General features: G+C 36.6%; 3 protein-coding genes and 1 long non-coding RNA gene across 10 annotated transcripts in view; 1 reads left to right on the top strand and 3 right to left on the bottom strand.

Moving 5' to 3' along the window:
* Positions 1 to 4,345: 4,345 nt before the first annotated feature.
* LOC114312138 (uncharacterized) lies at positions 4,346 to 8,109 on the bottom strand. Its single transcript, XM_082868068.1, has 8 exons — positions 8,048 to 8,109; positions 7,641 to 7,844; positions 7,469 to 7,561; positions 7,276 to 7,371; positions 6,889 to 7,161; positions 6,691 to 6,777; positions 4,700 to 4,939; positions 4,346 to 4,605 (listed from the first exon to the last, which is right to left on the bottom strand). Exons 2-8 carry the CDS (start codon positions 7,803 to 7,805, stop codon positions 4,561 to 4,563), a joined length of 999 nt encoding a protein of 332 aa, XP_082724194.1. The 5' UTR covers positions 7,806 to 7,844; positions 8,048 to 8,109; the 3' UTR covers positions 4,346 to 4,560.
* LOC145791998 (uncharacterized) lies at positions 8,018 to 18,728 on the bottom strand. The gene is made up of 2 exons (XM_082872471.1): positions 18,133 to 18,728; positions 8,018 to 8,624 (listed from the first exon to the last, which is right to left on the bottom strand). Exons 1-2 carry the CDS (start codon positions 18,726 to 18,728, stop codon positions 8,018 to 8,020), a joined length of 1,203 nt encoding a protein of 400 aa, XP_082728597.1.
* Positions 18,729 to 52,290: 33,562 nt separating this feature from the next.
* On the top strand, positions 52,291 to 70,641 carry LOC114306267 (uncharacterized). Of its 7 annotated transcripts, none has more exons than XR_014330788.1 (6): positions 52,291 to 52,578; positions 53,859 to 53,992; positions 56,275 to 56,333; positions 58,280 to 58,333; positions 58,571 to 58,708; positions 64,831 to 66,480. It is a non-coding gene; the product is annotated as an uncharacterized LOC114306267 (long non-coding RNA). The 7 variants fall into 7 exon arrangements; XR_014330789.1 differs by having other exon boundaries at positions 52,292 to 52,578; positions 58,583 to 58,708; XR_014330790.1 differs by lacking the exon at positions 58,280 to 58,333 and having other exon boundaries at positions 52,293 to 52,578.
* LOC114306259 (putative acetyltransferase At3g50280) overlaps positions 70,076 to 72,089 on the bottom strand; it is a 2,905-nt gene continuing 891 nt past the window's right edge. Inside the window, exon 2 of the mRNA XM_082871054.1 lies at positions 70,076 to 72,089. This exon is cut by the window's right edge and continues 209 nt beyond it. Within this exon, the coding sequence (XP_082727180.1) occupies positions 70,255 to 71,601 (1,347 nt within the window). The 5' untranslated portion in view covers positions 71,602 to 72,089 and the 3' untranslated portion in view covers positions 70,076 to 70,254.

Below are 72,089 nucleotides of genomic sequence, written 5' to 3' on the forward strand. Positions count from 1 at the left end.
ACATCTCTATTTGAGCTCAAATTTCAACACTTGTAATTTTTATTGATGTTCAATTTAGCATTATGTATTACACTTGGGTTTATCAATACTTTTTTTATTTTTTATTATTGACGAACAAAAATATTTAGCAGACTTTAAAACATGTTACAAGTCTCACGCGAAAAATAAAATAAAATTTAAAAGTTAGATTTAAAATTGTCATTATTTTAGTAAACAATTTAAAATGACAAAATGATCTTTTGAACAGTTATCATTTTTCATAATTTCCCAACAAACATGAAATTTATTGCAATCTATCTTTATCCAGTCAATCCAAACAAATAAGACCTTGAATATTAACACTTTTCTGCTAGCAAAAATTAAGAAATGAAAAATGAAAGAAATGGACAAATCTTAACCTTTCTTCCTTTTTAAGTTTGGTTACAAACTAATCTTATCCTTTCTGTGTTGGTGAATTTTCAAAAATAAAATCAGTTTATTTTTCAGCTTGCATGTTTCATTCAGAAAAAAAATTCAGAAAAAAATTCAGCTTAAAAAATCCCAGTTTGTGCATGGGTGTTTCATTAAAAGTGACAGGATACTCATATGTTCATTCTCAGTTCTCAGACCATGTTTCAATAAAATTTCAGTCATCAGTTTGTCCATGGGTGTTTCATTAAAAGTGACAGGATACTCATATGTTCATATATTTCATTAAAAATTCAGCCATCAGACCACGTTTCATTAAAAGTTTCATTAAAAATTCAGCCATCAGACCACGTTTCATTAAAAGTTTCATTAAAAATTCAGCCATCAGCTTGACCATGTTTCATTAAAAATTCAGCGTGTCATTGTCCATGGGGTCCATGATACTCATATGTTCATTCATCAGACCATGTTTCATTAAAAATTCAGCAAACCATGTTTCATTAAAAATTCAGCTTGATACTTGATACTCATATGTTCATTCATCAGACCATGTTTTTTCCATATGGGGGAAAATTGTCCATAAAATTCAGCTTGATACTTGATACTCGTATGTTCATTCATCAGACCATGTTTCATTAAAAATTCAGCTTGTCATTTTCCATATGGGGAAAATTGTCCATAAAATTCAGCTTGACATTTTCCATATGGGGGAAAAAATTGTCCATGGGGTCCATGGAAAGGATACTCATATACTCATGGGGGGAAAAGAAACCATGTTAAATAGCTTATCATTCCCATTCTATGAATAATTTCATTCAGTAATCCTATCTCAATTTTTTTTATATACTTGCGAGGATGAAGTCAGTCCCCATTAACAACGCAATTGGAGAGACTGCTGCAAGGAAAGTTTTGATGAATTACATTGTCAAACCTGCTGTGACCAAATTGGGCTCTGAAATATTCAAACACTTTTTTGTGAGAGGCCAGAATTTCAATCGCAGAATTGCAATTAAGATGTTCTTCTTTATGCTGCTCCTGGTTGTTCTATTCCATGTAAGAAGATACATAAATTCTTTTTGTTTTCTATATCAGATTGAAATTAGAGTTTACTAACGCTGTGTTTGGTTGCAAGATATAAGAAGGGATTTGTAAATGGTAGAAAGATTTAGGAAGAGATTTAGAAAGGGAAAGGGAAAGTGAAAGGGAAAATATAGATGAAATGTGAATAAAATATGCGTATATTTCACATGCATTTTCTTTCTTTTTCCAAATCCCTTAACCAAACACAGTGTAAGTCTTATTATTAACATTGCATATTCAATTAAAAGTATTAATCTTCTTTTATATATTTTGACATATCTATATAACATGACCACTTGAGCACATATAGTGTGTTAAGTGATCATGTTACTCAAGTGACAAAAAATATACATATAGTGTGTTAGATCACATCATGCCTTTAATATTAATATTCTTTTTTGTCATTATTCTTATAATATTATTTTTTTCGAGTTGTATATGTATCGCATGTACGACCGCTAGTGTGTGTATATATATCAAGACAGTTTTAACACAGTTTTCTGAAAAATTGAGCCCAATTTGGATTTTGGAAAGGTTTTCGAGAGTTCGAGATTTTTTCATAAATTTTATACGTTTTAAGTGTATTTCGATTGAGTTGACCTAAAAAATTTTAAAAAATAAAATAAATATATATATTTTTTGTATATTTGTTAGTATTTAATATTTTCAAAAAAAATCATAAATTTTACACATTTTAAATATATTTAAATTGAGTGGATCCAAAAACTAAAAACATTGATTAAAATATTTAAAAAGTTCACTACAAATATAAATTAAAAATCAAAAACTATTTTCAAAAATTTCAAAATCAAATAGAGTTTTAAAAATTATTTAAGAATTTGAAAAACAAACAAGTTTTGAATTTTAAAAATTTTAAAAACTATTTTTAGAATATACAACTAAGCAAGCTTTTAAATTTTGTCAACTCTTTTTAAAAAGTTATTTTTCAAAATTGATTCTGAAAACCAAACTAAATGGACCTGAGTTTTTTTGTTTTCCTTATTTTTTTTTTATCTTTTAGTGAATTTTTTTTAATATTTTATGTAATTTTTATTTTTATTTTTAGATACACCTAATCTAGATATACATAAAAAGTAAAATATTTGTGAAAAAAATTTTAAAAATTCAAAAATCAAAAAATATACAAAAATACTAAAATTTAGTACATTTTTATATTTTGTTCTATTTAATGAATTTTATAAAAACATTTGTACAAATTGTATATTTTTTAAGTATATATCAACATTAAGTAGATATAAAAAGTAAAAAAAAAAATTAAAATATTTTAAAAAATACCAAAACCATTAAAATACGAATTACAAATTTTAAAATCTGCAAACCATGAAGTGTAATATTCTAATTTCCATGCTATTACAGGATTCTTATGATCGTCTCAAAGGACTTTATCAGCTGTAAAGTTGAGTATTTGAAATGGTGTTGTTGTGTCCGATGTGATTGTATTTGGCGAAATAAATTATGGCCTTGTTATTTATTTTTATTTTTTTACTTTTTAACTATTTTATGAGATGAAAAAAATTGTGTTTGAGATGAATTGTGGATTTTTTTTAGTTGAATAGATAGTTGTAAATGATTGATTGAAGTGTAAGTTTAGTGTTTTTTTTTTTTTTTTTTTTGTCTTTATTAACTATTTTAATCAAAATCCAAGTTGCCAAACATAATGTAATAGTACTGGAGCAAATATATGTAACGTTATTTTAATTTGATTTTTATTAATTTAAATAGTAAATCTATCACTTTATGTTAGTGTTTTAAAAGATAATTAGAAAAGTATAAATCTAAATAGTGTGGATTATTCCCCAAAACCATCAAATATTTTCTCAGTTTGATGAGAGGTTTTTTGGTAACCTTCAACACTACTTATCTTTTATGGCACTTGTTCCATTGTTTCTTAAAAAGTAGCTTTAAATTGAAAAATCTCACTGTTCATAAAAATTCTTAAAAATCTTTAAGAAAAAACTCCTAAATTTATGCTAATGATGTGTGATAATGTTAAACTCACACTTTGATATTTACAATGTAGAAATAACATTATCACAATAGTGCAAATGCTAGTTTTTTAAGGTTTGGAAATACTGTTCGATTGCTTAATCACTACAACATTTTCTTAGTTTAGTGACATTTGAAAGTGCCACAAAACTATTCTTCTAATGACATTTTTTGGTCTTGTGACATTTTGAATAAGTGCCACTTCTATCGGTGCCACGGTAGATACGAGTGCCACGGTAGATACTTGCAAGTGCCACTGCACCATCATGACTGAAAACTTTTAATGACATTTTAATGTCATGGTAGATATTATTTGTGGCACTATCAAGCGCCATTAAAAAAAGAGTTAGTGACACTTATAAGTGTCATTGCACCATCAAGACTAAAACCTTTCAGTGACACTTTAATGTCACAGTAGGCACTATTCGTGACGCTATCAAGTGCCATTAAAGAAGACTTGCAATCTAAAAAATGCCACGATATGGATTTTTAATGACGCTTATTAAGCCACAATTGATATTTATAACACCTTCATAAATGCCACTAAATCCAATTCATTTGTGCCATTAAATAGATATAAGTGCCATTGGAACTTATTTTAATGACACTTTGCAATGCTACTATCACTACTACAAAATGCCACTTATATATTTTTTTCATTGACAGTTTTAAAAGCTACAATTATGCATGCGTAAATACCTATAAAAATAGAATCAATTTTATAAACAATTAAATATTAATTGCCACATCATATATTAATTTGACATCCATTCATCCTGTAATATTTTCATAATAATAAACAAATATTACCACCATAAGATCATCACATCAAAAAATAAATAAAAACCACAATCAATTATTTATTATTGAAATATAAATTTATTTATATTGCAAAAAAAAAATCCCTTGCCAAAATTATTAAATATTCTACCACACAAACAAAGTTAAAGCAAAAACGTGCTAAAAAATAATTATTCCAACCATAAGTTCTGAAAAGCCATAGTGATATGCATATTCCGGAGAGAAAAATTATCAAAAATAAAATCAGTTCCCAAATTCTCAACCTCACTTGTATAAATATTCTCGGCTAGCATCCATAACTTGTGAAATCTGCATCCAAAAAATAAACATATGAAGGTAATTGAAATTATATTAAGTTAATATAAATTTGTTAAAAAAATTAGTATTTACGAAAGAAATATACCACAAATGGAGCAGGCCAAGCAACATGAGCTCCAATAGCTTGTCCAATTGTTTTGACAAGTCCATATGATCGGATCAAGCTCTCATTAGGTTTGATTGGCACTTGAACATGTACCTCCCAATAGTCAGGTCCCAGTTCTTCCCCTTCTACTTCTTTAGATGCGTCTGTGCTTTTAAGTACTCCGATTGCAACTGTTTCTGTTGGCCTAATGATACTTTTTAGAACAACTATATCTCCCACCTGTAAATCAAGATTTAACTACTTAAGTAATTGTATATTTAAAATTAAATTGCTAATATTAAAAAAAAAACTAGTACAAAGTGCTAGAGTGAAGATGATCACAATTGAAAGTGATATGGATTTCTCTAGTAGATAAGCAAGCCAAATGCTTTAATCACTTAATTGGTTCACTACACTACAACAAATTATATAAAAGTAACAACCGTAAAGCTTTGAGACATCAGGATAATGGATAATTGGGGTATAATCTGATAGAGCATTATGTGTGAACATAGCAAACCCACTTTGCAATATGCCGCTGTGATTTGCTAAAAATAGATGAATAATACGAAAAGAATAAATAAAAAAGTACTATGTTAAGTGGCGTTTGGCAAATGCTTTTTCAATGGCCAAACAGGAGCAGCTTAAAGAGATCCATGTATGTGTGTTATCGTTGCTACCACAATTCTCACAATAAAGCAGAGACGGTTGGTAGTTGATTAAGAGGGAGTTAAAGCTTCAAGTCAATTATTGGAATCTCTATATACAAGTCTTAAAGTCAAGCAACTTGCTGAGAGCATCTATGGTAACTTCTGTTTAAAAAAAGAAAAAATCAAAGTTGAACAGGTAACAACTGTAGGACAGATATGTCTATGTAAATGTATAGAAAAGATGAGTTGCTACGATTGCCAGTGAAGGTGAAGTCTGATGATGATCTAGCAGCAGCTGCTGCTGAAGCTGCTGATGGAAGGCCAAGCTACTGCAAGAGATAGGTTTTATCATGCATTAGCAGGAGGCCAATTCTGAATATAAAGAGTTATGAAACAGTTTTCCTAGTTTGAAGAATTATATACGAATAAATTGATCGTTTCTTATCTTTTTTCTTCTTTTTTTTTTTTTTTTATAGCTTCACCTTTTGTGTTGCAAGAGTAGACTCTGTTGCCTAACAGAATTTGCATCGATTTAGAATAGGTTAGATGTGAAAATTAGCATCTTTAACAACCAGAAGCATTTTGATTAGGTTAGTGGGTGCTTTCTAGCTACTCCCTATTGTGATTCAATGTAATTGAGGGATTTGATGCTTCCCCAACCAAAAACCTGAGTGATCCAATGTAATGGTTGAGTATAATTGTTAGATACTTCACGATTTAATATTATTTTATTTATTGATTTTAAGATTATTTTATTTATTTATTTCTATTTTTTACACGTTAAAGGCTTAAATTATCCGGAAAGATACATTCTTATTTTAGGGGAAGAACTGGCTTAAAAAATCAACGACAATGACAACCATGAAGTATCTAACAATGACAACCATGAAATATCTAACGACCATATCAAACAATAGCTTAAAAAATCAATAACAACCAAAAACACCAATCAACGACAATGACAACCATGTCCATTATCAATATCAGGATCACCTAACCTCAACGATATAAGTCAATTGTAATTGTGCAAAATGACAATCAACTAATTACTTTCAAGCAATATTTTGAGAGAGTCAGAAATAGCTCATGCGGGTAATAAATGATGGAAAGATGTCTTGTTAAAGCTTTAGAAGAAAATTAAATTAATTTTTTTTTTTAAAAAATAACACAAACTTCGTCATGTCATGATTTAGACTATGTAGCACATTTTGTCTAGATTTAAATAATGAAATTTATGTCCGCAATATTCATTCCTTGGTTAATTGTAAAATAAATGTTGCATGCTATTCTAAAATAAAGTTGGAAGTAATGTGATCTATATGATTAGCTTTTAGTAGGTACCTGAGTAAGAGAAGTATCTTGTATCGATGACAAAGACCATGCTTGATGTCGAGCTGCCATGTCGAGAGGAGTAGAAGTTGTTGTGGCCTAACCAAATTTGAACTATTTAATGTTACAAACACACACACATAGATATATGTATGCATATATAAGTGTAGGAAAACATTAATTAATTATAAATTCTATTAAAAAAATTACCTGATTAGATGTGTTTGTCAAGTTATTCGGAGCATGTTGAACATTGGGAACTTTGGACCTTGGCTCCGAATTTTCAGCGTCCATAACATCCATTGTTGTGTCGTGGTTTGCTTTATGACTAGATGTATCTCTCCATAAATTTGACGGGGAGACACCTAATCCATACATGCGAACTCGTCCATGTTTTTCTTTACCCATCACTTGTCCAAATGCATCATTTGGGCCCTTATTTGATAAATTTGCATTTAATGTTGTCCTCTCATTCATTTCATCCTATAAGGTTGCAAAAAACATAACTTAATATATACATTTTAATAACTCAACACTATAATGTGGAAATTTTAACTAATCTACAAGTTCAAATGGACATAATTATTTGGTACATACTATCATTGCTTTCGTTGCCTCAGGAGTTCCTGTCTCCTTTGTATAACATACTTTAAACATGTGAGCACGAGTTGGAGAGTGTCCCAACTTACTTTTCTACAAAATAATATTTTCCAAAATATAAATTATATCATTATGTCACATTATGTATACCTTATCATATTAAATATACAACATGAAAAGAGGAATTAACCTGCTCCTTTCGAACACGTGGAAAACTTTTTGTTCCAGTAGTATGATTATACTTTCGCTCTGCACGACTTGCTTTGTTTTTATCACTTTGTGCCTAAAATTACAAATGCATAAATTAATGGCGTCCAAACTACAGCAAGTAAAATAACATATAATGATCAGATCGAGTATACCTTTACTTCTTCGATGGCCCAATACTTAATAAGGTGTTCCCACTGATCAGCATATACTCTACTATCTTTATAATGCTTTTGTTCGTCAAAACTCAAGTGGTTCTTATAATAATTTTTCTTCATGTTTGCCTTCCAGTCTTTTAACTTCTTACCAGAGCACTTCATAACCCACTTCCTAGCATGACTTGGAAGATCAAACTTTGACTGAAAAAAGAGAGAGAGAGAGAGAGAGAGAGAGAGAGAGAGAGAGAGAGAGAGAGAGAGAAGAATACAATAATAAAAAATTAATCTTCCCACATAAAAAATTAAAATTAAACAAAATTATAAAGAGTGTTGTTTTAATCACATTACCCATGTTTACTATTTTTCACATGTGATCATCTTTCGCACAATATTGTGTCATTTACCTGTACAAGTGCCCATATGTGATCTTTGTAATGTTCTGGGACTTTATGCCAATTCTTGTAAGTGAGTGATGCATCATATGTCTCTACTCCATCCACCCATAATTCCTTTAATTCATCAATTAAAGGTTCCAAATACACATCAATATTATTTCCAGGTGCACTACGACCAGGGATAATCAATGATAATAGAAAATTGGTCTGCTTCATACACATCCATGGAGGCAAATTATACGGTATAAGAATTACAGGCCAGGTGCTATACGTGCTGCTCAATGTTCTGAAAGGGTTCACACCATCACACGCCAACCCAAGTCTAACATTTCTACAATCTGCTGCGAAATCAGGATGTAGGTGGTCAAAAGTCATCCAAGCTGGAGAATCGGCAGGATGTCTCATACAACCATCATTGGTGCGACCTTCTTTATGCCACTTCATAGATGATGCTGTTTTGGATGACATGAATAACCTTTGTAGCCTTGGTATCAAAGGAAAGTAATGTAGAACCTTAGAAGGTGTTTTATAGCTGCCTTTTTTAGAGGATGCCTCGTTGCCTGAATCATTTTGCTCTGTTACATACCTAGATGTATGGCAAACATAACATTCAGAATCAGTTTTGTGCTCATTCCTATACAACATGCAATCATTGGGACATGCATGAATCTTCTCATAAGTAAGTCCTAACTCCATGACTATCTGCTCAACTTCATAAACAGTGTTAGTGTAACGCCCTCAAAATAATAACATTAATCCCATCAAATAAGGCATGCATTTACATATAAACTAACCACACTCTTTTATTCATTAGAGTTCCATTACATAAGTATTACATGTTAACATCATAACAAAATGCCATACAGGCTTACAGCTTTCCAAGTTAACACTTGGTTACAACAAAAGAGTACTAACTCGTTTACACATTAAGCCCTAGGCTTGAAGTTACATGTAATACATCAAAAGTTAAGCGACAAAAGTATGTCCGCCACTAGCCTTCCAGCTATGTCCTTGGAGGTGGCATGCTTCCTGCACCTGAAAATGATATTCCCATATAGGGTGAGCCACAGCCCAGTAGAAATACACTAAACCAACCATGGACAATGACTAAAATATTAGCAATTGATAGATGGTCAACACTGATACATGCACATAAATTACACATTTATGTCATACAACTTATGAGTCTAAGTTACCTTTCATTTTCCCTTTTTCAACAGATAAGCATGCTAGCTCTATCATCATTTCCACATATATGTATAAAAACTATATCTCACATTCAGATAAGCATAAAAGCTGTATCCACACTTCACAAAGATAAGCGTATGAGCTCTATCTTCACTTCTCTAGACAAGCATATGAGCTGTGTCTACGGAGTTCATCCCCTATCTCCTCCCAATTCCTATCCGGTTTAGAGGTACATCCCCTATCTTCCCCTAAACCGCGGAGTACATCCCCTATCTCCTCCTCTACACATAACGTATATAAACACATTGGTTCTATATACAATCACACAATACATACAATTAATGTATTCTGTCAACAGTCAAATTCCATGACACATTTCATTGATTAGTTTTAGTTTACCTAATCATCATGCATTGTCTACAACAATCACGACTATCCTCCACCGATAGCCCAAAGCAGTTATTTCTAAACAGAAAATAAATGCACAAATGGATATTCAATCAACATTTCATTTTCTCATTTCTCCCAATTAATTATCCCAATTAATTAAACAATGTAATTAGGCCATTATCCATAATTACCATTTCAACCCTTAGGTCCCATTTTCATCAATGATTTAACATTCATTCAATTTCTCTATGCCAAACATGCATTCAGGTTTATTATGAATAAAACCCCAACTTTTGTAAAATTACACAAAAGCCCCAAACTTTCACAAAATTACCAAACCAAGCCCAACATCTCAAAATACCAAAATTTAAAGACAAAACCCATAGAGGGGAGTAGGATATCCCTACCTCAAATTTGGAGTTCCAAGGGAGAAGACGACAAAACCCAACGTGCTCCAAAACCCGAGATTTTCAGATTAAAATGAAGCCCTCGACGATCAACAACTTTTTTGTAAAGGCCAAAGGTGAGCAAATCACTCCTACTAGATCAAAACCTAGAGAGAAGGTAGAGTCTAGAGTGAGAGGCTCAACAATGGTGATTTTGGAAAAGTAAGAGAGAGAAGAGAAAGTAAAAAAGTGATTTGAAAAGTCACAATTTCGGGACTTAAACCCAGTCGCCCGCTCGAGCGTAAAACACCCCGCTCGAGCGTCACTCACAGACTCCCGCTCGAGCGTCCAAACTTCCGCTCGAGCGCTGGATGCACTCTCCCAGCATTTATACAGAACCAGGCCTCCGCTCGAGCTCCCAACCCTACGCTCGAGCGTCCACTCACACAGATCCGCTCGAGCGGCCAACTCCACGCTCGAGCGTACAACACTGCACAACAAATACTGGATGGGTGTATTACCCGCTCGAGCGCCAACACCTCCGCTCGAGCGTACAGGCCAAAAATCTGGGCAACTAGTTTTGGTTTCTAAACTCAACCAACCTGAAACAAAGCCGCCCAACACATCTTATAACTCAAATACGTAGAAAAAAGGATGTAAACAAGATAATAAACAACTACCAACATCCACGGACACATGTCCGGATCACTGTACAACAAGGGTAAACCCGGGATCGCTATAACCTCCCCCCCTTAAAGAATTTCGCCCCCGAAATTAAGCACAAGTTTTCAAAACAAGCTTTCCTCAATTTTAAACAATGTTACACTTGAACATTCAACAATTCAACCCATTACCGGTCATCCCATCCCTTTAACAAGAGACATATCACAATATGTAAACAACATATGTATTTTCAACATGCATTAACATTATGCACTATCTTTCCAATTTCAATAATATATTCAACATATATAGTGTCACATTCAACTTCCACATGAGGCAAGTTCCAAAACATACTTCCAATAACCAAAACATTTTTAATGTTTCACAACTTAAGACATATATAAAAGCTCTTAAGTTCAATAAAATGTAAAATTTAAATACAAGATCACACATCAACAAACAAGTCCGGATATTTCTCACGGACTTCCAACTCACGTTCCCAAGTGGCTTCCTCCACTCCGTGATGTTTCCACAAGACTTTCACCAAAGGAATGGTCTTGCCACGCAGGACCTGATCCCGCCTATCCAAGACCCGAACCGGTCTCTCCTCATACGAGGCATCCTCATCTACCTCTAAATCAGTCTAATCCAACACATGTGATGGATCTGGCTCATACTTCCGAAGCATACTCACATGAAACACGTTATGCACTCCGGACAACTGCGGCGGTAAGGCTAACCGATAAGCAACCTCACCAATCCTCTCAAGGATCTCAAAAGGACCTATAAACCGAGGGGATAGCTTCCCACTCTTCCCAAACCTCATCAGACCTCGCCTAGGTGATATCTTCAAAAAGACATGATCACCTACCTCAAACGCCAAAGGTCTCCTCCTACGGTCAGCATAAGATTTCTGCCGACTCTGGGCTGTAACAAGCCTCCTACGGATAAGCTCAACTTTCTCCGTCGTCTCCTTAACCAACTCCGGACCCAACAAAGGTGTATCACCCACCTCGGCCCAACACACTGGAGACCTACACGGTCGGCCATACAAGGCCTCAAACAGTGCCATACCGATGCTAGACTGAAAACTGTTGTTGTAGGCAAACTCTACCAATGGCAAGTGCCTCTCCCACGTCCCACTGAAATCTAGGACACAACCCCGAAGCATATCCTCGAGGATCTGAATAGTACGCTCGGACTGCCCGTCAGTCTGAGGATGATAAGCCGTACTAAAGGTCAACTTAGTGCCCAAGGCACTCTGCAAACTCTGCCACAACCTAGCAGTAAAACGAGGATCTCTATCTGAGATGATCGTCACTGGGACCCCGTGCAATCTCACTACGTCCCGAATATACAAATCGGCAAGATGATCTACCGAATCTCTCACGCGCATAGGAATAAAGTGCGCCGACTTAGTCAACCGGTCTACAACCACCCAAATAGCATCACTACCCCGCTGAGTCCTCGGAAGACCTACAACGAAGTCCATAGTGACATGCTCCCACTTCCACTCGGCAATAGGCAAGGGTTGCAACAAACCCGCTGGCCTCTGATGCTCGGCCTTCACTTGCTGGCAAGTAAGGCACTTTGATACGAAAACAGCCACATCTCTCTTCATACCCCGCCACCAAAACTGGCGACCCAAATCCTGATACATCTTAGTACCTCCCGGATGCACCGCAAGGCGCGAATGATGAAACTCTCGGAGTACTTCCTCTCGGCAAAACTCCGGTACAAACAAACGGTCTCGGTATCTCACACTCAGGTCGGGATACACTGTCAAACCCTTCTCAACTTTCCCACTGGAGATCTTCTCTCGGAGGGATTCTACCTCAAGGTCACCTCTCTGTGCCTCTAACACTCTAATCACAAGTGTAGGCTGCGCAACAACAGAAAACAAGGCCGCAGCCTCAACAGATTCGCCCAGAAGCAAATCAAACTCGCCAAGTGCTCCCAACATCTCCCATTCCCGGATGGCTATACTAGCAACATCACTAATGGATTTCCTACTAAGGGCATCGGCCACAACATTGGCCTTTCCCGGATGATAATGTAACTCAAAATCATAATCCTCGATGAACTCCATCCACCTCCTCTGTCTCAAATTCAAGTCTCTCTGTGTGAACAGATACTTCAAACTCTTATGATCCGAGAATACCTCGAACCTCTCACCATAAAGGTAGTGCCTCCAGATTTTCAAGGCAAAAATCACTGCTGCTAACTCTAGGTCGTGTGTGGGGTAATTCTTCTCGTGTATTTTCAACTGACGTGAGCCATAAGCTACCACTTTTCCTTCTTGCATCAACACACAACCCAAACCCTCTCGTGAGGCATCACAATAAACCGCATAACCCAACCCTCTCTCCGGAATAATCAACACCGGAGCGGTGGTCAATCTAACTTTCAATTCTTGGAACGACTTTTCACAAGTCTCACTCCACACAAACTTGACTCCCTTCCGAGTCAGTCTAGTCAATGGTGACGCTAACCTGGAGAAATCTTTCACAAACCGACGGTAATACCCAGCCAATCCCAGAAAACTGCGGATCTCAAACACACTCTTAGGCTGTGCCCAATCCTGCACTGCCTCTACCTTGGATGTATCAACAGACACCCCTTCCCCGGATACCACGTGGCCTAAGAATTTAACTTCCCTCAGCCAGAACTCACACTTCCCAAACTTGGCATACAGCCTATGGGCTCTAAGTAACTCAAGCACCACTCTCAAGTGTTCCTCGTGCTCCTCCTCTGAAGGCGAATAGATAAGGATGTCGTCCACGAAGACGACCACAAATCGGTCTAAGAACTCCCGGAAAATCCGGTTCATCAAGTCCATAAAGACTGCCGGTGCATTGGTAAGCCCAAATGGCATCACCAGAAATTCATAATGGCCATACCGCGTACGGAATGCCGTTTTCGGAATATCCTCATCCCTGACCCTCAACTGGTGGTAACCCGATCTCAAGTCTATCTTAGAGAAACAACGGGAACCCTTCAATTGGTCGAACAAATCATCTATACGGGGCATAGGATACTTATTCTTAACCGTAGCCCGATTCAACTTCCGATAGTCAATACACAATCTCAAGGCACCATCTTTCTTTTTAACAAAGAGTGCCGGTGCTCCCCACGGTGAAACACTAGGGCGAACAAAACCCTTATCTAGCAATTCCTGGAGCTGAACTTTCAACTCAACCAACTCTGCTGGAGCAAAACGGTAAGGTGCCATAGAAATCGGCGCCGTGCCGGGCACTAAATCAATAGAGAACTTTATCTCTCGGTGAGGTGGCAAACTAACAAGATCTTCGGGAAAGACATCTGAATACTCACAAACCACCCTCGGCAATACATGCTGGGTCTCACCACTCTCACCACTCTCAAAGCTAGCAAGTAGACTACTAAGTTCACTTCGCCCTCGCGAATCATACCCCGGTGGCAAAACACTACCAACCTGGTCTCCCAAGAAATGGAACCACTCCCCGCTCAAGGTACATAACGTAACCCTCTGGCGGTAGCAATCAATAACAGCCCGGTATGACGATAGCCAGTCCATACCCAAAATAACATCAAAACACTTCATGGGCATGACAACAAACGGAAAAGGAAGCCTATAGTCGGCGACCTCTATATCACATCCTCTAACACCCTGTTTCAGGATCAACTCACCACCCAAAGGCGATACCACACAAATAGGAGATGCTAACTGTGCTAACTCCAATTCCAAAACAGATGCAAATGCAGCAGATACAAAAGAATGAGATGCACCCGTGTCTATCAACACATTAGCAACTGAGTTGCAAAACAGAAAAGTACCTCTCACTACTGATGGAGCCGGTACTAAATCCTGCGCGGTAACAGCATACACGCGCCCCGCAGGCCCCTGGTCTACCTGCTCACCTCTCGGAGCAAAAGACTGCTGCACAGACTGGGTTGACGAAACTCCCGGTTTGGCCCTCGAGGCCTGCACAGACTGAGCTGGCTGAAAACCCTGCGTCTGCCTAGAACCAGACGCTCCCGAAGTGGCACTCAACTGCGGGCAAAACCTCTTCAGGTGCCCAGGCTGTCCACACTGATAACAAGTCAAGGGCTGCCCCCTGCCCAAACTCTGACTCTGCGGTCTAGCTGAAGAAGAAGCAGCTTTCTGACCCCCACCCTTCTGCGGGCAAACTGAAACCTTGTGACCCAGCTGGCCACACTTGTAACAAGTGAATTCCCCCTGACTGCCTCTCCCCGAGCCTACACTCGGCACTGGAAAGGTCGATCTAGAGACTGCACCCTGAGACTGCTGAGGGTTATAACCCTTCTGTCTCCTGCCATCACACTGACTATCCTGGCTCCTCTTGGAGCCCCTCTGTTCTTCCTCCTTCTCCTGCATCATAATCTCCATATGAGCAGCAGCATCAACTAGGTGTCTATACTCTCGGATGTAAGACCCACCAACTCTCAACTTGAGGCCCCGCCTCAACTTCCGCTCAAACTCATAGCAACGGCGTTCCTCAGACGCCACCAGTTCAGGTGCAAATCTGGACAGACTGGTAAAAGTAGCCTCAAACTCGGCCACTGACAAGCCCTGCTGTTTAAGCCGGCTAAACTGATCCCTCAGCTTCTCCCTAGCTGCTGCAGACAAAAACCTCTCCTGAAAAGCATTTATAAACGCCTCCCAAGTACCACCCACACGAGCCTTCTCATACTTCCACCATTGACCCGCATCTCCCTTCAGCTGGAAGGATGCCAAGGTCACTTTCAGTGCTCCGTCCTCAATGCCAAGCATCTCGAATGTCTTACTCATCTGTTCTAACCACTCATCAGCCTTCAGTGGCTCCTTCGGATCCCCGATAAACTCGTCCGGATTAGACCGGAAGAACTCCCTCTTCAAGAAAGAAGGCCCTGTCTCAGCTGCCTGAGTCCCAGCTCTAAGAATACCCAAAGCTCCTGCTATCTCTCTGGCCAAGGCACCCATAGCCTGCTGACCCACTGGCTTGACCACATTGGCCTGCCCAACTCCCTCCTGCACTGCCGGAATCTCACCCGGTATCGGTACTTCCTGCCTCGCAGGTCTACCACGCCTAGCACCTCTTCCTCGTCCTGACATCCTAATAAAGGCAACACAGAACGTTAGCACATTCATAAATGTGCCGAAACTAAACACTCACGTCCTAATGCATGGACAACTGTAATTCACTCCACATAAGCACATAAACACATAAGCACTTACGAATTTCATTTCCGGATAATGATAGTCCCGAGACGTTACTAGAGTTCCGGTTAGAAACAGCATTGATCAAGTGCTTTTCCAACAAGACTCCCAGAAACTCAAGGATCCAATCAACATCCCAGAAATTAAATCCCATACCCACATAGTCACATAAGCATGTTATCAATCAAGCACATAGCATATGATACTACATCTAAGTCTCTACCAAGCGAGACAAACCCATTGTGATACTAATCACTTCCCACGTACCCAAAGTATTCGAACCCGGTACGCTCTGATACCAAGTTGTAACGCCCTCAAAATAATAACATTAATCCCATCAAATAAGGCATGCATTTACATATAAACTAACCACACTCTTTTATTCATTAGAGTTCCATTACATAAGTATTACATGTTAACATCATAACAAAATGCCATACAGGCTTACAGCTTTCCAAGTTAACACTTGGTTACAACAAAAGAGTACTAACTCGTTTACACATTAAGCCCTAGGCTTGAAGTTACATGTAATACATCAAAAGTTAAGCGACAAAAGTATGTCCGCCACTAGCCTTCCAGCTATGTCCTTGGAGGTGGCATGCTTCCTGCACCTGAAAATGATATTCCCATATAGGGTGAGCCACAGCCCAGTAGAAATACACTAAACCAACCATGGACAATGACTAAAATATTAGCAATTGATAGATGGTCAACACTGATACATGCACATAAATTACACATTTATGTCATACAACTTATGAGTCTAAGTTACCTTTCATTTTCCCTTTTTCAACAGATAAGCATGCTAGCTCTATCATCATTTCCACATATATGTATAAAAACTATATCTCACATTCAGATAAGCATAAAAGCTGTATCCACACTTCACAAAGATAAGCGTATGAGCTCTATCTTCACTTCTCTAGACAAGCATATGAGCTGTGTCTACGGAGTTCATCCCCTATCTCCTCCCAATTCCTATCCGGTTTAGAGGTACATCCCCTATCTTCCCCTAAACCGCGGAGTACATCCCCTATCTCCTCCTCTACACATAACGTATATAAACACATTGGTTCTATATACAATCACACAATACATACAATTAATGTATTCTGTCAACAGTCAAATTCCATGACACATTTCATTGATTAGTTTTAGTTTACCTAATCATCATGCATTGTCTACAACAATCACGACTATCCTCCACCGATAGCCCAAAGCAGTTATTTCTAAACAGAAAATAAATGCACAAATGGATATTCAATCAACATTTCATTTTCTCATTTCTCCCAATTAATTATCCCAATTAATTAAACAATGTAATTAGGCCATTATCCATAATTACCATTTCAACCCTTAGGTCCCATTTTCATCAATGATTTAACATTCATTCAATTTCTCTATGCCAAACATGCATTCAGGTTTATTATGAATAAAACCCCAACTTTTGTAAAATTACACAAAAGCCCCAAACTTTCACAAAATTACCAAACCAAGCCCAACATCTCAAAATACCAAAATTTAAAGACAAAACCCATAGAGGGGAGTAGGATATCCCTACCTCAAATTTGGAGTTCCAAGGGAGAAGACGACAAAACCCAACGTGCTCCAAAACCCGAGATTTTCAGATTAAAATGAAGCCCTCGACGATCAACAACTTTTTTGTAAAGGCCAAAGGTGAGCAAATCACTCCTACTAGATCAAAACCTAGAGAGAAGGTAGAGTCTAGAGTGAGAGGCTCAACAATGGTGATTTTGGAAAAGTAAGAGAGAGAAGAGAAAGTAAAAAAGTGATTTGAAAAGTCACAATTTCGGGACTTAAACCCAGTCGCCCGCTCGAGCGTAAAACACCCCGCTCGAGCGTCACTCACAGACTCCCGCTCGAGCGTCCAAACTTCCGCTCGAGCGCTGGATGCACTCTCCCAGCATTTATACAGAACCAGGCCTCCGCTCGAGCTCCCAACCCTACGCTCGAGCGTCCACTCACACAGATCCGCTCGAGCGGCCAACTCCACGCTCGAGCGTACAACACTGCACAACAAATACTGGATGGGTGTATTACCCGCTCGAGCGCCAACACCTCCGCTCGAGCGTACAGGCCAAAAATCTGGGCAACTAGTTTTGGTTTCTAAACTCAACCAACCTGAAACAAAGCCGCCCAACACATCTTATAACTCAAATACGTAGAAAAAAGGATGTAAACAAGATAATAAACAACTACCAACATCCACGGACACATGTCCGGATCACTGTACAACAAGGGTAAACCCGGGATCGCTATAGTTAGGCAGTGTTACACCCTCTGGGAATGCCTCCTTCAATAACTCTAATAACATGGTGAACGATTTATTACTCCATCCGCCTAAATTCTTGATATGAAATAACTGAAGGATGAATGAGAGCTTTGTAAAATTCCTACATTGTGGATAAAGCTCCTTTTGTCCATCATGTATCAACTTGTAGAACTTATCTGCTTGTGGATTTGGTTTATCTCCCAAATCTTTAGGGTTGTCTTCATCGACTCTATCATCGTCATTTGAGATTCCAAATGCCTCGTGTACTAATCCATGTGTATCAATATTTAATTGTGGCCTATTCTGCATGTGCGTATCAAGACCTGTTGTAGCAACAGATGATGCTTCACCATGTAAAACCCATTTAGTGTAACCCTTTGTGAAGCCATCACATACTAAGTGATCATATGCAACTGACCGAGTGACAGGAAGTGTAAGTCCACACTTGATGCATGGACATATGATCTTATCCTCATAACTTGCATTAGTAAATGCAAAATCGAGAAACATATCAACTCCTTTCTGGTATGCATCACTTAATCTTGATCGATACATCCATGTCTTATCCATAAGTAAACAATCTTGATTAAACAAGTGTCCAAAGTGTTTCTAGAACATTAAAAAATGTATATATCAATAACAAGTTTTTGTAAGTTATGATTGACAAGAACAACTAAACTTTATTTTGCAAGAACTATAAGATACTAACAACAATGTAGAACATAACTCTAATAATATATTGGTGCATGACTATAAGCCAACTCATGTCAAGAGAAAACATGTAAAAGAATTTAAGTATTACAAAGTCAATGCAAGAAATAAATTGTTCTCAATTTGTGCAGTTAGTTCTGGTTGTTGTTCTTAAGCGCAACGGGTTGATTTCTAAGATTAGATATAGATGAAGACATCTACAGGGCTTAGAACATGTAAGCAAGCAACTAACAGTTAATAATGTCTAGGAAATTATATCTAAATATAGGCCCACTTCGCATCTGTTATTCCTCCTAAGTATAGAACTCTAATGAAGAACAGATATGGGTATCAACTTTTGATATTAATTCATTAATTTGTTGTCCTAAATTAAAATGTTGAGATTCTTTGTTAGAATTATCTTCTCCTGTTGATATCTTTAAACAGTTGATTGCTAAATTTAGTATTAAATCAACTATAATATTACACTGACTACTTACAATATTAATCTGGGAATTACTTCATGTTTCTGCACTATGTAGACAATGAGAGTATAGTGTTCCACAATGGCATCCTATGCTATAAGCATGTGTTTTAAAATTATTATAATATTTTAAATACTTTGGTCTGTCTAAGTTCTAAACCTGCATATTTAAACTTAACAAGTTGTATGAATTTTAAAGTATCTTGGTATGGATCTATTTGTTTATCAAAAAGCCTATCAGGCCCAATGGCCCAATCATCTCAACAACCACTGCTAGAAACAGATGAAGACCAAAGCAGCACCAGCCTAACTCCTCCAGAAACCTTGGCAGAAAAATCAAGAAGAAACAAAAGGCCAAGTCCAGCTAAAAAATGGTCAACCTAACCAGAACCAGGAAAGCAAAATCCAAACCAGACCTTGAGCAGTTTAACCAGTGGCTCAACAACTATCTTAATATTTTCTAATTTTTCTATGGTGAGTTCATTAAGATTACTTTGTAGGTTGAGCTGAGTAGAATGTCCAAGCCAACTAAGTACAACAGTTTGTTTCCACCAAAACCTAACAAATAAACACACATACAGATATCCATTGAACCAATATGAAAGATAGCCAAATTTTTCAGAAGAAAAAGAATGTACAACCATTTATGCTATTTTAGAACACTTAAAATTCCCACCAATAAACACAACATCAGAAAAGCATATTACTAATTCATACAAGTATGCAAGGTAATGAATTAGAGTCATATTGATAAGAATAATGAAAAAAATGTCAAAATTAGTGCGCAAAAATATTAGTGTTGACTTGAAAAATTGTCAAGATTAGTTTAAGCGAAGTTGCTTCAAGCAGTAAGCAGTTAGCCTTGCTTTGAAATCAAATATCTATAGAGAAATAATAATCGTTAACCATTTTGCTGGGAAGCCTTTTGAGATAAATGGGCATAGTTCTTGGTGGTATGCTTAATAATCTTCCTTGTCACCACTCTATGTGCTGACTTGAAATCCAAACAAATCTTAAGAATTTACTTGGGGCTTTGTAGGCAATAGTTAAACCAAATATTGGAATCCAACATGTCAATTTATTTCTCCACTTTAAACTTCAAATATTTAAAATCTAAATTCTTTTTGAATTTTTCTCAGAATATAATTCCTTTCAGTTTTCCTTTGGGATCTTTGTATGTTTACTTAGATTGGAGATTCAAAGGCAGCACAAACTTTTTCTAAAAAATTGAAAGAGTTAACCCAATCAAATACATTTTTAAGAATGCAAAAGGGATGGTGCAACTGTTAGTAATTTTTTTTTTAAATTTATTTATTTACTTATTTTTAATGTGATGGGATCAATTATTTATGTTATGAGATCAACTCTTAGTTAGATGATATATAATTGATTTTTATGTAATGAGGTCAATTATTTATTTATTTTAAAATTGTGACTTTCATTAGGGTCATTCTTTTTTCTTTTTTTTTTATCGGCAAAGAAAATCTTTATTGATGAATGTATGCAAAAAAGATACAGGACATCAATAAGGAGGAGCTTGGAGCTAACAGAAGCTCCAAGCGCCAGTTGGTGAGAAACCAACAACAAAACAAAAAAGAAACAGAAAAGAAGCATAACAGACTAACAAAACTTCACCCAAGCTACACAGCAGGGTAGCACTACAGACTATAGCATCACCAATCCACACTACTAACAAAAGCTGAACAAGAAATGAGGCGTAAGGAACAAAACCACTGCTGCTATCAATCCGCTCTACTGATAAATCTGGACAGCAACTAAACCGTAAGGAGCAGAACCAATGACTACAACACTGCCAAGCAACACCCAAGATTGCAGAAAAGAGAGCAGAGCAGTCTACACAACAATCAGGTATACACGACAATCAAACTGCAGATCAGACTACACAACAGATCAAACCTGCAGCAGCAGCAACAGCAAAACCACTAACAGCAACACTGCAGAGGCGTTCACAGACCAAAATGATTTTACCAAAACAGAACTGACATTAGAAGCAGTCCCTAGCAACACGAAATAGGACTGTTCAGTGGCACCCACAGACCAAAGTAGAGCAACAGGCAGTACATTATATTATCATTGTGTTGGTTTTGAGAAAAATTGATTTTGATTTTACTCTATTCATAATCTTTCAATCTGCTTATGATTACTATGTGTATGCTAAGAATTGGAACAAGTGGGAACAAAACTTAAAAAACTGGGTACTAATTGATTAGGAGGAATGCTTCATGTTATGTTTTGACAACGCTCTTGATTTCCTTTTAAATAAATGAAGTACTAATTTAGAAGGATTGTTTTTGTTCTATTGAGATAAGAAACGTCTTCTATCTCTTTCTTATACTTTTTCTTATACATGGTTGGGTTGCTGCAACATTGTGTTCTTACTGCCCAGGTGAAGAAACCACACTGTTTGTCCTACCTAGGTGCTGCCACTGCCACAGCCACAATATTGTTGTGCCCAGATTTTGTTGTCAACAGGGGTGCTTATTATTTTAGACTCATTTCAGCCTTATAACAAAGTATTAGTGAACTGAATGTCATGTTGAAAAACACTTGGTTTGTCCATGGGTTGTTATGTTTTTGTTGTATGATATGGTGTAAATGAAGCGAAATTTTATATCAGTTTCCTCTGTGTGTATGTCCACCATTTAAAACTGCTGTAGGGTAACTGAAAAGGTTAATTTGAAATTTCCATAAAGCTGGTGAGAGATATGAGCAGCTTGAGTTTCATAAAAAAGTTGCCCATTCCCATTAGATGCTCCATGACACCTCATGGAAGGTAACAACTATGTTTTTTCTATTTTTAATGCCAATGGAAAATGGTCCAGTGTTGTTACTCTCACCAGAAAACTATTTTGTTTGACTTCTTATGATGCCATCCTATAGGTGCCCTCTCAGACTTTATCATGATCTTTTTTGGCCTCAACACCCAATTATGTTTTGCAGTATATTTTGAAGATGTATTTTGGTTTTCATATGCAATTTTAGTGGGGAAGAAAAAATAAAATTGAAGGCATTAAATGATGTTTTAGCACAAACCAAACTTGGGTTTTGTTGATTTGTTCTAATTTGCTGCTAATCTCTCTTAGGATTGGTTCTAACTATTTGTTTCAAGCTATGTTGTTAGCTAACTGTTTGCAGGTCTTGCTGGCCTCTTTTATGGAGTGTGTTGAGTGATGTGAGCCAAAAATACTCTTTCGTGATTGACAATTTTATTTGTGGATTTAATGATATTTTTCATTGTTTATGCTAAAAATGTATCTTTTAATATAGTTGCGTACGATACAGTTGCTACGAAAGAAATAATTATAACTTCATTATCAAGTATGGCCCCATGTAGTTTTAATTTTTGCATGTGCCACTGGTATGTTTTAGTTAAATCATCATATGACAGCATATGATAGTAAATTTTAGGCATAGCATGGTACCCCAAACATTGGATCACATAACTAACTTGGAAAAATAGAATTCATATACCCATATCAGCAAATTATTATCCATAGAAACCCAAAAAAAATGTTTAAAAAAAAATTCATCAACAGCCACATAAACATTGAACAAATATCTAATATAAAATAAAAACAAAATCTAATAATAATGATTATTTTTTAAAGTTTTCTTTTTCTTATTCATCCTTACAACAGGAGAAAAAAAAATAAAAAAATAAGAGCAAACTTATGCAAGATCTCATTGAGACATTTAAACAAACACTAGCATGTCATTATATAAAATCACAACATAAATACAATAATAGTAAATCACAATTAAGCCTTGATTTCGAAAGATGAAAATTAATACATTCATAGGTTAAAAGATTTAGATTTTCATATTGTATCAAGTTTTATACGAAGATCATAAATAAGAGAGAAAAATAGAGGTCTTCTGTGTGTGAGAGTGAGAAAGGGAGAAAGAATACCTAACAAACTCAGTAGATTGTTGAAGATGAAAAAACTGCAAATTTGTGGTGTAGATGTTAGATAAGAGTGGCGTAAAAGATGAAGAATGAAAAACCCTGGCTTCATTATTTCACTCCCGCCTCGTTATCCCGCCAAAACTGATTTTGCTTCACCAATTTTAGATTTGTTCGACTTGTGGATTGGGGTATCTCAGATTTGTTGGATTCGTGTATTGGATTGATTCACCAAAATCAATTTTATCCCACAGCTACTCTAATTCACTTGGTGTAGTTTAGTGATTTTTTTCCTTTGCTTTCCCGTAAGTCTCAGTTTATCAAATCTATAATCTATACTCTATATATGTATATATATATATATATATATATATGGAGAATTGGTAATGAAGTCTTAAATTGTATACCAAAAGTCAATTAATTTATTTATTATATAGAGAATTGGTAATGAAGTGTTAAACTGGTATACCAAAAGTCAATTAATTTATTACTGGTATACCAAAAGTCAATTAATTTATTTATTTTGAAATGATTTTGTTCACATTTTAGTATCAAAATAAATAAATAGCAACTTGGGTACTTACACTCTTAATTAGATTAATCTTAAGTTTGTATTAATTTGGTCTAATTGATAATACCGTTAGTATTTTTGACGAAAAATGATTACTAAATTGGTTGAGATTAATTTATTGATTTGAGCAAATCTATAATTTTGCCTCTAAAAGAATAACATATGCATTTTTTTCATTAAAAAAATGCTAACAATTAGGGCAAATTACAGTGTTAGTCCTCTATTTTTGGCTATTGTTTAATTTTAATTCCTGTAATTTCAATTAAATTGATTTTGACACTAAGTTTTTTATTTTGACTCAAATTAGAAACTTTATCATTTTATGGGAGGCCAATTTCAAATTTTATTATATTGAGCTGAATTTATTTGAGTTCAATTTTGTAAATGTGGCTAAGTACAGTTGAAAAACATACTGTATTATATTGAGTTCAATTTATTTGTTTATAGTTATTTTGTGCATTTTAAAAATTTTGGAAGTATATTGGCAATTTTTTTTAAAAAAAAATGCCATTAGATAACTTGGAAAGTTTTTGACTAAGTGGCAGTTCTCAAAATGCCATGAAAAGTAACTTGCACCAACTTAGTTTAGTGACATTTTTTAAAAAATGTCATTGCTACTAAAGTTTAGTGGCATTTGTTGATAAATGTCACTAAATTAATTTCTTGTGTCATTCTTTTATAAAACGCCATAAAATCGATATGACATTTCTTTATCGAAATGCCACTAGAGCGTTATATGTTTGTGGTTCGGTGGCATTTTCTAAATGTGTCACCAAATATTTTTTTCATGGCATTTTCTAAAAACATGCCACTAATGTAGTGTCACTAAAATTTGTTTTAGTTTTAGTTTTGTGACACTTATTTATTGAAATGTCACTAGAGCCTTTTATGTTTGTCGTTTTGTGGCATTTTTCAAAAACGTGTCACTAAATATCATTTTTGTGGCATTTTCTAAAAATATGCCACTAGTGTAGTGCCACTAAAGTATGTTTTTGTTGTAGTTTTGTGACACTTGTTCATTGAAATGTCACTAGAACCTTTTATGTTTGTCGTTTTGTGACATTTTTCAAAAACGTGCCACTAAATATCATTTTTTGTGGCATTTTCTAAAAATGTGCCACTAGTGTAGTGCCACTAAAGTATGTTTTTGTTGTAGTGAATTTTTGATAGTTGGATGTTCAATACTTACACTTTTGGATCCTGAGGTGAAAAAAGGAAAAAAAAAAATAAAAAAAAATAATGATTGTAGTAGTGGGAAAAAGAAAGAAAGTCGTTATGATTTTTTATTATTGTGTTTGGATGTATAAAAAAAAAGATAATGTGATTTCTCACCTATCTTATTTAGATATAGTCAATAAGGAAAAAGAAAACAAAAGATTTTATTTTACTAAAATAACATTCCATATTAATAAGTTATTTTTTTAGTTTTTTCTACCAAAAGATAATTTTGATATTTTAGAAAAGTTTCATTAAACTCATTTCTTTTCTCACCAAATTTCACTACTTTTGGTGAGAAACAAAACATAGCTTTACGCTGTGTTTGGTTGGGGGATTTGCAAAAAGATTTGGAAATGAAAAGTGAAAAGGTAGGTGAAATGTGAATAAAATATACATATATTTCACCTAATTTCCCGCACTTTTTTCGTTTCTCTTTTTAAATTTATTCCCAAATTCCCAAACCAAACATAGAGTTACTGAGATTTTTGTTCTCACCATCTCTCATAATTTCTCATTTACTTAATCATCCAAACAAGTGAGAGATTTCATTTTTTCTATTTCTTTTCTTTTCTCATCACACCCCTCCATCTAAGCGACTGTTAGCCTCTTCTATTACTTCATTTCTCAATTCAACCAAACATAAATATCTCTATTTTTTTTCTCTCTAGTCTATCTCTCACCGAAAACTATAGTCTAGAGGCTTCCCTCTTTTATCCCCGATACCTAGGGTCTGTATCTTCATATCTCTCTCATGATCTCACCAACTTTCTATGCCGGTATGTGGTCTTCTTACCGATGAACATGGTGTACTCTCTCTCTCAAGATTGTAGTTGTATAATGGAGTTTTGGTAGTCCACCCTTTCATATTAGGTTTTGATCCTTTGGGTTGAGTTTGTTACTTTGGGTCGTATTTTGTTTAATGATTTAGAGAAGCTTGAAGTACACCAAGTCCTCGATCTCATTCTTCACACATCAATCTTTGTTGAGCAAGTGAATCTTGGGTGGCCCTGGAGTGTTAGTTCCAATCTACATGCATGCAGAGTAGAGAGTCAAGGAAAAATGGCATATGAGGACTTCCACAGCAAGTCAAGGAAGTCTGTGCTAGGCATCTGCAAGACCAGCTCTTCCTTTTTTTTTTGCGTTCTTGCCATTATTGACTCTCACCAACAAAACGTAGAAATTTTGGTGCGTTTGTCTCCCCTCTCTCTCTCTCTCTCTCTCTCTCTCTCTCTCTCTCTCTTTCATCTTTGTGTATAAATAGAGATGGGAGGCAGAGGGTGAATTGTATCAGAAATTTGAGAGAGAGAGCTGTGAGTTGAGAGAGAGTATTTCTCATTCTCTATTTTTGTATTTGCTTTGGTTTAGTAAAATTCTCGTTTTTGCTTCGTGGATGTAGGCATTGGGCAAAACCATGTAAATATTTGTGTCTCATTTGTGTGTGTGATTATTTATGGTTTATTTTCTGAGTGTCCATAATCCTAACAAGTGGTATAAGAGCTGAGTTGGTCGTTTTTCGAAAAAATAGGGTGTTTTTCAGAATTGCCCAGATTTCAAAGTGGTTGAAATCCACTTTTGATCACACTAGGTTGAAGCTCTTGACGTGATGAGCACATAGGATAAAATAGGAAACAATCGTGTCAAGAATGGAGGTTGGAGAAGGCCGCACGCGCTTTACGTGCCACTAACGCCGTTTCCACGATCCGGAGACTGGCTGTACGCGTTTTATGCACAAAACCAAGAAAGAAGAAGACCTGACATCAGAAGCTAACGTCATCTTGATAACGTCATCAATCTGACATGCTTTAACCCGCGCTCCGACCCGAGATCCAACCCTTTGACTGGAGTCGTTGACCAGAGCCAAGCCGCGTTGACCATGCCGCTGACCAAGCCGCACTGCCAGTCACCAACCTGCCAAGCCATTGATGTTAGCCTAACGCCAGCCGAACCAGAGGAATTATCCAGTGCTTCTCAGCTGCTCCAGATTTTGTCGATCTGAATCGTTAAATTGTTTTAGCTAGATCTGAGCCATTCGAAGTCCCTTTTTGATGATCCAATAGTGCTTTCCAATTGTTTGAAATATTTCGGACACATCCGTACAATCAAATTTTGCAAATCAGATTTCAAAATTTTTCATTTTTTCATTTTAGCAATCTGAAGTGCTTTTTCCGGCTAATTTGACCGGTCTAGACTTAACGGCGAAGCTTGATTTTCTAGACAGAGATCACTTTTTGTAAAGAAAATTGTTGATGGAGGAATCAACATTGACTTCAGGATCCATAATCAAGTTGAATGCTTCCAACTACGCCATTTGGAAGCCCAAAATGGAGGATGTCCTGCATTGCCGAGATTTGTTTGACCCCATTGAGCTTAATGGAGTCAAACCAGCAACAGAAAATGACGAAGACTGGAAGCAAAAGAATAAAAAAACCATTGGCCAGATCAGAAAATGGATTGATCAAAGTGTTTTCCACCATGTCGCTTAGGAAACTGATGTCTATGCTTTCTGGACGAAGTTAGAGGCATGTACCAATCGAAGACTGCTTGGAACAAAATGGAGCCACCTTGGTGTATTGAAATAATGCACAACAACTTGTCATTTTGTGTATGCAAGGGACGTCTAGCCGGTTGTCTAGTGGGACCCACCTGCAATGTAAACGCACAGTGAAATGGTGAAAACAGACACAACTCCTCAATTTGGTGAAAGTTTTGCTCCGTTCTCAATTTGATATCAGTTTGGTGAAACAGTTGAGCTCCAAAAACTGTCATTTTTTATCAAATTTAAATCTGGTGAACAATCTGATGAACCGTTGGAGATGGTCTAAAAAAAATTTATTTGGTATAAACTTTTTAGTTAATTTTATAACTGTGTGTAAGAGAAAAAATAAAATGATTATAATTTGAATGTTATATTCCGCCTCAGTTTGACGTTTTACTTTAAATTAGCCCAACTCATTTGTCAAAAAAATTGGGGATGTGTCTTTATTGAATTAATGACAAAAAAAAAATTTAACATGGCTTTACATGCAAAATTTCTAACATTTTTTTTGTAAAAATACAACAACATATCTACAATCCATGGCTTGCCTTTCGTGTTCCTTTCGGATACGACTAGCCCTACAGTTCGAACTCTCGTGATTTTGAATCTAATTTCACAAGTGCAATGTGAAACAGTGAACACAAATGAGTCCAAATCCGGTAATTCTTTTGAAAAATTAATTTTAATAAAAAATGTCAAAAATGGACTGCTTTGCCAGATTACAGAGTTGCCACCTAAATATTTATAGAAAATTTAGGAAACTCGAGACTTGTGTCAAAGGCCACTTATCCGTCATCACCAAAGTGTCTTGGCTTGGGAACTTAGGTACGAGAGGAGAAGGTCATGAATTGAGCACTCCACTCGTCCGATCAAAGATTAGGCTCTACTAATGATGATGTGATTCTTATTTATATTATATGCTCTTGTTCCGATTATTAACTATTTGGGCAAATTACACTAATAGTCCCTATAGTTTAGGGCTTGTGTCACTTTAGTTCCTGACTTTTCAATTGCGACACATTTGACCTTGAATTTTGAATCTTGTTCCAAATAAGGACAATTAACATACAATTGCTTAATTTCAAGGGTAAAATCGTCAATTTGATAAAATATAAACTAATTTGACAAAAATAAATGTCAAAAAAATATTTTAAAATTTTTAAAAATTATTTCTAGCCACCAAAAATAAAATTATGTAAAATTGATAAAAATTGATAAAAATTACATGATTAATTTTTAAAAATTAATTTTACATGATCATCATCCAAATACATAATAAAAATTAATTTGGTAAAAAAATAAATAAATTTCTAAAGATTTATCAATTTTATATAATTTTATCTTTAGTAGGTAGAAATAATTTTTTAACATTTATTTTTGTCAAATTAATTTATATTTTATCAAATTGACAATTTTGCCCTTGAAAATCCAATAGTATATTCAATTGTCCTTATTTGGAACAAAATTCAAAATTCAGGGTCAAATGTGTCACAATTGAAAAGTCAGAATGACACAAGCCTCAAACTATAGGAACTGTTAGTGTAATTCACCCTAACTATTTTTACTATGTGTTGCACATAAGTAAGTATAGACTAATTTGGAAAAATTGGAACACTTTAATTTCATGCTTTATTTGAAAATTTGTTTTAATACGCATCACTTGAAAATGTGAGTTTGTATGCACATTAATCAATTTGTCCCAATTTTGGCAATTAGTCTTCATCGACAGGCATTTACACAGATATATCAATTAAGCACTTAGCCTCATGGAAAGCATGCTTGACATTATAACACTAACACGCCATGCATCATGTGTAAAGCTCGAAATTGCTCACCTAGTACTCCGAGCCAAACAAAGAAAAATAATTAGAAAATATGCATGCTCCTAACTAATGCAATATGACTAATGCGACACATATAGGTTATATAATTTTAATAGGCTTGGCTATGAACATGGTATATGATTCAATTCAAGACATGCGATAAATCACATATTCAAGTAATGAATTCTAAACATTTAGTTAGTATGATGAGCCAAACCTTGGATGCATGCAAGAGAATGGATGTGAATTATAAGAATGCTAATTTGAAAAATGATGTTCTATACTGACCATCGTAATCAAGTAAGTAAAAGGAAGAAAGAGGGGTTGGAAGATATACAACTTATTACATGTTTTCCCTCACGCAGGAGGGTACGAATCAAAGTTTGAGAGTCCAAATTAAACTAATTATTACAAAACGAATGAATAAATAAGCAAAGAATTAACTAGCTAGCTACTCTATTACAACAAGGATAATAATGAGAAATAAACTAGTTATAAGAATTACAAATAAACAATAACGATAATTACAATAATGATTACAACAATAATAACTAATTACAACAATACTCGAAGCATTAATTTATAACATAGATGTAAGCAAGGATGCACAAGGGTTGCATGCACAGTGTCCAAGAATTGCTCTTTTTGCCTAGGTCTGCTCTATTTCATCTTCAGTCACCGCCTTCTATTTTCTACAAAACATATTGCTGACCAAACATTGATGGCTGGTTGGCCCCCAATGAAGCCTGGCTAGGCCTAAGTAAGGCCGGTCGTACCTTAATTTTATGCAAAATCTTGTTTTGTGCTTTGAAGTGAAAACAGTGCAGACAGAGTTATTCTGAACTCTGTTTGTCCCTCTCACACTTCTCTATCATGGGAAAGCCTCAAGAGAAGGTTGTAATCGTTTCCAAAACCATCAATGAGCAATTTGTTTGCTTGATGATTTCAGTTATAATTTGGACAAAATTCAATGAATGCAATGAATAACAACCATCTCTCTTCTTTATCATGGGATGAGCTCAAAAAGGGGGGAGTAAAGACGCTTCAAGGGTCGTCAAAACACCATGAATTGACGTGTGACGACTCTTGACATAATAGACTCAACATAACGTCCTGCCGAACCCAAGCAATATAACTCATTTTCTTTATGTGGGTTGATTCATTTTAAGCCAAATTCATTAGTCCCTGTCATTCTTTAACCCATTTGTCCAAGATGATTGTTACATCTACTAAAGATTACGTCCACTAAGTGAGAAGTATGTCAAACGGGAAGTGATTCTCAGCATGAAAAAAAGACTATGCCGTTGACAATGAACCTCCGTAGAGATTAAGCCATTAAGCATAGATCTCTAGTTCATGTTTTGAATAATCGTCAACCGATTGAAACAACTCTCAAATGAAAGAAATGAATGGTAAGTTGATTATTAAAATGAGGTTCTTAAATATGGAAATTAGACAAAGAAAGGCCAAGAACAATATGCAACAAGCTATGTATGCGAACATATGAGACAACAAGCAAACTAATCAAAACATGAATTAATTAAACAACCTTGGACAGTCCTAAAACAACCTCTAATAAATGAAAAATAGTGGCTCAAAGTGCATGAAAATAGCTTAAAAATCTAAACAACAAAGAAAGACAATAAGGCCAGTAAGCAAGAACAATGAGGGGTGGCTAGCCCCTCCACTTTTAAAATCTCAAAACATGATTTTTAGCCTCTTTTAAACTCTGAAAATCAATATAAAAAGCAAAGAAAAAGGTGTAAAAACAAGGGTTGAGCTATAGGTGAAGGTGTAAGAAAGAGTGTTAACTCTTGTAGACACCTCATTTTTTACTGCCCTTGAGACTTGGGTGTCATTGGTTGATTACTTGAGGATGAGAGCTGTGTTGTGCAAAAGTGCAATTTCTTCAGCAAGGAGAGCTTCAAATCCCAACCTTACACCCAATTTTGGATCAAAACTATTTTGACCAAAATGATTTTTAGACCTTAAAACTCTCTTTTTCAAAATATTTTTGAAAAAAAAAAAAGAGTTTCTACGATGTTCTGAGGCTCTCATTTCGTTAAATGTTGCGCTTTTCAGTAAATCGAGCAAGGACAAAGTGGAAATAAATAAAAGAGAGGTGAACTCTTTGAAAAATATTTTAAGACATCTTATTTAGAGGTTTGGAGTTGAAGAAAATAGGAGAGAAGAGAAGAAAACTAGTTTGAGGAGAAGTTAGGTATGAATCCAGTTAGGACCAAAACTGAGAAGTCTTCACTAAAATAGGAATATCTTTTTTCACACTTAGAATTTTGATTTAATGCTTCCACCATTGGAAAGACAATTCCGGGGCTTCAATTTAGGCTCAAGAATGACCTGAAAAGGAGTCCGGCTGAAGGAGATATGCCCATTTAAAGTCGGGCCCAAAAAGTAGATTTTCTGTCCAACCACTGAATGAGGCTTGCCGGCCATGTGCCGGCCATTGATGATTTTTTCCGGCCAAAAATGAATTTTTTCGGCAATTAGTGATGGCTTGCTGGCCATTGGTGTCAAAATTAGTTTTTTGTGTAGATATTTTCCCTCTAGCTGTTCCACACTGCTCCAGCTATCCTATATTGATATTTTCAACCAAAGCTCACATTTTTCTATATATACAGGACCTTCTCTATTTTTTCAAGGTTAGAAAAATCTTGGGAGTCTCTCTCTCTCTAAAATTCTCTCTCTCTCTCTCTCTCTCTCTCTATATATATATATATATATATATTTCTTCATCTCTTGAACTTTTGTGCATACAAGTATAGATACACTTCAAGTTTGCCTATCAACCCTTAACCAAAGTTGCTTATCTTTGGGATAAGGTTACTTGGGACCCTCTTTGAGCTCTAGAAGGTGGTCTTGGCTTGATTTATTGCCTCAATTGTGTCTTGGCTTCAAGAGGTATAGCACTCTCCTTTTAAGCTTGTTTTGCACAATTGTTTTCCTATCTCTTTCCACTATTTTGGACTGTTTTTGGCCTGTCTTTGGACTATAAAAAACTCTATTTTTTTTGGCCTAAAAGTGGTGGTTTGAGGCCATTTTCAGTTAAGGGGTGGTTCACCCTTCTTGCTTCTTTGCTTATAAGGTTTTTGTGCCTTTTTGTTCATCACTTTCAAACCAAAAATTTTGGGCCGTTTAACCACTAATTTTCAGAGGTTTTAAGAGGTTAAAAATATTGTTTTGAGGTCCCAAAAATAGAGGGATTAGCCACCCCTCTTTAGATTTTTTACTAGCTCAAAAGCTCCATGTTTTAGCTTATTGTTTTATGTCACGACCCAAACCCGCCTCTATGGGTTTAGCACCGTAATTGGCCAGTAATCAGTGATTTCCAAAGGCCTGCTTAACAGTAAAGACAGTAATACAGAGTAAGGGGCTGGCGGAAGCCAAAACAGTAAATAAAAGGTGTCCAATGAGAATGTCACAGCTCATTGGACACCTTTTATTTACTGTTTTGGCTTCCGCCAGCCCCTTACTCTGTATTACTGTCTTTACTGTTAAGCAGGCCTTTGGTAATCACGGATTACTGGCCGGTTACGGTGCTAAACCCATAGGGATGGGTTTGGGTCGTGATAGAGTGGTATCAGGGCGATATCAAATCACGAGTTATACCGCACACACGTGTCCAAATGAGCTATAGGATGTCCTAGAAAAGCGATTAGGGCATTGCTTGAACATTGAAAAAGTGTGTGTGGCCATGACATGAATATATGTGCTAATGTGTTTAAGTAAGCAATTCCTATGTTTATTATTATTGTATTGCATATAGTGAAATGGACAATGCAAGGAATGTCGATGAAATAAAATCATCTGATGCTAGAATGGCAAGATTAGAAAGAACAGTTGAACTGTTGACTGAGGCCTTGAGGCTACAACAGAACCAATAGCCCCCACCTCCTCCAGTACAACCCGAACAGAATGTTAATGAGGATATAATTGCTCTGACACAGAAGTTCAGCAAAATGAAACCACCATCCTTTCAAGGAGGCCTTGAACCACTAAAGGCCGAAGCATGGGTGCTAGAAACGGAGAAGTTATTTGAAGTGTTTCTGTGGTCTGAGGCTCACAAAGTGTTACTGGTTACCTTCACTTTACAAGAAGAGACCAGACGGTTGTGGATGCTTGTCCGTGACACCGACAATGTTATGACTTGGGCTCAGTTTAAGGGAGCCTTCTTTGAGAAATATTTTCCTCAGTGTGTCAAGGATCATAAAGTAATTGAATTTGAACAGTTAAAGCAAGGTACCATGTCTGTAGCCGAATATGAATCAAAGTTCACTGAACTTGCCCGATATGCACCACATATGGTGGACACTGACTACAAAAAGGCCAGAAAGTTTGAAGGCGGCCCTAATGTAGAGATACTTGACAGAATTAATGTGCTGAAATTACTGAAATATGTAGATGTTCTTGACCGAGCAATAATGGCCGAGTCAAATATCGAAGCATTGAAACAGACTGAAATACCAGCAATTGAATGGCATGGTAAGAGACGGGGCTTTAAGTTTAAGAAAGGCCGAAATAACTCACTGAACAAAAAGCAAAATACAGGGTCAACGACCAGTTCTACTCAGGGAAGTGGTTCCGTACCACCATGCTCTAAATGTGGGAAAAGACATAAAGGGATTTGTTATAAAATTTCTGGTGCTTGTTACAGGTATGGCAAGGTAGGCCACATGGTTAAAGATTTCCCTTCTACAGCTCAAGGAAATAGTAAAGCTGCAGCTAGTGCCGCAGCATCAACTGCTTGTACCGGAAAAGAGCCTCTAAGGCAAGGCCGAGTGTTTGCACTTGTACCGGGAGATGTGCAGAATACCGAGACCGTTGTGTTAGGTATACTCTCAATTTGTGCTCAAAATGCTTATGTTCTGATTGATTCGGGATCTACGCATTCATATGTCTCGCATGCTTTTTCACGAAAATTGAATAGACCGTTAGAACCCATGAATTATTTGTTAGCTGTATCTTCACCTGTTGGGGGATCCATGACATGTGCTTATATGTACCCTGCATGTGAAATTATTGTTGGGGATGTGCATTTGTATATAGATTTACTGCCTTTGAATATCGATCATTTCGATATGATATTGGGAATGGACTGGTTAACAAAATATCATGCTACCATAGACTGTGTAACAAAACAAGTTATTTTTCGTCCACCTAGTTTACCTGAATTTGTGTTTAGCGGAGTTGGAGTAGTACCTCTCCCATATCTGATTTCGTCTATGAAAGCTTTTAAACTAATTAAGAAGGGATGTAAGGGGTATCTATGTTGTATATTGACTGTACCTACTGATACTAAAGCTAATATGGACATTATTCCTATAGTCAGAGAATTCCTAGATGTTTTTCCAGATGATTTGCCAGGGGATTTGATTGACAGGGACATTGAGTTCACCAATGATGTGATTCCGGGTACACAGGCAGTTTCCAAAGCTTCGTACAGAATGGCACCTACCGAACTGAAAGAACTAAAAGTTCAGCTATAAGAACTGTTAGATAAGAAGTTCATCAGGCCCAGTACTTCACCATAGGGCGCTCCAGTTTTGTTTGTGAAAATGAAAGACGTCTCCTTGAGACTCTGCATTGACTACCGTGAGTTGAACAAGGTAACAGTGAAAAACAAATATCCATTGCCTCGAATTAATGATTTGTTTGACCAGTTACAGGGTGCCCAGGTGTTCTCTAAAATTGACCTTAGATCCGGATACCACCAGTTAAAAGTCAAACCAGAGGACATTGAAAAGACTGCCTTTCGAACGAGGTATAGACATTACGAATTCCTTGTTATGCCTTTCGGAGTTACTAATGCACCTGCCACATTTATGGACCTTATGAACAAAATTTTTAAACCGTTCCTCGATGAATTTGTAGTTGTGTTCATAGATGACATTTTGATTTATTCCAAAAGCACGGAAGAACATGAACATCATTTGAACATTGCCTTACAGACCTTAAGAGAACATAAACTGTATGCAAAACTAACGAAGTGTGAATTTTGGCTAGACAATGTAATGTTTTTGGGACACGTGATCAGTAAGGATGGCATTACAGTTGACCCACAGAAAATTGAAGCAGTGGTGAATTGGCCTAGACCGACTAATGTTACTGAAGTTTGAAGCTTCCTAGGCTTAGCTGGGTACTACAGAAGGTTTGTGAAGGACTTTTCCAAAATTGCCCTACCGTTGACTTAGTTGACTCAAAAAGGGATATCATTTGACTGGACTGACCAGAGAGAATTAGCCTTTTAAGAGTTAAAGACTCGACTCGTGAGTGCACCGATTCTCACCTTACCCTCAGGTACGGATGGATTTACTGTATTTAGTGATGCTTCTTATAAGGGTTTGTGATGTGTTTTGATGCAGAATGGTAAAGTCATTGCATATGCTTCTCGACAACTGAGACCACATGAAAAGAACTACCCGACCCATGACTTAGAACTTGCCGCAGTGGTATTTGCATTGAAAATCTGGCATCACTACCTTTGTGGGCAACATGTGAAGTGTATACAGATCACAAGAGCTTGAAATATTTCTTCACACAAAAAGAATTGAACATGAGACAGCGAAAATGGTTAGAACTGATAAAAGATTATGGCTTGCAAATTTTGTACCATCTGGGGAAAGCCAACACTGTTGCCGATACATTGAGTTAGAAATTAGTTGGAAATTTAGTCTGCTTATTCACTGGGCAGAAAGAATTGCTATGTGACCTTGAAAAATTTGAAGTTGAGGTTGTTTTGCATGAACAAGGTGGAACCTTAGCCGCCATTTCTGCTCAACCGGCACTGATTAAGGAGATTAAAGAGAAACAACAATAGGATGACTTTTTGAAGAAGGTCATTGATGAACGGGAGTCCAAATCGAGGTCGGACTTTAAATTTGAGAACAATGTGTTGAAATTGTAGGGAAAGTTGTGTGTATCGAATGATTCTGAACTGAAAAGACGAATTCTACAAGAGGGCCACAATTCGAAACTATCTATTTATCCCGGAAATACGAAAATGTACCAAGACTTGAAACTGAATTTTTGGTGGCCGAGAATGAAGAAAGAGATTGCTGACTTTGTATCGAGATGTCTTCATTGCCAACAAGTTAAAGCTGAACATCAACAACCCGCAGGCTTACTACAACCCTTACCAATACCAGAGTGGAAATGGGAACATATTACTATGGATTTCATTGTTGGTTTACCTCGCTCCAGTAAAGGTATGGACTCAATTTGGGTTATTGTTGATAGATTGACTAAATCTGATCACTTCTTACATGTCAAAACAATCTATAATGTGGACAAATTGGCTATAATTTATATTGATGAGATTGTTAGATTGCATGGAGTGCCAGTATCTATTGTTTCTGACAGGGACTAGAAGTTTACCTCGAGATTTTGGCAAAGTTTGCAAACTGCATTGGGTACTGAACTGAGACTGAGTAGTGCATATCATCCTCAGACAGATGGTCAGTCAAAAAGAACCATTCAGACTCTGGAAAACTTACTACGGATGTGTGTTCTTGATTTATAGGGAAATTGAAAAAGTCATCTACCTTTAGCTGAATTTGCCTACAATAACAGCTTTCACTCGAGTATTGGTATGGCGCCTTTCGAGGCTTTGTATGGCAGAAAATGCCGATCTTCTATCTACTGGGCAGAAGTTGGAGATGGGCCTTTTCTTGGTCCCGAGATTGTACAGGAAACCACCGAAAAAGTGAAACTGATTTAATAGAGATTGAAAACCTCACAAAGCCGACAGAAAAGTTATGCGAATGTTCGAAGGCGAGACAGGGAGTATGAAGTAGGTGATCATGTTTTTGTTAAAGTGACACCAATGAAAGGGTAGACTTGCTTTGGAGTCAAGGGTAAGCTGGCATAGAGGTATGTTGGGCCGTATGAGATCATTGAAAAGATCAATCCGATGGCGTATCAAGTAGCACTCCCTCCTGAAATGGAGCATATGCATAACGTCTTCCATATTTCAATGTTGAGGGATTATCTTTGGGATCCCTTCCATGTTATTGAGCCTACCCGTGTAGTGCTAAGTGATGACTACACTTATGAAGAACGTCCTATTCAGATTGTAAACTGACGGATCAAGAAGTTGAGAAACAAAGAAATCCCGTTAGTGAAAGTGGATTAGCAAAACCACGGTGGCATTTATGCCACTTGGGAAAGGGAAGATGATATGTTGAGGAGATATCCTGAACTATTCCCTCTGGACCTAGTGTTCTTCCAGAATGAAGGTAATTCGAGTTTGGGGACCAAACTCTTTTAAGGGGGGAAGACTGTGACAACCCTCACCTCTAATTAGTGCTAATTTATGATTAAGCATGATAAGTAATTGAACAGACTGAAATTCTGAACTGAACGCATAAGTATGTTGCTTAATTGCATTTTCTATCTGTTTTTCATAAATTGATCTGTTCATGTTTTTAGTTTCGAATTGCGAATTGCGAATTGAAGGCCTTGTCGGCGGCCGATTTAGAAATTGATTGGTATTTTATGCTAGTTAGAATTTATGTGATTTTATGGTAACTTTGTTTAACTTTTGAATTGGAATGATTAAATTAGATTAAATAATGTTAAATTATTGATTCAAGGTTAATTACCAAATTACCATTGAGTGGGCCACTTTGTTATTACATGTTTGGAGCCTTGTTCATATTTGTTACACCATTTCTCCATCTCCTAGAGCAAAACGTGAGAAAGTTAGAGAGTTGGGAGAAAATTGGTTTCATCTTGAGATTTGGCTTGGAGAATTAGAAGAATTAAAGAGGAATTGCATAATTAAGCTTCCATACTTGAAATCAAAGACCTAAGGTAGAGATTTCATCCTCTCATTTGTGAATTTAGGTCGTATCTTGCATGGTCCATGGTAAATTAGTGTTTAGATTAAAGAATTGGTTTAACGAGTTGAATTTGAGAGTGAATTCATGCATGCATGTCTATACCATAGCATTTTGAGGTTGTTCTTCATGAATTTCCATATGCATGTCCACATTTTTGTTATAGTCCATGAATTCATCATGTTCTTGAGCTAAAACTTACATTTGGTCATGTGTTAGTAGCTTTGAATTCAATTGAACACATGCATGTTAAATGTACATTTTGTTCTTGAAGTTTATTTGAAATTGGTGTTCAATTGGTTTACCTTTGGGCTTGATTTTACAAAATTGATCTTTGAAACAATGTTGTATTATGGGTTTAAAGTGTTTTTCCAGAAAATTAGCCCAAAAGGATCAAGTTTGAGGCTTAAATGCTTGAGCTTTGTGCTTAGCGATGAATCTGGAAATTCCATATTTTGGACCCACGCTCGAGTGTAGGATTTCACGCTCGAGTGTGGAAAGTTGCGCTTGAGCGTGAAATGCATGTACCCAGAAGTTTTTGTGTTTTACAGTACGCTCGAGCGAGAGAGTTCATGCTCGAGCGATGACCTGAGTCTCACGCTCGAGCGAAGGTCGAGCGTCTATCAAGCGTGAATTGCATGCATCCAGTATTTTTCATGAAGTTTACAGTCCACTCGAGTGAAGGAAGTCACGCTCGAGCGGAGATCCTTTGTCTACATGTCCACTCGAGCATAGAAAGCCACGCTCGAGCGAGACCCTTGTTTTCTAAAAATTCTGAAAAGTATTTTAAAGTGCATCTTTACATCCTCCTTCCATCCTAGGCATTCCTAGGCCATGTTTAAGGCATCTTAATGAGAATATTGGTGTAGAACCACACCGAGTCAAGATAGGGACTAAGTTGTTGATTCCCGAGTATGTAACTTAGTGTGTGTTCGTTCTGTAACTGTGTAGGGTTGGCATCCGAGGACGCTCATTAGCTGCTTATAGCCCAGTGCTCTATGAGTAACAATGTTGTAAAGATATGTTCAATTATGAATATTTTCTGAATGATCAACTGTTCTGTTTACTGAAACATGATTGTTTAATGAACGAATGTTTGTCCTATTTATAAACTGTATTCGTGGCATCCTTAGCAACTTACTGTTACTACTACTGTCACAGAGATCTCTGTCGGTTCCCAAGTTTGGAACCACTACTATTACTGTTATGATGGCCATCAACTGACTGTTCAGTCTGTTAAGACCTACTGTACTGTTTTGCTATGGGATGTACCACATATGACTGCTATGATTTCTAAATGACTGATATGACTGTTTAATTACTGAAAGGATATTCATTCTTAACCTCTTTACATAACTGTTATTCACTGGACATCAGCTCACAGTTTATATATATATATAGGTGTCCAGACACTTGACCGATGCTAGGAGTGTTAGGCTAAGCTCCCGTTTTGTCAAAGCCAACCATTGTGCCTCACTTCGAGGTTCCGAGTGCGTCAAAGCCAAGGCTGGTTTGGGATGTTTTAGATTTCCCCTTTTGCCTCTGTTCTGTAATAAATGTTGAGACTTGCACTGTACTGTTATGTTAGGGATTTGGGCCCTAACCTAAATGTCTGTATATGATGTATGTATATACTGTTTTGGTTCGAATGTGAATATGTTCAGGAAAGTCTTTTTGCATTCAGAATGTCACAGCTCATTGGACACCTTTTATTTACTGTTTTGGCTTCCGCCAGCCCCTTACTCTGTATTACTGTCTTTACTGTTAAGCAGGCCTTTGGTAATCACGGATTACTGGTCGGTTACGGTGTTAAACCCATAGGGGCATGTTTGGGTCGTGACAGAGGTAAAACACAAAAACTTCTGGGTACATGCATTTCACGCTCGAGCGCAACTTTCCACGCTCGAGCGGAAGTGCACGACTCAGAGGGTACACTCGAGCGTGAAATCCTACACTCGAGCGTGGGTCCAAAATCTGAAATTTCCAGATTCATCCCCAAGCACAAAACTCAAGCGTTTTAGCCTCAAACTCGATCCTTTTGGGCTAATTTTCTGGAAAAATACTTTAAACCCATAATACAACATGTTTCAAAGATCAATTTTGTAAAATCAAGCCCAAAGGTAAACTAATTGAACACCAATTTCAAATAAACTTCAAGAACAAGATGTACATTTAACATGCATGTGTTCAATTGAATTCAAAGCTACTAACACATGACCAAATGCAAGTTTTAGCTCAAGAACATGATGAATTCATGAACTATAACAAAAATGTGGACATGCATGTGGAAATTCATGAAGAACAACCTCAAAATGCTATGGTATAGACATGCATGCATGAATTCACTCTCAAATTCAACTCTTTAAACCAATTCTTGAATCTAAACACTAATTTACCATGGACCATGCAAGATATGACCCCAATTCACAAATGAGAGGATGAAATCTCTACCTTAGGTCTTCGATTTCAAGTATGGAAGCTTAATTATGCAATTCCTCTTCAATTCTTCTAATTCTCCAAGCCAAATCTCAAGATGAAACCAATTTTCTCCCAACTCTCTAACTTTCTCACGTTTTGCTCTAGGAGATGGAGAAATGGTGTAACAAATATGAACAAGGCTCCAAACATGTAATAACAAAGTGGCCCACTCAATGGTAATTTGGTAATTAACCTTGAATCAATAATTTAACATTATTTAATCTAATTTAATCATTCCAATCCAAAAGTTAATCAAAGTTACCATAAAATTACATAAATTCTAACTAGCATAAAATACCAATCAATTTTTGAATCGGCCGCCGACAAGGCCTTCAATTCGCAATTCACAATTCGAAACTAAAAACATGAACAGATCAATTTATGACAAACAGATAGAAAATGCAATTAAGCAACATACTCATGCGTTCGGTTCAGAATTTCAGTCTCTTTAATTACTTATTATGCTTAATCATAGATTAGCACTAATCAGAGATGAGGGTTGTCACATTTTAGCTACTATTATCTTCATTCCAGCATGTTTTCGAACTGATTTTGAGCTATAAAAACTCTGTGTTTTTTGGTTGAAGCTTGGGTCCTAAGGCCATTAAAGGTTGAGGGGTTGATAGCCCTTCTTTGTACCTTGTTATGGAAGTCTTTGCCTTTGTGTGTTCCCACCCTTGCATCATCTTTTTCAGAGCTTTTAAACACTGATTTTCAGAGCTATTTCAGTGGCTAAAATCATGTTTTGAAGTTCAAAATAGAAGGGGTTAGCCTCCTCTTCTTGTGTCTTGTTTGCTAGCCTAGATAGCTCTATGTGTTAACCTATTTTTCTAGCAATTTGTATCTTAATTCCAGCATGATTTAAGCTCTTTTTTGGATTGTTGTAACTTTGTTTTTGGCTGGTTAAGTCATTCGAGTCTTGTATTGCATAGTTGTAGTGTAAGTCCTTTTACTAGCTTGGTGTTTTAAGGCTTTAACCACCATTGGTTTGAGTTGATTGCATGTTTTAGTATTTTTTCTCACCTAATTTCAGCACTTATAATCTCTACAATCTCCCTCATTTCTTCACTTTTTCATTTGCTTTGAGGGTTGTTTCAACCTGACAGTTGCTTAAGCTTGAAATTGAGGCTCATGCTTAATGGTTTAATCCTCCTTTGAGGATTCATTACCAACGGCATGAAACTTCTCTCATGCTTTAAACTACCCCTTGTTTGACACTTCCTTCCCTTTAGAGGACTTCTCACCAATGGACTTAATTGGTTAAAGAATGGATTGGTAACTAAAATGTGTATACAAAATTGACAAGTAAAAGAGGCAAGATAAGCATTTCTTTGTGTTGCATTGCATGTGTTCAAATCGGACGTTAGTTTGAACACAAGGAAAATAGAACATTTTATACTCAAAAGTGATGAAATGTGCCATTTTCCTTGGTCTCCATTGCCGTTGATCATGCATGATAGGGTGGTGGTCTTTCGAGTCTTATTTGTGCATTTATCGAAATTGTACAACTTGAATCTTTGGCCATCATGCAATGAAATTGCTTGATTGGTGATTTTGGATCCAAGTGTGTCACTCTTTTGAGATTTTGAGATGATAAAGAGGGATACAGTATGAACAAATCCTTGGAAAAACTCCATTTTTGCTCTGTTTGTGCTCTATTGCAACATGGTGATCCAATGCATTAGTTGCCGGTAATGCACCACCAGTGGCCGATAGTGCATCATTTCTGGCCAGCAGTACACATTTTTGGTTGGCAGATGGCCGACAACAACCATCCATGGCCAGCAGGCCACTGATGCAAGCCTCAGAGAATATTTGGTAAGGTGGAGCAGAAAGGTTTTGGAAATGTTCAACCCTATAAACAGAGGCCTTCGAGAGCAAGCCGGTGGTCTTCCCGAGTGAGAACAGAGCATGCGCATCTTCCACTTCCCGAGGTGGAGCAGTGGCAGCATAGTTTAATGTCTTAATTGCTTAGTTCATGTGCGTTTGTATTGTAAATTAATTAATTAATTTGCTAATTAGTTAAAGTGCTGTAATAATTAGTAATTAGCTTAGCTAGTTATTCATTTGGCTTGTAATAATTAGTCTAGCTTAATTAGATTAGTTTAATTAGCATAGCTAGTAGGTTAGCTTATTCATTCGGACCCTGCTTCATGAGGACATAATGTTGTAATAAGTGTGCGTGCGTGTGTGTATGTTTTTCAACCCCACATTTTTCTCCCATTTATTTAATCGCTTTCGATGGTTAGATTAGGGATCATATTTCAATTAGCATATCGCATGCTTGCATTCATTCATTTGTCTGGCATGCACTGAGGCTCAGCACATCATTTAAACTGTATTGTCATTTCAATATCTTCTTTGAATACATATTTAATCGCATGTTATCGAATCAAATCATATGTCATATTAGTAGCCGAGCCTATTAATTGCACATTGAATATGTTGCATTAGACATCTTGTATAGTTAGAAATCATGCATAATTTTCTAACTCATATCTTCCTAGCTTGGAGTACTAGGTGAGTTTTCACGTTTTAGCATACTTGCATAAGTGTGAATGTTGCCATGTTTTGCATGCTTGCCGTGAGGCTATGTGCTTAAATGCTAAACGGCATGAATGCTTGTGGATAAAGGTTTGATTGTTTGAATCGGAATGATTCAAGGAATGTTCGTTTTAAGCCCACTTTGTTATGGCAAATCATGTTTTAAGCCCACTATATTTGGTGGCAAATCCGCATCTTTAAGCCCACTTGAGGTGGTAAATTCAAACCATTTTCACAAACAAAACATGAATTGAATTGTTCCAAGTCTTGCAAACTAGTCTATAATTGATTGTGCGCATCACATAGTAAAACTAGTTTAATTATCGGAATAAGAACACATAATGTTTATAAAAAATCATATCAGGATTAGTAGAGGCCAACCTTTGATCGGGCGAGCGGGGGTGCTCATTTTATGACCTTCCCCCTTCGTACCTAAGTTCCCGAGCCGAGACAACTTTGGTCATAACGGACACGTGACCTTTGGTACGAGTCAGGATTTTTTAAATTTTCTCAAAAATAAAATATTTAGGTATCGATTCTGTATCTGGAAAAGCAGTCCAATTTTGACATTATTTGATTTAAATTTGATTTTTCAAAAAAATTTGTCAGATTTGGACTATTTGGTATTTATCAATTTCACATTGCACTTGTGAGATTAGATTCAGAACCGCGGGAGTCCGAACTGTGAGGCCTTCATTTCAAACCTTCCGAAAGGGGGCGCGAAAAAAGGCGAGTCCACAACTCTCTCTATCCTTTGGTAGCTCTCCAAGCCCAAGCTTAAACACTTGAAAGAAGATCAAAATAATACAAAAAAATAAAAGAACTTGATAGTAAATGATAGAAAAGAGAGCAAGAGAAGAGATAGTAACCTTATACCTCTTAAGAAAGGTAAGCTCTTTGTTGTGAATCAAACTAAGTCCAAACACATTCTCAAGCTTGAATTGTGATGCTCAAAGTTCAACCAAGGTTCTAAGGCTAAGGTGTGAAGGTGTATATGGTGTATGGATATAGGTTCAAGGTGGTAAGCTTGCTTAAAGGTTGCTTACACAAGAAGAATGAGCTCTCAAGAAGGTGTATAAATTTTTTAGAAATTCTTCAACCCTCAAAAACAGAGATACAACTTCGTTTTTATAGAATTTGAGCAAGAAGGGTCATAAATATCTTCAAAAAATGACAACTGGCGGGCTCCCGCCCAGAATAGTGTTTCTTGCCACTAAGGCACGACCAACCATCAATAGCCACAGCCGGCTCTCAATGAGGCATGGCCGGGCCTTAATGTGATTCCCTGTCTCTTTGTTTCAGACTCAGCACAAGGTAACACAATGTGTAAAAATGGTTATGATATTATGTGTACGTACCTAGTGTTGAGGGTGACGGCACCGTTTCCGTGTTAAACGTGGTTTGTTTGTGTCCATGCCTTTCCTAGGAAAAATTTGGTTTGGTTGCCCGCCTTATCCACTGCATCCATTGCATTTTAGCTAGTATGTATATTGCATTGTACATAGCACATATTGCATGCATTCACTGCATCACCTCCATCTATCACTTGCGCATTTCCATGTTGAGCTTGGTCTAGTATGTGCCCATACTTTTCACGTTGAAGCATGGTTATGATATTATGTGTACGCACCTAGTGTTGAGGGTGACGACACCGTTTCCGTGTTAAACATGGTTTGTTTGTGTCCATGCCTTTCCTAGGCAAAGTACGGTTTGGCTGCACGCCTTATCCATTGCATTCATTGCATTGTACTGTAGTGTGTTGCATCCAACATTTAGGATCACGATCTTTCCTCAGCGGGTCATTCCTCACTTATATCATGCCACCCAATTACTTGTTTTATCTACGAAACGCATAGTTATGAGATTATGTGTGCGCGCTTAGTGTTGAGGGTGTCGACACCATTTCTATGTCAGATGTAGTTTGATTTTTGCATCTCCATCCCTTCATGATATTTGTATGGTTTTATACTGCTTGTGGTTTGATCATCTCAAATGCATTGCATATCATTTGCATTGTTTCAATACATTATATATCATTACATTGTTTTGTAATATTGCATATCATCTTGCATCCAACCCGCATTGTTATGCGTCACACTTAGGTTGCATTGTCATGCATCCACACATTGCATGCGTTGTCGCATATTGTTTTACTTATATGTGTTCAAGTTTCTTTTATACACATTGCATGCGTTGTCGCGTATTGCTTTACTCACATGTGTTCAAATTCCTCATTATACACATTACATGCGTTGTCGCGTATTGCTTTACTTATATGTGTTCGAGTTCCTATTATGCACATTGCAGGCGTTGTCGCGTATTGCTTTACTTATATGTGTTCAAGTTTCTATACACATTGCTCACGTTGTCGCGTATTGCTTTACTTATATGTGTTCAAGTTTCTTTATTTTCACACATTGTACATGTTGTTGCATATACTTTACTTACATGTGTACATTTCATTCCTGCTATACACATTGCATGCGTTTCTGCGCGTGCTTTACTTACATGTGTACATTGTTGCGCATGCTTTACTTACATATGTATACTTATCAATTGCCTTACACATTGTGCATGTTGTCGCATGTGCTTTACTTACATGTGTATACTTATCAATTGCCTTACACATTGTAAATGTTGTCGCATGTGCTTTACTTACATGTATACATTTTATTCTTCGCTTTATACATTGTACATGTTGTTGCGTGTGCTTTACTTACATGTGTATACTCTTCCTCACCTCCACACATTGTACACGTTGTCACGTGTACTTTACTTATATGTGTTTGTGCCTTCATAGTATTGTTATGCTTGTTTCAAATCGCATTGTTATGCACACACTCGGGTTGCGTTGTCATGCACCCCTTCCACTTGCATTGTCATGCACCCTCTCACTCGCGTTGTTACGCACTTTTCACTTGCATTGCTATGCATGTATCTAACGATATTTTACCTGTTAAGTTCTCTTTCTTTTTTAGGCACGATATTGTATGTACGGTTCATTTGAGGCTGGCACGACCAGACGAACTGGACAGGAACGATATTGTATGTACGGTTTATTTGAAGCTGGCACAACCAGACGAACCGCGTAGGTATTGTATTCTTCACGTCAAACGTAGCGAGAATTACATAATTCTCTTACATCCTTTCTGCATTGTAATGTAGTTTGATTTTTGGCTTGCTTAAAACTGTTGCATTTATTATATGTATTTGCTTCGTTACAGCTTTATTTGCATGATCATAAGCTATGTTCGGCTTTGTGCATTGTTCTTGCATTTTGCCCCTGCCATTGGGCGCATATCTTCGTCTGTAGTTTGTATGCTTTGTCTAAGTCTTCGGCCTTGTCAAAAATGGGTCGTCTCCGGGCTTTGACACTCACTCCCGTCATTGTTATGACTTTCGAATTCTGTCAAAGAGGGGCAACTGTAGACACCCCATTTTTGACCGTCCTCAAGACTTGGACGTCATCGTTTGAACACTCAATGATCATCCATGTTCGTGTTCGTTTTGAGTTCCCGAAGGTCTCGGCCGCGCGCCTTGCCTCAGGATCTCTTAACTTGCCTATTCTGTGCTTGGTTATGGACCAAGAACTTGTTTGTTTTTGCTTCTGAGGGCAGAGAATGGCTTGTTGGTCATCCTCACACCTCACCGGCCTTGGTTTGAGGCCACCGACCCTGTTTTGTTTCTACCGGCTATTGGTGAGGCTGGTCGGCATTATTTTTGGTCGACGGGCCGTTTGTTTGGTCAATCGGCCATATTTTCTGTCCGGGACTTCTTTTTTGCCTTTTTCAGGCACTTTTCATGCCAGTTGTGCCAGCTGGAGCACACATACCTGTCCTCCATACACGTGTATGGAAGATTTACACCCTTTGCACCCTTTTGCTCTAGCTTCTTGAGGAAGCTTGAACCCTTTGCTCTAGCTTCCTCAAGAAGCTTGAACCTTTGCCTTAGCCTCCCCAAGAAGCTTGAACCTTTGTTCTAGCTTCTTGAGGAAGCTTGACCCCTTTGTTTTGGCTTCTCTAAGAAGTTTAGGCCCTTTTTATTCTATAAAAGAGGGCCTCCCTTCTCCTTTAGAGGGGTTGAGCAAATCAAAGGTATATATCTAAGATATATATCACATATATATCTCTCCATCTTTATATTTTCCTCTCTCTCTCTCCATTTGTGTGTGGAATAGTGTTCAAAAGGTGTTTTTGTTCTTAATTTTACACTAAAACACCTAGTGTTGCACTATACTTTGGTTACTAAGGTGTTGAGGGACTGGTTTCAGAGCTTTTAGGTTGGTTTTGATCAGAGGAAGGGGCTGGGGTTGGTGTTCTTGAAGTGTTCTTCGAGGGTGAGCACTATTTGCTTTATATTCCCCATTTTTGTACAAGCTTTTAACCTATCTTGCATGCTGTTTTAAGCTTAGTGTATAACTAATAAAAGTTCTGTATTTTCATGCTTAAGATGTTTGTTTAAGGTTGCTTTTGGGTTAGGGGTTGTCTACCTCCTCTTAGGCCTTGTTTTGCCTCATTTTTGTGCCTTTTTTGTGAGCTTCGAGACCACCTTGTATTGGCCTTCTCACCACTGAAATCCAGAGGAATTTCAGTGGTGGGGATGTGTTTTGAGGTCCTAAGAAGAAGAGTGCCATCCCCTCTCATTGTTGTCTTCAATACTTGTCATATTTGCCTCATGTGTGAACACCTTGTTTAAGTTCATGTTGGCCATGTCTTAGTTGATATTTGGTGTTATTTTGCCATGATTTACCTCTGTCCAAAGTTGGTTTAGATGTGCCATACATGCTATGTATACTTGTCATGTAATCCCTCGATTTTGCCTTAACATGCACCTAGCATTTAGACCACTATGCTTACTTGTTTTGGCCTAACTCCATGAAGCTTTTGGCCTTCTCTTGCCATGCTAAAGGTCTGATTTTGGTTGTTTGGGTCATCCATGCCTTGCTTTGTATAGCTACCATGCAACCTAGCTTGTATGCTTTGAGTGTTGGCCCCTCTACCATGCTCTATTTGCAACATTTCAGTGGTTTGGCACCATTAGTTATGATATTTCAGTCCTTGTTTCATGCTCACATGCTCGCATCTTATCACTTCTTTAATGCTTTAAAGAGTTAGGGTTGTATGCCTCATGGATGTGTCATTGTGTATGCCATCATGTCTAGGCATTTGGGATGCCATCTAAGTGGGTTTTTGGGCTCATTTTAGCATGTCGTATCTCTGATTTTGGTCGCCTAAATCATGCCATGTTTGGTTGTCTTAGGTGTAGTGTAGCACCTCTTTGGTGGCCTTGTATGCCTCATGCTTTGCCCCTTTTGTTTTAGCTTGTTTTAACTTTGGTCATTGCATGTTTTAGTCTTACTTTGGCATGGTTTGGAACTATTTTGGTTCACTTTGGTCATTTGCTTCATGTGTCACATGATCATGGTTTGAGCCTTTGGGCTAGTTTCAAGCTTTTTGTGCATGACTTGTTTGCATTATTAAGTTGATTTGGCATCATCCTTTGCATGTTTTCAGAGCATTAAAATGCTTGCAATATGTCCATGTTTGTCCTTTTTAAGTGTCCTTAAAAGTTGCCCTTTCATGCTTAAGTGTTGGACCATTATACATACATGTTTGTATGTGACTTTGTCCCTCATCCCTTAGCATATTGGCCGCTGATTTGGGCCTTTTTGAGAGCTGCCCATATTGGTTTAAGACCATCCTTTGCATGTTGTTGCATGCTTGCCTTGTATGTTGTTGCATACTTGGCCCATTGCATATTGTTGTATGCTTAAGTTGTATTTTGCATGCTTGTTAGCTTGCATTTTGTCATGAATTTAATATGTTGTTACATGCTTGAATGTTTGCATGCTTGTTCACATGCTCATGTTGCATTAGTTTGCTTGCATGTCTAGGTTGCATAGCATTGTGCATGTTTGCATCCCTTGCCTCTTGATCAATTATGATAGAGGTTAGGATCATTGTGTGTTTGTGTGCATTTCATTTGATATCAAATTGCACACTTGGTACCTTGGGCCATCATGCATTGAAATGCGTGATTGATAGCCCAAGGGTTGAGAACCATGCTCCTTTAAGTCTCAAACATGCTGAGGAGGGTGGTGGTGCATAAATTGCTTTGAAAATGCATTGCCATGTCTTGTCTGTCCTCTGTTGCAGCAAACCAGTCTTCTACATGAAGAAATGGCCGGTCGACAACTTTCAATGCTGGCCGACTATAAATACCCAGCCGGTGATCTAATTTTTGGTCGATGACCATAATTCCATGGCCGGTGGTGTTTCCTCTTGGTCGGTGACCTGCCACAGTGATCATGGAGTGGTTCAGAAACATCCTGGAGACTTGTACAATCCTCAGAGGTGCAAAGTAGTGTAAACAGAGGCACACATGTGACATGGTGGTGGGTTTCTGAGCGGAGCCGAGTGTGCATGCATTCGTCCCTCTTCCCGAGACTGTTTTACTGCTTTCAGTAATTTAATTAATTTGTTTAATTAATTAAGGGTCTGTAATATTTAATTAGCTTGTTAGTTAATTAATTTGTATTATTCATTCGGACCCTCTGCAAGAGGGCAATGTTGTAATAAGTGTGTGTGCGTGTGATGTATGTTTTCCAACCCCACATCTTTCTCCATTTTATTTACTAGCTTATGATGGTTAGTTTAGTGCATGTTTTAATTAGCATACTTATGTTCGCATGTTTGCATTCATTCATCTGTTTTGCATGCACTAGGCTCGACGCATCATACTAATTGCATAGCATTTCAATTTTGAGTTGAATACATGTTAAGTGTTGCATTTCATATGCCATCGTAGAATAGCAGAGCCTATTTTAGTTGCATTTTGCATGTGTTGCATTAGCCATCTTAACATGAACTAGGATCATGCATGATTACTAACTAGTTTCTTGTTTTGGTTCGGAGTACACTGTGAGTATTTATGCTTTAGCATCTTGCATATATGTGAGTTTTGCCATGATAACATGCTTACCATGAGGCTATGTGCTTATGTGATATAACTGCCTGAATGCCCATGGGTGAAGGTTGGATTACTTGAATTAGAATAATTCATTGAAATCCGTGTTTTAGCCTACTTGCGAGTAGCAAATTTCAAATCATTTCCAAACAAAACGGATATGCGATGCTTTATTCCAAATTGGGCGATCTAGTCTATACTTGTGTGTTGTGCGCATCACATAGTAATTCTAGCTAATTAATCGGAATAAGAACGCATGTGTTTTCAAAAACGAGATATCATGTTTAGTAGTGGCCGATTTTTGATCGGGCGAGCGGGGGTGCTCATAGCTGACCTTCCCCAATCGTACCCAAGTTCCCGAGCCGAGGCAACTTTGGTGATGACGGACATGTGGCCTTAGGCAACGAGTTAGGGTTTCCTAAATTTTCTAAAAATAAAACATTTAGGTGGCGACTCTGTATCTGACAAAGCAGTCCATGTTTGACACTTCTTTCTAAAAATCTGTTTTTCAAAACGATTTGCCGGATTTGGACTCTTTGGTGATTTATCAATCTCACATCGCACATTGTGAGATCAGATTAAAAACTGTGATAATTTGAGTTCGAACTGTAGTGAGCCCAAATGAACAAAACGGGATTCCCTCCCGGAACGTTCGAGGACGTCTACAGCTAGTGACTCTAAAAATTCTACCAAAGTTCTACCAACTGTCTTACATGGGTGTGGGACTCACATTGTGTAAATCTCATACCCATGTGAGACATTTGGTAAAATTTTTAAGATTTCTAACATTACTCACAATTGAAAGAGTTAGAAAAAAAATTATTCATAACTGCCCATGTAATTGGTCTGAAAAGGAAAAAAAAAATGTAAGTCATAATTGCTATTGGGGTATTTTGAGAAAACCCAAAAAAATCTTTATAATTGTATAGATAGATTATTTGTATTTGAACTTGTTTTAAAAATAAAAACTATAATTTATCTATATTACTATAGGGGCTGTTTGGGAAGTGATTTGGCCGGCTATTATAGTCTAAAAAAAAATTTTAGCCAAAAAGCCATTTTGCAAGCTTTTTCAAAAAAAAAAAAAAAAAAAAAAAAAAAAAAAAAAAAAAAAAAAAAAGGCCTGCACAGCGGCAGTGTAGGCACAGTCAGCTACAAAATTTGATTTTTAGATGGTAAATTACGATTTTATCCCTTGACAACAATTTAAAAATATATATTTTTAGGGGCAAATTTGTTATTCTAATTTCAAACATCATTTCAACACATTTTTCAATACAACAACCCAAATAAAATTCATCTCAACTTCCCAAACACAAAAACTAAAATAGCCTACTAAAATAGTCAAAAAGCCAAATAACCTACTAAAATAGTCACTTCCCAAACGAGGCCATAATATAAGAGGGCGTTTGAGTTGCTACAGTAGGGATGGCTCTATTTTTCTTGTGCCATTTCTGTTCTTTCTGCTTGTTCACTAGAGTAGTGTACCATGTTGGATTATTTGGTAAATTGCTATTACATGTTAGACTCTTTCATAAATTGCTACCTACGGTGAATACATTGTTTGTTTTTTATTTATTTTTACCGTATTTATTCACTTTGTGTGAACAACAGTCGTTCACATATTTATTTTCTATTCGCTTTATGTGAACATCAGTCGTCCACATATTTTATTTGAGTAATGATTCATCCCTCTTTTCCCCCACCCTCTTTGACTCCCTCTCTCTCTCATTGGTTACCTTTTCTTTTTCTTTTTCTTTTTTTTTCTTGCTCTTCCAATCACCCCTGCCACGTGGCAAAGGGGATGAGGGGGTGACCCCCAAAAAGGGGTCCCAAGCATTATTCATTTTATTTTCTATTCGTTTGAAATATGAGGTATCTTTTTAATTTTTTTTTTTTTGATTATTTTTGTTTGAGGTTAGAAGTTTCTTTTGAGATAAATTTTTTGATAATAAAATAATTATAATTTAAATAATATTTTATGTTATTATTTTTTTAATTAATTTTATTTATTTTTAATTAAAATAGTTATTAAAAAAAAAAAGTCCATACGGAAAACACCGACGGCCTCCTGGGGAAGCCATTATCTTAATAATTAGTATTTTTCTCTTGTTGCTCTTGAGAAAATTTTCACGGCTTGCAAAATTCTCTCTCACGGTTCCATAATCAAACAATCACCGACTCTGTTTCTCTCTGTTCCTCACGCTTCTCTCATCTCTTAGTCGCATCTCTTTCTCTCTGGACGATATCCATGAGAAACCATATCGGAGATCCCTATCGGAGATGGCTCGCGCGAAGTGAAGTGAAAGGCTTTGAAGGGGAAGCAACAGGTTGGTTTAATTCTGAGGTTTGTTTTCATTTTCTTGCCTTATTCTTGCTGAATGTTTGGTTTTGTGTTGTTTTTGATTTTGTCTATGAACATGTGTCCTGTTATTCACGCCAACAACACCCATTTTCTCTTTTATTCAGCTTCTTTATGTAATTTGACTTCTTGTTGTAAGAATGGCTGCTTTATTTTGGGGGTTTTTCCATTTTTTTTTTTTTTATTCTTTTGCATTCGCACATTTTTCGTGGGACAAGGATTTGCGGGTTTCGCTGAGTTTCTCTTTTCCATTCTCACTTATTGGACAAGCTCTTGCTGGTTTTCCTTATTGCACTTTTTTGCTGGTTTATCTTTTTGTTTCACTGCTTTATTAATCATGAGTGAGGTTCAACTGTTTTTTTTTTTTTTTTTTTTTTGAATAAATAAAAAAAAAATGGCGCGTTTCTATCTTATGTACATTTTGTTATTCAAATTAATTATTGTGATATAATCATATCCCCCTTCTACATTATAGATTACTGCTTCTATTTATATATGCATGTGTATGTATGTATTTGTTACTGAAATTATTGGGATTCCATAATTTCTCCAACATGCAATGGTACCATTCTTATTCATTGATTTTCTTTGGGGTTTTCTACTTTAACCAGGTACCTTTAGGCAAGAAATTAAGTTGCTGACTGTTAAATGAATTATTGTGGAAGAAAAAATTGTCTACAAAAAGAACCAAGAAATAGAAAAGGCAGTGAGCGAGTTTAGGAAAGCCATAAAAGAATTGGCAAAAGTGATGATTTTATTTATTGTTCTACTTTTGTGATGAGGTAATCAAAACGAATAGGAAAGTTGTGATCTTCATGATAAATAACTCTTTTAGAAGGGCCAGGTTATATTCTTTCTTCTTCTTTTGTTTTTTGTTAATTATTTTTATTGATGGGGAGGTTAGTACCTATTGTTGCGTATTAACTTTTTTGCATGTTCTTTGTGTCCTCTAAATTACTTCTTTTTGAAAACCTTTTCCTATACTTGCAAATTCTCAATTTTGCTTCTCATGACTTTTTAAATTTTTAATTTTTTTTCGTTGTTCGTGGTCAATCAAAGACTCACAACTTTGGTATGAATTATGGCATTTCTTGCACAGTCTGGTTTTTTTACTCGCTTTCTTTTGAGGCATTTATTTTTAAAGTTGAGGCATTTACGTTTTCAGAGATCACTCTCTGTAGTGTTTACTTTTTGCCTTCCTAATAAATATGTGATTGTGGTTTAAATTGAGCACATTTACATTGCCAGAAACATGGTGGTACTTCTTTTCTATGGTTGATGTGTCACATTGTGATAGACACTTTGATCAACTTAATGTGTGGCATTCAGACACTACTATTACTGGCAAATGCTCCACGGTCGTATAATATTCAGCCAAACAGGTAAATTATTTCCCTATTTCTCTCTACTGCTTTTCTTTTCTGATTCTCTTCTAGCTTTTTTCTTAATAAACAACATAATTATTATTATGTGCGAGTGCGCGTGCATGCTCATAACACTCAAAGGTGAATAAACTAATTGCAGATGATGTGGTTGATAGGGAGGTTATCCAATATATTTTGGGTGGAAAGACACTGTTATCCTGTATATTTCTTCTTTTGTGGTCATAGGTTGGTACAGGTGAATCTGCAGCAAACATTTTATGTTCTAATCATTGGGATATTTTGTCATGAGTGATTGGATTCAAATTTGTTGTTGGTTAGCATTGCAGAGTTATTTGATTTTCGAGATTTGATCTATTCATCATGTATAAAATTATTTTCTTTTTCATTGTTTTTGTTTTGTTTTTCAAAAGCTTCTAGATCACAGAAAGGGATTTTTTTTTTTTTTTGAAAAATAAAATAAAATATATTGCTTGCCCTTACATATTAGACAATTGTTGTGATGAATTATGTATTCTTGATATAGTACCTTTAGGTCTTAGACTTTATAATATTTGATTTGCTTTTTTTTTTATATATATAAAAAAAATTGTAGTTGCATATTCATTAATTTAACATGTACTCATTGAAATTTTACTTGTGGAAATAAATAGTGTTTCAAATATAGTAAAACAAGGATCCTTTGTGGGGGAAGCACTCATTGGGGTTCATTCAATTTTGTGGACCATAATGAAAAACCTGTAACAACTAGAGATTTTTTGCCAAAATCGATTGTTTTATTTTGGTTTCAATCACTGCTCTCATATATACCCAGACAAGATATAAAAGCTTGTTGCTGTAGTTGACATCTTACTTGCGCACACTAACAAAAATTTTAATTAAACTGTGGTGTTCTTTGCAAGTAATTGGGAAACAAACACACAGTTTATTGCTTACACTAGCTCATGTTTATTAGCTGGAAAAATTCTCTGAAAAATATCAAAACTTGTTTGTTAGATTTTGGGATGTGTATCTCCACTGATTGAGTTTTCCTAACCAAATAAATAAACTAAATTGTTTGTTTCATTATTCATGTTCCATTTCATTTATCAACAAAACATTCAAAATACTAACATACGGAATTTTGGGTTTAAAACTTGCAAATACCGACTCTTTGATTTATGTAACCCAAAAATCAGGAGAAATTTATGAAAACATGATTGCCATTTTCTTATTTTCTATGCTTGGAGGGAAGAAAAAAAAAAATTGAAAAGTGTACCAATATTCATCAATGGATTGAAGAGGACACTATTCAGCAAGTTTGTGAATATGTTAAAGGTTCTTTTAAGATTGGATTGCATACTTAATATGCATTATTTATAAATTCTTGCAAATAATGATGCTTTTATGATAAGTTGTTCAAGTACATGACTAACTGGTAATAGGAAAAAATGCTTCTTATGATATTATGATCAATCTATTATTTTAGTAGATAGAGCAGTATGTTCCCATTTAAATGGTTCCCTTTCCCTATGGCATGGAATCCATATTATTGCAGATGCTTTGGATATGACAATCAAGAAATTCAGTGATCCAAGTAAAAAAAATCTATTTTGCTTGAGGGCAACATAAGTCAACTTACAAAACTCACATTTCTGATTAGTGTATGTATTTGAATACTGCCTCTGCAAGAATTTTCTCTATAATCTTTACAGTAGGTGTAAGGATTCAAAGAGCAAAGTGGCGAAAACGAGAATGCTGTATAAATGGTGCAAGTGAAGATGCAAAATTATCAAATATTTTTTGTGTGATTGAATATTTTGGTTGTGCCTTTTTAAAAGAGAAGCAGCCCATTAATAGAATACCACTCTTCAATGTCTTGTTTTTGGAGTCTTTAGTCTTGCTATAGCTCTTCCAATAAGTGTATCAAATACATTTTTGACAAATTATATTTTGATGGTTGGTTTGCATCTCTCTGCCTAAAAAAATATTCTAGACCTAAAATTAGTGAAAGCATATATGTCAATCAATGCTTGATGTTTCTTTTCATAGAAGAGAAGAACTAAGGCATAAAGCAGGATCTTCCCCTCATCAGCCTTTTCTTCTTTCTCTTTTATTTTTTGTTGCTTGTGGAATTGATTATACAATTATCATGTGGTTTTGTTCATTTTTGGGTAAAAGAATTGCTCCTGCTTTTTATATGGATCTTTTTCCTAGATTTTTTTAATGTTCCTTTTTATTTTCCATTTTTTTGGGTAGAATTTCTTGGAGCTTAATGTTTATTTTCTCTTTCTGATTTTCAGGAGTCGATCGTCATATTAAAACCATGACTAGAATTGCAAAGAATCTTCTTTTCTAAAAGGTAAAACTTTCTTTCTTGTCAATTCTTTCTTTTAATTTTTATTTGCTTTTAATGTTTTGGTTCTTAAACTTTGAATTTACGTATTAGTTCAGAATTTGAATTGACTCTCGGTTTGCTTTCTAAAAGGAATTTGAGGTTGTTGAATCTTGACCATTGTTCAATTTATTATATGAGTGCTTTGATGTTGTGTAGTCCATATTCATTGGCGCTTGAAAATCCTGTTAATAAATCAGATAATTCAATGCTTCCCTTTGCCCTTCTCCCTAACTTCTGTTTTTTTCTTTCCCTGTAAGAATATAGAAAATGGAAGTTTAAATCATGATTAGTTTAAAAAAAAAAAAAAAAAGATTCTTCATAAACTTGCTGCAATTTACAAAATTATAAAAAAATTCATGAAAATGCACTAATGTTTTTGTGTCCTCAATCATCACGAGACTTGCTACCATCACATGAACACTTTAGAAATGCCTTGGATATGAAAAGGAGGGATCTAAAGAGAGTAGCTCGACATTTTAGAATCTCAAAAGAATTCCAACTCTACAGTGGTATAAGAACAAATTTCTTAGGTAAATATGATAAAGATGGAAAGATAGTCAGTACCTAAGAAACAAATTTTGTGGTGGAATAATAAGAGGCAAAACAATTATCTTCATCTCATAGTTTACCAGGATTGTTCACATGACTTTTGACCATTTTTCAATTGATACTCTTGCTTGGAATATATTTATGAGATGCTAATTCAGAACATTTTTTTACTTTCAAAATATTTTCTGTTAGTTTTACCTTGTGCATGGTGGTTGGTTTATTCATGTATCATGTGACTATTAATCTTTGTTGGAAAATTTGGAAAGTTGGCATTATTTTGCTCTTTGTTTTAACGAGTAGCTTCTGATTATACTATTTTCTTTATTTATTTCTAATACCTTAATAAAGTAAAATCCACTAAAAGCTAGGTATTCTTTATTTTGTTTTGTACTATGTTACTTCAACATGATAATTAACTTTCTTCTACTTAAAAAAAAGAAGAAAAACTACCGGCATGACTGAAACTAATAATGGGGTGGATATTCTTAATCTTTCTACGGACATCAATTTCTTCCACGTACTTAGAGAGTAGGGCTTACCTCATACTACATTTGATTTCATGTTAAAATTTGCTTGAACCACGGGCATGGGTGATTGTGCAAAGCACGATGCCTTGCAACTAGTAATTGATAATGTTTCAATGTAATAGTTCAACTTTATAAGTCAACACCAAAATCATAGTGCTTTAATAAACAAGTCTCTAAAAATGTAATATAAATATTCTCAATGAACTTTCAAAAAAAAAAAAAAAAAAAAAAAGGCAAAAGAGAAGAAAAGAAGTCAACAAATGTCCAAGCAACCCCGTCATGTAGACATTTTCAACTTCTACCATTTGTGTCCTCTTCTGGATTGTTAGCCTATGATTGTGCTATGTCATTCAACATTTTTGTGAAACTTGAATGTTTGAACATCGAAGATGGAGATGGATGATGATGCTCCTATCAAAAAAATAAAATATATTAAATTTTCATACAACCATGTAAACAAATACACGCTGGACTATTACGTAAGTTGGACCAATAATTCAAATTACTGCAATGTAAGAAGCAATTAGACAATCCAACTACAAATAAATCATATAATTATAAAATTAATGAATAAAATAAACTTCTTACATTCAATTGAATACTCTCTTCTGTTCCAAGATCAAATCCTATATTTGAAGGTGCACCAAACTTGGATTGCTGCAAAATTTAAAATTTGAAAGTTAACAAAATAATAGCTTCTTTTTTTTTCTTTTCTTTTTAATAGTAAATTAACTTATTCAAATAATTTTCACATCTCTATACTTCCTTTGATGTTGATAGTCTTTGTCTTGGTCTTTGCTCCTTTCTTTTTCTTAACAACTTTTTCAATCATAGGCTATTTCCTTTTACACGGTGGTCTCCCCTTTTGACGTAAAACAACTGGATCAAGTATGGTTCTACTCTCTTTTGACTTTGAAACACCATCTCCATAAGTTGTTGAATTATGATGATTACTCACAAAACTAGATTTATTATTTCCACAATCAATTTCAACTTCTTCTTTGAATTTTCCTATTAGTTCAAGTAGTTGTTCGACCACCATATCACACATATTTTCACAATCAGTTGCCAAATCAGCCACATCATTGAAGACATTGAACATTTTATTATACTGACATGTTTTAGGCAATATTGAAGGGTTGTTATTGTTGCGGATGGGGGGCACACCAGGGAACTCAAACAAGCAATAACACATAAGATTTAACGTGGTTCGGCAAGTCGCCTACGTCCACGGGCAGCGGATTCACTATATTGAACAAAATGGTAAGAATTACAACACTCTCTGTAATTCTCTCTCTCTCTTTGCTCTCTAAGCTCACACCTCTCTGTTATCTCAGCTGTACATCTCAACTCTCCTTAGCTTCTCTATATATAGAGATTACAAATGCAAGAGAAAGTCTTTGAAATGAGCTGGCTGCCAGCCCATTATTGTGCTTTCGGTGGCTTTCCAGATTGATGCTTCACATGGCTTCTCATGGCCTCATGGCCAACTCACATGGCCTCATGGCTTCCCCACCATGTAGCTGGCTGCCACTTTCCATCACATGGCCAGAATCTGTAGCCAATATTCAACAAATCTCCACCTTGGCGAGGATTCTCTTATCCAACATAGTGATCGATCAACACTGCCATGCACCCGAAGGTGCTCAGTTCCGAGAGATGTTGACCAAGTCCAAATAATGTTGGAACTTGATCCCAGAAACTACCTTTGTGAGCATATCGGCCGGATTATCTGCAGTACCAATCTTTTGAAGCAGAATATCCCCTTCATTCATAATTTCTCGGATGAAATGGAAACGGACATCAATGTGCTTGGTGCGGGCATGATGAATCTGGTTCTTTGCCAAACAAATGGCACTCTGACTGTCACAAAACACCTCAACGTGCTTCTGAACAATTCCCAAGTCTTCAATCAACCCATGTAGCCAAATAGCTTCCTTAAAGGCTTCCGTCACTGCCATGTACTCTGCCTCTGTAGTAGATAAAGCCACCGTTGATTGAAGCGTTGACCTCCAACTTACCGGCCCTTTAGCAAGCGTAAATAAATACCCTGTTGTTGACCGGCGTTTGTCTAAGTCACCAGCATAATCTGAGTCCACATATCCTTCCAAATTCTGCCCGAGTCGGTTATCTCTCTCGAACTTCAAACCCAGATTGACCGTGCCATGTATGTACCTTAGGATCCATTTCACTGCCTGCCAGTGATCTTTTCCTAGATCATGCATATACCTGCTTACCATACTCACAGCATGCGAGATGCCAGGCCGTGTACAAACCATAGCATACATTAATGCACCAACTGCATTTGCATATGGAACCTGTGCCATATGCTTCCGTTCTTCTTCTGTGCGTGGAGACAACGAAGCACTAAGCTTGAAATGAGGGGCCAATGGTGTACTTACAGCTTTGGTTTTCCCATTGATGCCAAATCTGTCTAACACCTTTTTCAGATACTGGGTTTGTGTCAGACAAACCGTGCCCTTCTTCCTGTCTCTCTTGATCTCCATGCCAAGAACTTTCTTTGCTTCTCCCAAATCCTTCATTTCAAACTCCCTTGCTAACTGTGCCTTGAGTTTGTCAATTTCCACCTTGCTCGTAGATGCAATCAGCATATCATCTACATATAAGAGCAAATAGATGAAGGAACCGTCGGGAAGCTTACAGAAATATACACAATGATCAAATTGACTTCTTGTGTATTCCGTCTCCATCATGAACCGATCAAATCGCTTGTACCACTGTCTCGGGGATTGCTTCAATCCGTACAACGATTTGTTCAGCTTACAGGCCCAATTCTCTTTTCCAGCAATTTTGAAACCATCTGGCTGGGACATGTATATCTCCTCTTCAAGATCTCCATGTAAGAAGGCAGTTTTGACGTCGAGTTGGGCGAGCTCGAGATCAAACTGTGCAACCAAAGCTAACAAGATGCGAGACGTGTGCTTCACAACAGGTGAGAATACCTCATTGTAGTCTATTCCTTCCTTCTGAGCATAGCCTTTAGCTACCAATCTAGCTTTGAATCTGATGTTGTCTCTGCCTGGAATGCCTTCCTTCTTGGTGTAAACCCACTTACACCCAATTGCTTTCTTGCCTTTTGGAAGTTGCACCAACTCCCAAGTCTGGTTCTTGTGAAGTGACCCGATCTCTTCATCCATAGCCTCCTTCCATTTGACACTTTTTGCATTATGCACGGCTTCTTTGAAAGTGCAAGGAACATTGTCTTCAATGATTGGAAGTGCATAGGCTACCATATCGGTCATCCAACTAGGTTGCTTAGTAACCCTTTTTCCTTTCCTGATTGCAATGGGTTATGATTGTTGCGGAGCCTCTGGATCTTCATTTTCATCTGAACTCTCTTCAGAGCTATCCTCTGAGACTTCTTCAGGATGGTTGATTGGCTGACTAGTCTTTGCTGGAGTCTCAAACTCCACCTGCACTGACTTCTTCAATGCTTCCTCATTCTGTTGAGGATCTGGTTGCTTCAGCATTGCAGACTCATCAAAGGTAACGTCTCTTCTGATGAGAACTTTCTTTGATTCAGGGCACCACAGTCTGTATCCCTTGACACCGTCACCGAAGCCCAAGAAGATGGCTTTCTTGGCTCTTGGATCCAACTTAGATTCTGTAACATGAAAATATGCTGGACATCCAAAGATACGTAACTGATCATAATCAGTAACTGGGACTCCTGACCATACCTCCATGGGAGTCTTCCCATCTAATGCTGCAGTAGGTAGTCTGTTGACAAGATGACGAGCATAGTTCAATGCCTCGCCCCAAAATGCCTTGCTCAATCCAGACTGTGACAGCATACACCAGACTTTCTCCACCAAAGTGCGATTCATGCGTTCTGCAACTCTATTCTGCTGCGGTGTTCCAGGAACTGTGAAATGTCTCACTATCCCTGCATTCTAGCAAACCTCAAAGAAGGGATCTGATGTATATTCTCCACCATTGTCAGATCTGAGCTTCTTGATCCGTCTGCTTGTCTGGGTCTCAATCATCTTCTTCCACGTAAGTAAGATGTCTAAGACTTCATCTTTGTGTTTCATTGTATAAATCCAAACTCTTCTAGAGAAATCATCAATGAACGACACAAAGTAGTGTTTACCTCCCAACGAAGCATTCTTGGAAGGACCTCATACGTCGGTGTGGACGTAGGCTAGAATCCCTTTGGTACGGTGAATTGCAGTACCAAACTTGATTCTTGTTTGCTTGCCCAATACACAATGCTCGCAGAACTCAAGCTTCCCCGTCTTGGCGCCTTTCAACAGGCCTTGCTTTACCAACCCTTGTAAAGCCTTCTCACCGACATGCCCTAGGCGCATGTGCCAAAGTTTGGAAGTGTCTGATGCATCATCTTCTGAGCTGGAACTGGTGGAGACAGCCACTCTCCCTGTGACTGTAGAGCCATCTAGGAAATATAAATTTCCCTGTCGAGTACCCTTCATTGCAACCAATGCTCCTCGAACAACTTTAAGGACTCCACCTTCCATGGTTACTCTGTAACCTTTGGAGTCTAAAACTCCCACTGAGATGAGATTCTTGGTTAGATCTGGTACATACCGTACATCTTCAAGAATTCTGATTGTTCCATCATGGATTTTCAGTTTAATTGTTCCAATCCCCTTTGTCTGGCAAGCTTGGTCGTTGCCCATCAGCACAACTCCTCCATCGAACTCTCGTAAGCTCGAGAACCACTGCTTGTTAGGATACATATGGAATGAACATCCGGAATCTATTATCCATTCATCAGACTGGCCATATGATGAAACTGTGAAGGCTCCTCCTTCATCATTATCTCCATCTCGTGCAATATTCACCTTCTCTTCTGTCTTGTCTTTATTTGGACAATCTTTTGCCCAATGCCCATTCTGGCGACAAGCTGCACACTCGTCTTTTGCAAGACGTCTTTTGTCTGAAGGTTTCCCCCTAGATTTTGAGCAAGACTTTCCTCGCCCTGTATTTCTTCTGTTATTTGTTCTGCCTCTGACTGTTAATGCCTCGGATGTTGAGTCCCTGTTTGCAGACTTATCTTTCCTTCTGAACTCATTGTTCACCAAGGCGTTTGCAACATCAATATACTTGATCTTCTCTTTACCGTACAGTAAAGTAGTAGTGAGATGATCATACGAGTCAGGCAAGGAATTTAACAATAACAGTGCTTTGTCTTCATCACCAACTTGATCATCCAAATTCTTCAAATCCGTAATAATTTTGTTGAAGTTATTTAGGTGTTCGTTCATCGAAATACCTTTAATGTAGTCGAAACGAAACAACCTTTTCCTCAAGTAGAGCCGGTTCTCAATGCTCTTTGTCATGAACTTATCTTCCAGCGCCTTCCAAAGCTTCTTCGCAATATCATATTCTGTAAAGGCATACTTCTCCTCTTTTGCAAGGCAAAGTCGGATGGAACTGCAGGCCAGGAGATTCACCCTCTCCCATTCTATCTCATCCAGGTCATCTGGTTTGTCTCCCAGAGTGAAGTGCAGGTTCATTTGGACAAGCATATCCTTAACTTCGCATCTCCACATGCCGAAGTTGCTGCTTCCATCGAACTTCTCTACCTCGAACTTGGCATGGGACACCGGGGTCTAATGCCTAGAAGTGCTTGTACTGGCTGAATTACTTACGGACTCGGTTGATCTAGATTCTGCCATTTTTTAGAAACTTCAATTCAAAAAACTGACCGTATAGATGTGTCCGGAATACTCCAAATAGTTGGGAAGCACTATTGGATCGTCAAAAACGGACTCCGAATGGCTCCGATCTGGCAAAAACACTTTGGACGGGTCAGATCTGCAGAATCTGGTGCGCTAAGATGCACCGGATAAATTCTCCGGTCAACGGCTAGTCAACGAAGGATCGGCGGCGCGGTCAGCGCGGCTTGACGGCTGGTCAACTCGGCTTGACGGCGCGTTAACGCGGCTTGGTCAGCGGCTCAGGCTGACTGGGCAGGGCACGTGGCTGACACGTGGCTGACGTGTCGGCTGACTAGGTCGTCTTCTTCACTGAGCGGCGCGTGTGGCGCGTGGGTTTCACGCGCAATCTTCTCCTGGCGCGTGACGGCGCGTCGAAGCTCCTCTGGGCTCTGTTTTTGCTGTTCTGGACTCCTCTCGGGGAGTTCTTCCTCCTGGTATGGTCAAAAGTGGATTTTGAGCACTTCGAAATCTGGGCACTTTCGGGAAAAATTCGATTTTTCGCAACCCGAGCTGTGATACCAATTGTTGCGGATCGGGGGCACACCAGGGAACTCAAACAAGCAATAACACATAAGATTTAACGTGGTTCGGCAAGTCGCCTACGTCTACGGGCAGCGGATTCACTATATTAAACAAAATGGTAAGAATTACAACACTCTCTGTAATTCTCTCTCTCTCTTTGCTCTCTAAGCTCACACCTCTCTGTTATCTCAGCTGTACATCTCAACTCTCCTTAGCTTCTCTATATATAGAGATTACAAATGCAAGAGAAAGTCTTTGAAATGAGCTGGCTGCCAGCCCATTGTTGTGCTTTCGGTGGCTTTTCAGATTGATGCTTCACATGGCTTCTCATGGCCTCATGGCCAATTCATATGGCCTCATGGCTTCCCCACCATGTAGCTGGCTGCCACTTTTCATCACATGGCCAGAATCTGTAGCCAATATTCAACAGTTATAATTGATAATCACTTTACTATGGCACCTTTTCACATTTTTGTTCCATCTTCTTAAAATGTACTTGTCTGATATCTCATGGACCCTTTCTTTCATTAACACCACAATTTGATGCCTACACACTATTCCCCTAAACTCGAACAATCGACAACTACAATTTGTGTCAAAGTTATTCTTATCAAAATACATAGTGAAATGTGCTAATCGAAGGTTCTCTCCAAATGGAACATCTTTACTTACTTCATATAGAAAAATTGGGACCTTGTGTATACAAAGTCAAATTGCAATGAAGGTGCCCTACAACCTCCTGTTGGAACTCTTTAAATTTTGCAATAGTACAAGCTTTTTGAAATTGCTTCTCAAATGGAGAATTAAATTCTTCTCCATTTTCATTTTCCACCTTCTTCGCCAAAGCATTCTCATATTGCTCCACAAATTGTTTCAAAGTGGTTTTCGAGTTGATGCACTCATCAAAGAATGCGTGCATGCTTTCACTTCGCTGTGTGGTTGACATTCTTGCCCAAAAAATGTCTTTGACAAATGTAGGTACCCATTGATGCCTATCCTCAAACAATCTAAATAACAATTCATTGCTTTCAAGTTGATAGTTCTCAATGAACTCATTTCAATTTTTTTCAAATTCCTTTTTTGTCAAGGAATCATAAATTGCATTTTGTATACCAAATTTTATTGCCTCATATTCTTTGTATCCTTTCACTTTTTCAGGTAATTTTTTTCAAGATATGCCACAAAAACCAGCAATGACGCACATTAGGGAAAACAATTTGTATAACATTTTTCATGGCTTTGTCTTGATCTGTAATAATAGCATTTGGAGGACATTCAGACATGCATGCAAGCCAAGACTTAAATAACCATGTAAATGTCTCTGTGTTTTCACGTGAAATGAGTCCACAACCTAATGATGTCGATTGTTTATGATAGTTGACCCCAATAAATGGGGCAAAGGGTATATCATACTTATTTACCAAGTATATCGTGTCAAATGTAACCACATCGCCAAACTCTTTAAATGCAGCCCTGCTCCTTGGATTAAATGCAGCCCTACTCCTTGGATTAAATGCAGCCCTATTTTGGATCAACCTAAAATACATTTAGTAATCGGCACTCTTCATCCAAATCCAGGACAAAAAAAAAAAATCTAAATTATCAGCTTGCATTTTCACAAAATAATTATGCATTGCAGTGGCATCTCCTTTCTCAAGTTTCAAACGACCAACTTCGTCTATATGATTCCTACAATCTTTCTCTAAATATGACAACTTCTCATGTCCTCCAGCTTCAAGCACAAGTGAAATAAAATTTTTGTTCATCCTAATCCCTGCACTATCAGTTAATTCAAGTCTTCTTTTCACATGTGGCTCAAGAATCCTATTTTGCTTGAAAAAATGAGATTTGCTTGGACTCATTTCATGGTTATGCTCAAGTCTTAAGGATCGTAGTATCCACATTCCATCGGCTTGTAAATTTGCATTAAGTTCAGCTTTGCATCTCGTTTTAATTTGTGGGCGTAGTTTAACTATATTGCTTGTTTTGATTTTTGCCTTTTCAGCACGAGTACAAGCAATAGTTATATATATTTCTCCCCATCATCTCCTCTTTTACAATATTTCTTAGACACTGCAAAACCATTTCTCTTCCCGTATCTTGAATAATATTCATAAATTTCATCACTTGACTTAAATGTCATTCCCACTTTAGGACCCTCAATTTCAACTTCTACATTTTTTGTTTCTTCTATTTTAGTCTTGGTATCAATTTTGTCACAGTTCTCATTTGATCCACTCGATATTTCTTTATCCATACCTCTACAATGTAAATAACAAATTAGAAAATTTTTATTCATAACAAAGGCCACAAAAACCCTAATTAAGTAGAAAATTAAATTATTTTATTAACTTTCTACTGAAAATTTGTAAAAATTCAAGCAGAAATTTCAGCGACAAAAAATTCAAGAAGAAATTTTAGTAATAAATTCAACTAGTGTTATAACAATTTTGCACACCATGAATTTGTAACTTTTATAAATTCAAACAAATATTGACTAAATTTCATCACTTGTTTGTTTTTGGTGTTGGCCTTTCTCATGATCTGCATGTGAATGAAATTGACAAATTTTAGCAAACAAATGATTCTTGAAATGAAAAATTTGTAGCTGAAACAACCCATTTCATTGAACAGAATTGCACAAATTAAAAAAGAAACGAAAAAAGTCAATGCATGACAGTAGTGCAAAACTGTGGTCTCTTTTCAGGTGAAGTTATAAAAACTGATGTAAAAAACAATGTTAGTTCAAAACACGGAAGTGTTTCAAATCTTTAGAAACAGAAGGGTAAAATGAACAGAAAACAGGAAATACAATTGTTTCTAAACATTTAAAGCAGAGATGTTATCAATGATACAGATATTTAGCACTCCAATATATACATCTCTATTATTAAATTTTTGTTCCCCCATAATTCAAATTTACAAAATAATTACATTATCTACATTAAGTGTATTCATTCCTTTCTTTTTACCTGGATGTGATTGTTGAAATTGTGAACTACATCTATACTCCAAACAAACAATACTTTTATTCATTGAGTTAGCTTTCAGACAAATAGTTAAAAATTCAACAATTTTTTTCTTTCATTAACTTAGCCTTCAAACAAATACCCAAAAAATACAAATGAAAGAGAACTACATCAACACTCAACAATTCATGATTGATTCATAATAAAATCCCCAAATTTTCAAAGTTCTAGGGTTTGATATAAAAAAAAAAACCTCCAAATATGCACAAAGAAGTTAAAAATCAAGTATAGGATATTTTCATACATTTATAATCAGAGATGGTGTTCTTGCCCGAACTCGAAGTAGAAATCACGATAAAAAAAACTCAAATTTTCTTGGAATACGTATGAAAGCGGTGGCATATAAATTGTTGACCGCCTGGACCATTGGAAACGTAAGAGAAAGAGGAGTTTTTTTTTTAGAGATTGCCGTTGCTGCTAATGCGGCTGTCATGCTGTTGAAGAAACATAAAACCACAATACTTTCTCTCTCTAGGTAAAATATATTATTTCCTTTTTTTTTCTTTTTTTTTAAATAATATATTGGAGGTCCACCAAGATGAGTTGGCCAGTGCCAACTCATTCATGAAGCCTTTCCTCACAAATTATTCCTGACCCCTAGCATTATTGTAATAAAATATTATACATGAATTAAATAATAAAAAATCTTTATGAAGCATTATATAATACTTTTTTCATAATTCTTAACATTACTCGTAAATGATTCAATCCGGATTAGAGAGATCTAGTTTAACTTATTATGGGTTTGTTTAGATAATTTAAATTGTTTATTTTGTGAGATTTGTGAAGCATATTATTAATATAAAATATTAAGTTAATGGGATCACATATATTTGAAAAAAAATATAGATAGATTGTATGATTTTCAAAATGGGTTTGGCTTTTCTTAAATTTCTCACAAGTTCAGATTTGAGAAAATTGTTCAAGCTTGTAGGACCCAACATGACTCCATTTCGATGATCCAATTTGCTTATTTTGTAGGGCTCTCAGTGTATATCATCAATGAAAAAAATTAGGTCCATTCAATAATCGTAGACTTTTTATTTTGTCGTGTTTATCTCTAAAAATTTAGATGGATGATTTTCAAAAATACACGTTAATTTTTTTGGAGTTAAAATTCATAAAATGAAAAACTTATGATTGTTGAGTTGACGAAATTTTTTTTTACTGAGGATGTACACGAAACACATCACAAAATGAACCGTTTGAATCATTAAAATAAGACTCATTGTCGGCTCCTTAGGCCCGAACAACCTGAGAGAAGCCCATGTCATTGAAAATAGTCTTTTTATTTTTATTTCTCTAAATAGATATAATTTGATTAAATAATTATCAATATTCGATCAATATAATTTTTAATATAAATAATTTGCTCGATCATAAGATAAAAAATTTGGTTCATTGAAACAGACTTAAAGTGGGCCACATTAGACCTTTCAAACTGGAGAGGAATTGTACTCAGCTATTATGTCTTTGGTGTTGTCTCATTTATAAATAAAAAATAGATTTTATCTGGATTTCCCGCAAATTTTTTTCCCTTATTCTTACGACATGAAATCTTGATTATCAATGTTAATCAAGACTTTCTGATTGTTTGGCAAAATAAAATAAAAACTGTGAAAATTTTAATTAGATATAAAATAGGTTCTTGTTGCATGTTTTATGGCAATAATAATAATAATTAATGGTTGCCATGAATGAGCTCAAATGCTAGTTCGGATCCTTTGTATCAGGATGGTGAAGGTATTGATTAAAACAAATGTGTCATGTCCCAATATAATTTATGTGAATTTTTTCATTATTTATATTATTTAAAAAAATAATTAAATAAAAATATTATTTAACATATATGAACCGTACTTATTTAAGTTTGAGTTCAGCTCCTTTATTAATGAACTGAGCAGAACCAAGCCGAGACTCAACCAGGATATCAGATCGATAGCGCTCCCCTACTAGCTTCTCCTGAAATTCAGTTTTTCGCAAACACCAATAGCCATAGTGCTCCCCTGCTAGCTTTTGCTGAAATTCTCAACGTTGTTCATTCAGGCTGTTGGTGATCAGAATGATGTGAGAATTTGATAGTGGAGAATTTATTATTTATTTTTTTTAAAAAAAACTTTACCTCTGGTTTATTTCGCAGTTTGCCTTGTACATTAATCATGAGCTGTAATTTTTTTTTATACGTTTATCTCATCATTGAGAGGTGTTACAATTCATTTTGATTGAGTGGTGTTTTGGAAAGATGGTAAAAAGTTGATTTATTTTTTTTTAACTTTTTTCACTGTTTAATGTGAGAGGCGATGTGACTTAAAATTAGTAAAAAATTAACTTTTAACTTTCTATGGTTCCTTCCAAAACGAGTCATTTTGTAGGCATATCATATTCTCCTCCCAACACAAATGAAAGAAAAAGGATTGTTTTAAAATTTTGGAGTTTCATCGATTTTGGAAGTTTTAATTGCAAATTTTTTTCGAAGATTTTTATCAGTTGCAGAATTTTTTTCCCGAACTTTTATGTTTGGAATAATCATTTGGATTCCAAATTTGATGTTATGAGCATTGACTCTGATGAATTATGTACAGCTGTTATTTTTTTTTTTTTCATCTTTTACTTTTTGGTGGCATTACTTGAAATATTTGCATGACATTGCTTTATGCATAAACGTTTTAATTACAAATCAGTTGAAACTGAGTCAGGTGTAAGCGAGAATTGTGCCCGATGCAATTAATTGTAAAGTTTTCCACTGTTTTGCAATTCGTTTTTCCATTTCCTATTAATCAGTAGAAGCTTTTTTATTTCTTTTAGTTCATTTTTTGATTGGTTTACTTATAAAAAAATGATAATGTTATACTAATAAAATTTATATAATCCACTAAGGGGGAATGAAACATTAATTTCATAGTATGAAATATTTATCTATACTATATATAAAGTGAACATCTCACTTGGTATTCATGACCTTCATTATCTTTTTTTGTCAAGTGACTTTTTCTCCTTATACCAAGTGTCAATTTTTCCATCCAAAAGAAAAAAAAAAAGAATTATACTTATAAGAGGGACACATGACTTAAACCTATGACCATTGGCTTAAACAACATATATTTTCAATTAAAAATTAAAATTTATATTTTAAGCAAATTCATAATATATTAAGCAAAGGCCTTAGTTGATGTCTTGAACTTTACTTCTTTTCATGGTTTAAGGTAAGAACACTTATACCAATTAAGTTAAGTAGATATTATAATATTAAAATGTTTTTTTATTTTTATTTTCTTTATTCTTACTTATTTGAATTGTAGATGCGCCACCATATATATATATATATATATATATGTACTAGGGCATTGATGTACTAGTCCAAAAATTAGACACAATTTTTAAACCCAATGATATGACAATTAATTAAAATATCTAAGATAACACTCTATCATATCTTTTTAATTATCAAATTGATCTAAAAAGTAAACTTATATATCATTTTTCATACTATAATTAAGTAAGGCCAAATTTGACAACTTAAAAATAATTCATCTTAGTTCAGTGCAGCATTTGATCAGATACTCATACAAACAGCATCCATGAACTCTCCATCGGATTCAAGGTCCCTCATAGACTCCGGCAAAAGGCACACCTCCAAATCCATGCTTCCTCCGCCTTCATATCCCGGGTACATCATCACTTTCCCGTCTAACTTATTCGCATATCCACTTCGAATCGCCACCGCTCTCCCCATTCCAAATTCGTTCTCATACATTTTAAACCTCGGCGAGCTACTCACCAAGATGCCGCAAGGGTCGAAGAATTCAGCCGTCCGTGTTATAAGTGGAGTCTTCATCCACTTCTCCACCCACTCCCTCACCGCCTTGTCATTGTGGTTCGCCACTGCTTCCCTCAACTGCCACGCTGCCCAACCGAGCCCCTTCTCTAGCAGCTCCCCAGCCTTAGCAATGCCTCTAACTGTTTGAGCAAGATTCCCACAATAACCCTCGGGCAAAGGCGGTTCAATTCGTGTTCGGTCATTGATTGACATTATGCAACTGGTTTTTTGATCGTAGGGTAGGCAGCGTGTCCTCGTGATGCACCTCCAGATGAACGCGCTCACGGATTGGAAGGATGATATGCTGTTGGTTTGCCACTCTGCATTAGCTTTAGCTTTTAGTTTGGCTATGGATTCCGAGGATAAGTGGAAAATTCTCTCTCTTAATGGCGGCGCTTTGTACCTGCTGATGAATTGATCGTGGTGGGTGAAAGGGAGGTTGAGAACAGGGCTGTACCGGTTGAGAAGAGGGGGTCGAGAAATGGAAGAATTGTTTGTCATGAAAATGTTTGACCAAGTATTGAAGAAATGCCAATAGGATGTTCCATCAACCACCGCATGGTTGATGGAACATCCGATGAAGATGCCATCAACCAACTCTGTTACCTGAATTGACAGCAACGACAGGGTATGCCCGTCGTGGTTGATGGCCCTGTCATGGTCAAAGAACGATTGCACAACTAGCGGTACATCCACTGGCGAAAGAATATCAGAGAGAGTCAAATTCACCGCGGCGTGGATGAATTTGGCGCCGGGACTGTTGCTGTTGTTGATGTAGACACAGTAATGAGGTGGGTTTTCTTGTTTGGTCGTTGCCAGCCGACCGGCAAGAGGGTAGAAATGAACAAGAGTGAGGGAAAGAGACTCCTTGAGCCTCTCCAAGAGAGTTTGGATTGAGTTTTCTTGATCAATCATTGAAGAGGGCCTGACAAAGAGAAGACCCTTTTGGATGTAATGGACCGAGAGCTTGGTTATGTCCCATGGAGCCAAGTGGATTATTGGCTGCTTTGTCTCTTCTTCCTGTAGTGAAGACTTGGGTTTGATGAAGCACTCTGAGATGTACTGGACATTTGGAGGATTCATTGTTAGGCAAGCGTGTGTGTGAAGTGTTTTTTCTTTACATGGTTATGTGAAGTGTTGAAGAGGGTTAAAATGGTCTGTCTTGGTATGGACCATTCACTCAAGATTTATACATATAATCCCAAATAACTAATGTTATTTGTATTAGGTACTGTACTGACCTCATTATTGTCGTTTGGGTTCCCTATCTAAAAAAAATAAAAATGGTCATTTAAGGTTGGCGGGCGTGTGGGGGCAGGTAAAGGATTCGATCAAGTATTTTGGCAAGAAGCTTCTCTCTAGTCTTTGATCTGAAGAGAGAGATTCAGTGTAGTTGGAAATTTTTTTTTTTTTAACAAAAGCTTAGTTCGAATTCATTTTGAATTTTTCTTCCTAATAACTTAATGAGATAATATTTATACAAACAAAAAAGACGAATTATGTGATTTTTAAAATGATTTTGGTGAGAGAACTATTTAGGCTTGTGGTGTCTAGTAGTGTCTTATTTCGAT

The sequence above is a fragment of the Camellia sinensis genome, chromosome 5 (assembly GCF_055761805.1).
Source record: "Camellia sinensis isolate YWXY chromosome 5, ASM5576180v1, whole genome shotgun sequence".
Taxonomy (NCBI): domain Eukaryota; kingdom Viridiplantae; phylum Streptophyta; class Magnoliopsida; order Ericales; family Theaceae; genus Camellia; species Camellia sinensis.

What these genes read in the sequence shown, in the direction of transcription:
- LOC114312138 (XM_082868068.1), bottom strand. Translation starts at nt 7,805, where the DNA reads ATGAAGTGCTCTGGTAAGAAGTTAAAAGACTGGAAGGCAAACATGAAG. An exon ending in CACGTGTTCGAAAGGAGCAG is followed by an intron (nt 7,372 to 7,468) that starts GTTAATTCCTCT and finishes ATTATTTTGTAG; the next exon opens with AAAAGTAAGTTGGGACACTC. An exon ending in CTTGGCCTGCTCCATTTGTG is followed by an intron (nt 4,606 to 4,699) that starts GTATATTTCTTT and finishes TTTTGGATGCAG; the next exon opens with ATTTCACAAGTTATGGATGC.
- LOC145791998 (XM_082872471.1), bottom strand. Translation starts at nt 18,728, where the DNA reads ATGGATAAGACATGGATGTATCGATCAAGATTAAGTGATGCATACCAG. An exon ending in CCTAACTATAGCGATCCCGG is followed by an intron (nt 8,625 to 18,132) that starts GTTTACCCTTGT and finishes CCATACATCTAG; the next exon opens with GTATGTAACAGAGCAAAATG.